The following is a 72,089-nucleotide window of genomic DNA, read 5'->3' on the forward strand; positions in this document are numbered from 1 at the left end:
GCTGTGACATCAGTACGGTTCATACTTACCATTCTGGTTTTCAGCTTCTTCTTTGAGAATGTGCTGTTATATTTTACTTTAACTTTCTATGTGACTTGTAGCAGAAGTGTTTTCAGGTTGAGGTGTGTGTGTGTGGGTGAGAGAGATAACTATATACATAGTGTGTATGCACATATATTGTTTAGCAATATATATCCTATTGTATTATCTGTTTTAAAATACTTTTGTTTTGAATCAATTTTAGACCTATAGAAAAGATGCAAATTAATACAGAGAGTTCTTGTACACCCCTTATGCAGCTTCCTCTAATGTTGACACTTTATATTACAATACTACCACGATCAAAATCAGGAAATTAATGTTTGTATAACACTGTTAACTAAACTGCATTCTCTCATCAGATTTTACCACTTTTCCCACTATTGTCCTTTCTCACTTCTAGGATCCAGTCCAGGATCCCACATTGTCTCCTTGGTCACCTCAAATCTAAGAGAGTTCGTTCCTCTGTCTTTCCTTGTCTTTCATGACCTTGGCACTTTTGAAAAGTACTGATCATTTATTTTGTAGAATGCCCCTCAAATTGGGTTTGTCTGACATTTTCCATAATTAGAGTGAGATTATACATTTTTTGGCAAGAATAACACAGAAGTGATGTTGTGCCTTTCTCAATGCATTATGCATTTTAAGACATTCCAAAGTTGTACTTGGTTGACTTGTTTCACTATATTAACATCCATTTACTTTGTCTCTGAAGTATTTTTTTTGTTATACAAACTCTCTCTAGATTAATATTTATCACCTTCTTTCCAACATCTATTTTAATATTGACAACATAAAGTAGTTTCTAGCAGATCTAAAGAAAAGATGACACAAAGCCTAGGTGCTCTGACAGGTGAGTACAATTAAGAGTAATATAGTTCCAGTAAGTTAAGAGTGGTCCCTCAGGAATCTCTCTGTCCTCCTCCTTGCAAGTGGTGAGAGAGGTCAGTGCTAATTCTGCTGGAAAGTTGTCCCACTCTATTTTAAGTGTTAAGACAGATTATTGATTTCTCTTACTGGCTTGCAGTATCTTACCATGGCCTTTGCTGAATAGGCATTTTCCATCATCAGAGTCCAAGGCAGGAACATGTTCTGGGGAAATGGAAAAGGAAGTCCATGGGTGCTTTGAATTGGAGATCACGGAAATCCACCTGAGGCCTAGGCAAAAGCATTTCTCCACATTATTCAGTCTAGCTTACCAGTTGACAATACTAGTTTTGTAAGGAAACAGCTTAAAGTTCTTAAGAGTTTTAACTTGCTTGGCCTCTCCTTTGTGCAATTACTCCTAAGGGGAGTTGAGGTGGGTGGGGCTAGATAGTTCTGAAGACTTTGACTCTTGGGTTCCATGTCAGATATTACCCACTCCTTCACAGAACAGAATTTCAGGAGAGTCAAACCACATCCCTGTTACTGGGAACTCCTAACTTGCCTTAAAGTCAACCGATCTATCAACACTTCCCTCCAGTGCTACCAGGGTGGAGCCACGGTGTTCTGCTTCACTAGGCATCAACATTGACCCTACTCCATTTTAAAGGGGAATTGTAGAATAAATATGCATATGTTATTAAATCTGCTCAGTCAGAGATGTTCATGAGACAGAGGAGGTTTTGTATATATGAAGCTAAGCATAAAGCTTGAGAATGAACATAAGAGACTTTAACAGAAAAACGCTTTGTTGAACAACAAGAATTTGGTAGGATATAAACTTGATTTTTATTTTATTCCAATTATCACCTGTAATCATGCTTTTTAAAATCTGAAATAATGTCTAGTAGATCCATTGTGTGTTAGTAACTTATGGGTATTAAAAAGCTCAAGTGTGGTTAAAAAATTTCATATATCCACTCTATAAAATATTATACAAATATAAAAATGAATGAGATATGTTTTATGCTCTGATCTGGAAAGATCTGCATAATAAATTGCTAAGAAAAAAGTAAGATTCAGAGTAGTGGATGTCATATCAAACGTAACTTCTGTGTAAGAAGATAGACACATGAATCTTTCGTAAAAGATACAATAATCTTTTCCTTTTGTGTAAGAAAGAAACTCATAAAAATTTAATAAAATTTGTTACCTACAGGAGATAGACGGGATAAGATGGGATAGTATGATTTCATTGTTTGGATCTTTGCAACATGTCAATGAATTATTGATTTGAAGTAAAATATGAATAAAATTTTGAAAATGGCTTAGTATTATAAAATCAGGGTCCAGTGCAGTGTGACTTAAATTCCAATCTCTTCTTTCCCCCTGTAGTGGAATTCCAGGATGCTTTGTAGACCGAGAGATTTCAGTGGGAATGGGGCATGATCTGCTGCTCACTCGCTATTCTTCCCTCTTTGCCCTTTGTAATGGAGGAAGTCATGGTCTGCTTTCATTTCCCCTTCATTTTCACTTTTGATTCTCTTTTCTCTGGAGTTGGAGATCTTGAAAAGAAATGGAAGAAATGGCAGTGCTTAAGTTAGATAATTGGCTATCTGTCAGTTCTTTTCTCTTAGAGGTTACTGTGTTGCTGGCTAAACCTGACTGGCTAGAGATGCCCTCCTTGCGTCAGGTATATAAACCTAGCTCTCCTGTGGGGAATACACAAGAGTTCTCCAGGGGACCCTGTGAGGGGCCTTCTGCCCCCCACCATTCTCTGACCTGGGAGATTCGGGCTTGATTGTTCTACCCCATTTTTTTTTTTTTTTTTTTTTAAGATTTTATTCTTTTCCTTTTTCTCCCCAAAGCCCCCCAGTACATAGTTGTGTATTCTTCGGTGTGGGTTCTTCTAGTTGTGGCATGTGGGACGCTGCCTCAGCATGGTCTGATGAGCAGTGCCATGTCCGCGCCCAGGACTCGAACCAACGAAACACTGGGCCGCCTGCAGCGGAGCGCGCGAACTTAACCACTCGGCCACGGGGCCAGCCCCCTGTTCTACCCCATTTTTACTCTTGCAGAACACCTCACAGTCTCTTGATGATGAGTTCGCCTTGCCTTGCCTTTTGGGTAGGATACTTGCTGGATGACTCAGGCTGTACTATCCCACACCGTGCCTCCTTGACATACTGGAAACACATTTCTTGTGAGACCAAAGTGTCACAGCTCATCTCTGTCCTGTTAACTTTGTTTCCATGTTTCCCCTTTTGCTGCCCAAGTAGGCTTAGAAGGCAGGTCAGCAAGTCTGCTGCATAAACAAACCTCAAATCAGAATGAGATATCAGTCACCTTCCTTGAAGACAGCCTTATTCTCTACAAATGAAATTTCTTGGAGCTTCCTTTCTCTACCTTACAGTCAAAGAAGCACCCTTTCCTCTCTGTCCTGGCGAGGAAAGGAAAGCTCCAGCAGTTATAGATAGCCAATAACTTATAACTATAATGCTCCTATCCTCTCTCTAGCTCTCCTAGTCTTCAAATATAGAATGGGATGTAAGATGGACAGTGGCTGGGATGGAGAACCAAAACTTGTTTTCTGGCCTTTCAAAATATCCTAAAGATGGCATCTCCCACTGATTGTTTGGGTGTCTCTTTGGAATAATGAGCATTTGTCATACCTCTGTCCTCACCATTGGTTTCTAGTCACCAATTGTGGAGCAAGAGGAAATATTTCATTTAACATCTCAGATGAGATTGACCCAAAAAGAGTATAGATGTCTACTTTGCCTTTCACATGACGAAGCATGGAGCTGTGCACAAAGTAAACGTCGTAAGTGCTCATTGAATAAAAAGATGAGAGATAGGAAAAAAAGAGAAAAGAGTAAATAAATAATGAACTACGAGGTCTATGTTTTGAGTAGACCTTTTTATAGAATAATGCAAAAAGAATTTTCTTCAAAAGTGTCACGTAAAGTTAAACGGGTAAAAGTACAAAGTACGTTTTACAGTCAATTGTAAGTAAAATAACAGAGTATTATGGAGAGAAGGAAAGGAGGCATAAATTCATATTGGCTTGTTCTAGTGCTCTATTGCTTGCCTATCAAGCACTCCAAAATCTACTAGTGCAATCACATTGCACAATATGGTTTTCAAATTCTGAGTGTTTTTCATATTATGTTAGAAATATAATATAGAGTAAAATATAACATGATATTCAAGAGAAAAAGAATGGAAGCACTGGGTTTTGAAGCCATTTTAAGTCAGTGCTCAATATCAAAATTTAACGTCTGCAAAATCTGCTAAATTTGCATAGATATTTCACCTGGTTTTAAAATGTTTTATTATAAAATAAAGTAACCTACCATTTCATCATTCCTAATTCATCTCCTACCGAGTCACTGTGAAGTCTTGCCTGATCAGATCTGTCTCTCTGTGACATCTGCAGCTGCAGAGCTGCCAGCCTGTCAGCCAGGGTGAATTCATCCATCCCAGGACAGCGTATCCAAAAGAGTAAAGAAAAAGCATTAGTCGCTCAAGCAAATAGCTCTTACATAGGCATTTCTTTAGAAAATGGTAACTTTTCAAGAGCCAACTCTTAGAAGTTGCAAATGTAGTATAATTTCACTAGCTGGATATGGAATTAACTGTCTCAGAGTTGCCTCTTCCTTTGACATTGCAGGACGGCAGGCAAACTGAAGCTAATTAGAGTAGTAAGAATGGTTGCTGGTGAGACAAGCCAATGCCCTTATTTGGATAAAGATTCTCATTGCTTTTTTCTTGAAGCCTTCCATGGCTTCTTTAATCTACATTTTTCTTTCTTTCTTTGAATAACTTTTAGTGTATATTCCCATTGCTTACATTTTTGTTAAATTAAGTAAAACGCAAATTGGAAATTTTGTTGTGATTCTTTTCTTTATACATCCAAGCAACATTGAGTGCTAGGTACACACAGTATTGTGAGGTGACTAGGATGATGCTTCTATTCAAAGAGGTTACAAACTAAGAAGAGGACAGGCAAAGGGACACCCATTGTGGTTCTGTGGGGAAAGTACCATGAGAGTATTATGGGTAGACTGCCATCTGAGTGCAGAAGGAGGATGCCAACTTCAGACTGGGGTGTCAGGAAGCACTAACATCTCCTTTATAGGAGATGATGCAGATCTGAGAGGCTCACCTCTACCTCTCATTTGATCCCAATAGCATTCAATATCCTTGAGCATTTACAACAACATCTGGCACTCGGTGAAAACTTTTTAATTGAATAGATAAATCAATGAAGCATTTTATTCTTGGGACATAGTTTCTTAAGCATTAGGAACTTAAATGAAATTATTAATTAGAAATCTGAAACTAAAAAGTAATTCAGGGGCCTGGCCCAGTGGCACAGCGGTTAAGTTGGCACATTCCTCTTCGGTGGCCCAGAGTTTGCTAGTTTGAATCCCAGGTGTGGCCATGACACCACGTGGCAAGCCATGCTGTGGTAAGCATCCCACATATAAGGTAAATGAAGATGGGCATGGATGTTAGCTCAGGGCCAGTCTTCCTCAGCAAAAAGAGGAGGATTGACAGCAGATGTTAGCTTAGGGCTAATCTCCCTCAAAAAATAAAATAAAAAGTAATTCAGCTTCAAGTTTTAGTAGTGTAAAACAAAGTAAACTGTTCTTGCAATTTCCTAAATGTAACCTTCCAGTGCACGATCAGACTTGTAAACAAAAAGCCTACATGGGTTGTGATTGACCAGCAAACTTCTTTAATAACCATCTGTCATGCAACATATTTCCTACCCCATCTGCTATGAAATGAGCATAAGATAAAAAAAATAATATATTGTATTCCTACAGCTTTGCTGGGTAGCCAGCTTAGAAGTAAAGGCTGTAAGCACAGCAGACGTGATGAATTAGTGTCAGAAAGCAGCAGGATACAACTCCAGAATAAAAATAATAATAATAATAATACTCAAATTTCATATGGAAGTGCTGTCAGAAATAGGATAAGGAAATGAAACTCGTAGTTCTCTGTTTGAATAAAAATACCAAGAAAGTTGAATTTAATTTTAATGAATTTAGCTTAGTTGCATTAGGTTTTGCTACTAGTTTTAAATAATTGACCTCTTCCTGTTATAGACAGAACCACTAGTGATAGCACTTAAATAATCAATTCCAAAGGAGGATTGGAAGAGGAAAGAACTTATCCTCATTGGGGATCTACTAAGTGCCAAGCTGTTTATATTTATCTTCTTCCTTTTTCCTTCCCCTTTGTGCCTTTCTTCACTCCGTTCTCTCATTTCCTATTCTTCCCATTCTTCCTGTAGTTGAGACTGTCCCATTGTCCCCCAATATCTTCTCCCTCTTTATTCCTAAGTAATAAGTCAATTAATGTGAGCAGGACAGATAGCTGCCCCCAAATAAAGACCACTGTCCCTAGCCTTCCTTGCAGTGAGGTTCTGACCCACGGGAAGAAGTGGAAATGGTGTGGGAGATGTGATACTTCCTGCCTCCTTTCCTTCTTCCTACTCACCCAAATGAGACTATGACGCCCAGAGCTATCGCAAGTATCTTGGACTTTGAAGCTGAAGCTGTATTTTTAGGTTAGTAAAACAAGGAAACAGACGAAGCCAGGATCCTGATATAGATCCACCCCACCAGGCCTGGATTTATGTGAGAAAGAAACATCTTGTTTGAAACACTCTTATTTTAAGTTTTGGTCACTAATAGCAAATCTAATAGTAATATGTTTCCATTATTTCATTCACATAGTGTTGCTTGATTCATTAATTGATCAAACACAGTGGCCCACAGATGAGAAGAGGAGTGGCCGCATAACAAACATCTGTTGAAAATTATTACACAGGGATTTTTATTCCCTCTATTATTTTATAGTTATGTGATCTTAAAGAAGTCACTTCATTCTCTGAATCTAAGTTTCGTTATCTATAAAATGATAAGTTTAAACCAGTGGTTCTCAACTGGGGACAATTGTCCCCCTAGAGGGCTTTTGGCAATTTCTGGAGACGTTTTTGATTGTGACAGTTGAGTGGTGGGGTGCTACTGGCATCTAGTTGGTAGAGGCCAAGGATGCCGGTAAACATCCTACAATGCATCCTACCATCCCCATGACTAGGGATTATCTGGCTAAAAACGTCAATAGTGCTGCAGTTGAGAAACTCTGGTTTAGATTAAATGTTTTAATTCCTTTCTAAATTCCAACAGTTGTTACAGGATTGGAATTATTCATTTATTAAGATAATATTATTGTATTTCTTGTGGTGACTTTGACAGTAAGTAAGATAAAATTCCTAGACAATGAAACAAAATAGGAAAATTTATCTTATATAGTACATCCTATGGTGAGGCACTTGCAAAGTTGGATAAATCAGCAAGGATTATTCTATTTTTCTGCTCTACTGTCTTCAACATGTTGGCTTTGTCTTCAAGCTGGATCTACTTAGAGGTGTAAAATGGCAGCCATAGTTCCAGATGTCACATGTGAAGAAGAAAATACATAGCAGAGGAGAGTGATTTTTCCCTTCTATGTCTATTTTTATCGACAAGAAAAATCTTTTAAGATAACACCAAAAGACTTTTCCGAACAACTCACCCTCTAATATTTTTTTCTGCAATTTTCGGTGACATCTGAGAACTGGGAACTGCCATCTCACAAACAGAAGCAAACCCAGGCTAAGGATGAAGCCAATCTGCTGAGGATAGTGGAGAAAAAGAGGGAAAGAACCTGGGTCCTTAATGGCATCATTTCATTGCTCCACTAAGTAACCTTAGAAATACCATACCACAGAAATTTATATTGTGTGAAATAAATTTTCCTTTCCAAGGACCGCTTGACCTCAATCACTCACAAAAGGAATGAGACCATTGTTTCCTTTAGAATGTGAATCACTCACTGGGACTGGGATGAGGGCTCATTTATCCGAAAGAATAGGCTATGTGGAAAAGGATGAATGTGGCAGAATCCTTGGGCTCAGTTTACTGGAAGGTACATGAATAAACGATAAACTGTGCAGAGTGATTCGGTGTGCCATGGAATATAATAATGCTAAACAAAGCTTACTTTAGTAGCAAGCCCCAGAAACAGTTTAATAAAAGCAAGCCAAACCTACAAGTGGATTTGAGAATTGACAATAGAATTGAATCTAAGAATTTAAGAATGGAATTGCTTTACGAATTGAAAAATAATAGTTTTATCATTGTGATTAGATTAAAAAATAACAAAAAAATGGATGGGGAAATTTTTGAAGAGAAGTAAATCCACAAGGCAGAGAGAGCATCCTCAGCTTCTTTCTGGAAAAAATTGGAATGTACATTATGACAGTATAAAAAACACATAAGAAGAAAACATGTAAGAATTGCCTCTGTGCAAAGAGATACAGTTGACATATTTGGAATCTGCATTGTTCATTCTCTACTTTTTGTACCTTTCACACTATATAACCGTCCAGTTTTATGTAAGTACAACATTTATAATTTATTTTAGGATATGAAAATATTGTATGAAATTTCAAAGCAGTCTATGGTGTAAGCCACAGTGACTTTTCATTTCCTAGACTAGCTAGATTTTGTGAGGTTGGTGTTTGGTTCCACATATTTTGCCCGCTATATTCCATTTTGTCTCACTAATTGTGTCATGTGTTTAGATTCTGCTTCATTAGATAGAGTGAAAATTTTCTGAGGGCAAGCATTTGAAGATAATGATGAGCTATATTCCACCCGTAATAGCAGGAAATAAAGTAGGAATAGAAAGAAATAAAAAGGAATGGCATAAAGAGAAAATCTCTCTGCTGGTGGCAGTGACAATGCTGCGATTGAATCAAACTTTTGTCACTGACGTCTGTTCACCTTTGGTATAGAGAATTTTAGTAGAACTAAAGAATGATAAATCTAGGTAACACTTTAGCACTTTAGTTTGAACTTTTAATTTTAGGAATAGTGAAAGTGGTGACGAAAGACGTAAAGTCAGGTACTCTAAACCCCACAGCTAATTGGACTGTGAGAGATTAGATGCCAGAATGAAAATACCTAGCTCTTGCTCAATTAAAATGCCAAACATGAGGGCAAGCAAAACCAATGGGGGATTCAGAGCTATTAATTGAGCTATTTCTATATTTTTTCTCATTTCCTATGAATGTTGAGAGATTATATTTTTGGTCAGCCCTTGTGCCTTGAAATTCTGCCATTTGGTTTTATTTTCAATATTTATGTGGAAAAACACTGAAACAGAAACTAAACACCTCCAACTAGATTGGACTCTTCTGGTAAATATCTCTCTAGTGTTTCAGCCAGAAGTGAAATTTCAGAACATTTAATTTGGCAAAGTTAAAAGTTCTTAGCTGTCACCATTTTCTTTCTTTTTTGTTTTTCTCTCAAATTTGCAGAGGGAGGCTTGAGATCTATTTTAACCTAATTATTTTTGACAGGCCAACTATACCAAACAGGATGAAATTATAATCTTTTCAGCTAATTGTGGTGATTATCTACTTAGCATAATGTGCTTGCCTGTCACATTAAGGAGATGCCTGCTGTGGGGATGCAGCTGGTAGTTAGGTATCAAGGGTGTGTCTTAAGAGTTCATTAAAAAAATCAAAATATGTGCGCCTTAGGGAATAGAACGGAAGAAGATCAACACCCAGGTAACTGGTCAATAAATTAAGGTTTTCTGCAGATGAATGAAAGGCTAGACAGTCTCTCAATCTGACTTTTTTGTCTCTTAAGGACCAGAAAGAGAATAGTGAATTAGGGATTTGGTGGCATATTATAAGTCATTTTCCAAGGGAATGCCATAAGGAGGCAGCTGTCCAGGTTAGGGTTGGGCGTGAGGGGTGATGGAGCAGTTCATGAAGGAATTTGATGGAGCACAGTAGAGCAGGGGACTAAAGCCATAGTTAAGGAAGTGTCTCTTCTTTCTGGCCACTTCTTTCTAACGGCAGGAGTAAAGTGGGCTTGCAGTGCATGAGGGTAAGAGCATAAAGGGGGAATGAGACCTGCAGAAGGTGACAAGTGGGAACAACATAACTTGGAGAAGGGACCGTTTGGGATATTGTTTTCATCTTAACAATTTCATCGGAGGACTCCTTTGTCTTTTATTTTGGTCCAGGAACATCACTGGGATGAAGGACAATCAGGACATTTATTATTAATTATTTTTTTCATGAAGGGATGATAATGTCCACATTACAATTTCAATTTCTATTAGCTAAGGACAAGGAGAATCAGGACTCATGATTATATATAGGTCCAGGACCAGGAAATCTCATGACTAAAGGCTCTCTTGGTGCTTGCTGTGAGAACCAGAGGCCTCTTTTTATGGGTCCACCCTTGAAACTATAACCTTATTCTAATTGGCTTCAATATTATTCATAACTCACAGATAATTAAAGTGTATTCAAGACTTTAGAGAGGGCACCAAAAGTTAAACCCTTACTTTGGGCTCCCTGATATATTGCTCCTATGGTGTTTGACCTCAGAAAATGTCAGTCTAATATCTTTTGGGCTTTGTAGCCCAATAACCTTTCTAGTTTCCTTAGAAGAGTTGGTAAGTTTCGCCTTTCTCTCTTCTAAAATATAGATGTTGGACTCAGGTAGCTCTCCTTCATTTGGTACAGAGCAAAAGAGAAAGTTAAAATAATTTACCTGTGCTTAATGCCTCACATTTGAAGACAAGAAAAGTGTGGCTTATTCTATATCAAACACAGTGGGTACATTTTACACCTCTGAAGAGAGAATTGATTAATCCATTCCTAAATATGTATTTATTGTTTGCTTGTTATATGCCAGACATTGTGCCATTCCTATTGTACCCGCTTTTTAGGCCCATGCTCACATAACAAGAAATCAGGCTGAGGTTGTGTCTAGTATATGTTCATTTAATTCTTTAATTTATTTGAGTATCTTGATAATAAAGCTCAATGGGACAATTAAGCTAACTTTAGTCCTGGAAAACTGCTTCAGAAAAATATCAATTTGGTTAGAAGAGGCACTGGATGTGAATGCGAGATGAGGTCAGAGAGGCAGGGTGGTCGTAGTGATGGAGAACATGGACTAAGAAGCCAGGTGAGCTCAGTTTGTACCCATGCTGTACCATTTGCTGCCCAGGGGACCTTGGACAAATCATTTAACCTCTTCATACCTCAGTTCCTTCATCATCGAGATTAGAACCATTGTAGGGCTTATCCATAGGATTGTTTGAGAGTCCAATGAGATAATACAAGTAAAATGCTTAGAAAAGTGTCTGGCCCATAGGAAGGGCTCAGTAATTTTTAGATTATTGATTTTAGTGGCCTCATTTTGTATTCTATAAAAATCTATTTTGCCCTTGAAAAAAGAAATTGGACATTTCCTTCTCCTTGGTGAGGGCTAGGGCTTTAGATCAGGAAAGAATTGGATTAAATGGTTAATAGTAATTTTGAGGTTTGGAGGAGTGAGCTATTATGACTCTGATTTTGCCATCCTAATATTCTCTGAGGATTGTGCCTATGTCAGAAGGTGTTTGTTTTTTCTCAGCTCCACACTTGTCTTTCTATAGACTCCTCTCTATCAGTGTGCTAGAAGCTTGCACATGACATTTCAGACAGACTAGATTCTACCAATGGGAAGTACTGGCAGGAGAGTGGAAGGTAGGACAAGGAGAAAAAAAGGTCTCTCTAGTCAGTGACGGCAATAAAATGGTGTTTTAGCATCCAACAGAAGTACTATATAAGAGATTGAGCTCAATCAGATCTTCATCAGAGAAATAATTGCATGAGAAGGTGGATCAGAGTCCTCAGCAATCCTCCTGTGGGGATGCCACTGGTTATAGCATTTCCCACATCATTCTCAAGCAGCTGGCCTCGTAGAATGATGGGCCACTTTTGACACCAGTTGAAAGACAACACCTTGTATGCTTAGACTGTTTTCCTCCAGGATGTGATTTATGCTTTGACCTTGTGATGAATATATCATGCTGTTTCCTTCACAGCAAGAATACAGAAGTCTAGAAGCCAAGAGCAAAAGCAAGAATGGCTCATGTCGCGAATGCACCAAATGACACACTCACAAATGTTTGCTTCCCATTCCCACAATTTAGGACTTTTCTGGTTTAGGAGTTTTAGTTTCCAGGAGGAAAATTTCTAAGGATCACAATATTATTTTAAATAAAGTCAAAGTCGAGACTTCTACCTGGTTCTTTTGGGCTCCTAACGCCATTGAACCAAAAGACAAATAGTGGTGTTACTATACAGGCTGGGGTTTATTTATTCTGATTAGCAAGTGGAAACAGAATGTTGCTAACAGAGGCAGGGGGAACTAAGAAACCCAGGGGATTCTCAGGGGTGCCTCGTAGTATTTCCATGTAGAGTAGTAAACATTAATGGAAGATTATGGAAATCCAGTAAAAGCAGGGTCAATAAGTAATAAGAACCTTCAAGAATAAATATTTAGGCCAAATCAGATAAAGAACACCAACCAGCTGAGGTATTGCCTGGGGCAAAAGGAATATGACATATGTCATAGATTAAGGAAGTTATAAATATCAACTATGTTCTCATGGATAGTTACAGAAGTGAGGAGTGAAGTGACTACTCATATTTTCCTATTTGCTTGCTATATGCATACTTTATACATTATTCGTTTTTTCCTCTTCCCTTTTCCTACTATATTATGTAAGAAGTGTTACAATTGCATCTTTAGGTAATAGTATATCTAAGTGGGCTCATAAATAAATTAGAAATGAAATTAATATTATCCAGTCCCTTCTTTATTCCCTTTTGGGAAAATGAAGGGGTGTATATTCATATTTATGAAGGTTAGCTGCTTTTTGTTGTGTGAAAACCTGATGTTGTTAAGGTTGTTGTTTGGAAGTTTAAATATGGGAAGAATGGTGGATATAAACAAGCTGCCGGGAGTGGACTGTGCCAAATGGTATCTATGTTCTCTCAGCTTCATATTAACCCTTTTATATTCTTTTCTTGCCTACCAGGGCTGGAAAAATAGAAACTATGCCTCCCCAGATTCCCATGCCAGCTGACTTCCTGTCATGTTCAGCCAATGGGAGACATTAGAGTGAGGTTAGTAGACAAGAGAAAGGGAGACCCATTTTTGTTTGTCCTAGTTTCTGGCAGTGCTTTCTAAAGTGGCAGTGGTACCACCAGCAGGAACAGTGGAGATGCTGGCAATGGTGACAGCAGGCTGTGTGCCTTGGTTCCAGATGTGGCAGCTCAGCTCCATCCACAGAATTTTCAATGGAACAGTGATCATGGGCTCAGAGTGGTAACACACCTTTGTTTCTTCAACCCTAAGGGAGTCATGAATTTTGGAATAAATTTACCTTCCTCTTTTACTTCTCCAGATCGTTCCTCTCCTTTTAGCCAAATCCTTGAATTAAATTTAATTTTAAAAGTATCTAGAATTTTCCTTATTGGATATGGTCTAATATAGCCTCACATACAGAATGCTTTCAGTTTTCCATCACTCCTTTATCCTACTGCTTGGGTTGCTTGGGACTATTACAGAACAAGGTCAAGGTGATAGAGTGGGGGAAGTGCGGCACCAACTTAGCCCCACTCACTTCATTTCTTGATTTCTCTCTGCTCACTTCTAGGCCTCTGTCCCTTACTGTCTTATTACTTCTGCAGCCTTCTAAACAGAACTGAGCACCATCTACGTGGGAGAGGGATCACTAATTCAAAGTACTCACAATCAGTCTGTGGTGTTTCTGAAATCATCTTTTAAATTCTCTCCAGAGCTCTGGTTTAGGAGATGGAATTATTGTCCCACTTTTGCAGAAGCTTTCCCACACTGCTTTTTCAGAGATGGAATTGCGAGATAAAATACAGAACACTCAGCTAAATTTGAATTTCAGATAAATGTTGCACAGAACATACTTATAATTTAAAAATATTGTTTATGTGAAATTCAAATTTAATTGGATGGCTTAGATATATGTATGCATATGTATACATAAATGTGTATATGTACATATGTATTTGTATCTCTATATAGGTTTCTTTCTCTTGCTAAATCTGGCAACCCTAGTCTGACAAGTTCATTGAAGGGTTTCTCTCTAAGAGCTGCTTTGCTATAACAGAATGAAATTTTATGAGGCTTTATACTGTACAGGTCTAAAATAGTTTGAAGATTTTTAACCTTCAGTAGAGAGTTAAAGATAGCAGACTTCTCAAACCTGTGCTCCTTGCCTAGATTACTGCAGTCCTCAGCAGTAAGGTGATGGCATCCTAATGCACCAGACCAGTGGTTCTCAAAGTGGGGTCCCTGACTAGCAGCAGCAATAGCACTTAGGAATTTGTTAGAAATGCCCCACTCAGGCCCCACTCAGACCTAATGAGTCAGAAACCCTGTGTTGGGGACCAGCAATCCTTGTTTTAACAAACCCTACGGGAATTTCTAATGCAAGGTGGAGTTTGAGGACCTCTGCCTAGTGTAGGCAAATATAGAGCATCTGTAATGTTCCTTCTTATTCTTCTATGTGTGCTAGAAGTCTTCGTTTCTTGACTATATTATTTCTCACTATACCTGTGTCTAGCCCCAGAACATTTTTTAATGTATCTCTTTAGGCAGGCACTACCAATTGATTTCCCAATGCGTTATTAGTCTCAGAGTATACTTCCAACTTACCATCCCCAAATTTGGAATCTCACTAATACTTACTTTTTCTAGAGTAATGCTTTATATTTTAAAATATTCTCTTTACAACCTGCAATTACTGCAGCTGTAAGTTTCCATCAGGGATGGATCAAAATGGCCTAAGCTGATAGCGAGTTAAAAGAGCTTCATATGTTAGTGCTGCTTCCTCGTATCGTAAATGTGCACCTGAAAGCATTGAAATTCATTAGCCAAAGGAACTCTCTAATGCGAAAATTTAAGACACTGTGGATGGTAAGTTAAATAAATTATTTTGGTCAGTAAAGATTTAACAGCGGCCTGCAAATCACATTGGAACAAGTAACAGTTTATTATGTCTTTGCATAAATTGTGCTTTCAGTCTGTTGCCTTGGGGAAATCTGAGACATAAAATTCTTGTGGTAAATCCATTTGGGTTGATTTGGAGATTCTAATAGAGACACGGCTTGAATTCACAGAAAAGGAATCTTATTTTCCCATAGGTAAACAATTCTTGAAATAAAGCCATTATAAATTATGGTGTGGCTTATTTACCATCAATACACACCCTCTTAATTAGATGTTGACTGGATCAATTGCAAGGCAACGTTGGGTCAGGTCAATGTTAGAAAAAGAATGATGAAGGGCTCCTTGGCAAGAGGCCAGTTCTAATGAATGAAATTGAAGTGATTTCTTTCTTACTACGGATGTAGGATTCATGCTTCCAGGACAGATGCCTTGCCTGAGAGTCAGGAATGTTGGGCTTAAGCATTGATCTTAAAATATGCAGACAACTGATCAACTTCATTACTAAAAAAAATATTCTCATTAAAACAGTAATGAGATAGTAATTTTCATCTGTACTATTGGCAATTTAAAAAAAACAAATGAAGGATTTTGGACTTTCAATTGTGTAATGAGGTCTAAGTTCTCAGACTCTTCTTATAGGAATGTTAATTGCCACAAATTTTATGAAAGGTAATTTGATTATATACTTCAAAATTATTTCAAATATTCCCTTTGACTCAGTAAGTCAACCTATTATAACTTATCTTAGTAACCAGAGATGAGTAAATATTTATGTACAAGGAGGTTTCTTAGAAGTTTCATTTTTTATTTTATTTTTTTTTAAAGATTGGCACCTGAGCTAACAACTGTTGCCAATCTTCTTCTTTGTTTTTGCTTTTTCTCCCCAAATCCCCCCGGTACATAGCGGTATATTTTAGTTGTGGGTCCTTCTAGTTGTGGTATGTGGGACATTGTCTCAACGTGGCCTGATGAGCAATGCTATGTCCGTGCCCAGGACCAAACCGGCGAAACCCTGGGCCGCCGAAGCCGAGTGCGCGAACTTAGCCACTCCGCCACGGGGCCTAGCCCTCTTAGAAGTTTTTAAAATACGAACAATTTCGAAAGAGCTCGCTTGAATGTCTAACAGTAAGGGAATAGCTAAATAAATTATGGTGCTTACGAGGCAGAATCATTATATGGCTGTTAAGTCATTTTTATATAAAATTTTTATGATGTAATGTGAGATGGAAAGGCAGGACAGGATATTGTACATATAAAAATCTCAATCTTGTGTATATACACACGAACATATTTACAATAAAATGAACAAGAATCAAATGTATCAAAATGCTTTTAATCGCTTTCTCTAAGTGACAGGCTTAGTATCATCTTTCTAAACATATGTTCTCCCTGTATTTCCTAATATTTGTAAAATAATAATTTGTCGCATTTAAAATGAGAAATAAAGCTGTATACTATTTTATTAAAAAGTTTTATTGAAATATCCCCAAGAATCCCATGACTAGGTTCAAGAAGTTATTTATTCATTATTTTATAAAATTTGTATTTATTGAGTGCCTATTAAGTGCTAAGTGCTATAATACATACACATATACACACGCACATACAAATGATCTCAAATAGTGATAAGTATTATGAGAAGCAAGTGTAGGGAATAATAAAAGAATAAGAGAGTGATGGAGTGGGGATATCATTTTAGTGTGTGTGTAGTGAAGAAAGGCTTTTATTAGAAGACTTGAAGGAAATGAAGAAGCTGACCATAGAGCTATCTGCGGGAAGAAAATTCCAAGCAGAGAGAAGAGCAAGTTACAAAGGTCCTTGGATCAAGAGTGTGTTTGGCCTGTTCAAGTTATACAAAGATGCCACCATGACTAGAGAGAAGCAAGCAAGGGAAAAAATAGAAAAAAGGCAGAAAATGAAGCTGAAACCAGATTACATAGGACCTTGTAGACCATGAAAAATTGGATTCTCCTCTGAGTGAGAATGGGACACCACTGGAAAATTCTGAGCAGAGGAGCAGCATTGTCTGACTGATTTCAAAAGGATTACTCTAACTGCAATGTGAAGAAATGGGTCATAGAAGGGGCCAAGGTGGAAAAAAGAAAACCAGTTAGGAGGCTTTCAATATAATTCATGTGAAGGATAATGTTGGTCTTAACTAGGATGATAGCAATGAAGGAAGTGATACAGGGTCAGATTAAGGATGTAGCTGAAAAACAGCCAATTGTACTTTTTGGTGGACTAGAAAGCCACAAAATGGAGGAGTCAGGATCATGCCAAGAGTTTGGTCTGATCAACTTGAAGAATGGAGTTGCCTTTACTGAGAGAGAGAATACTGTGGGAAGAATAGATTGATGGTTGGGAAGGGATGGATAGGGATTCAAGAACTTTGTTTTGGATGTGTTTAATTTAAGGTACCTAGTAGACATCTGAGTGGAGATATACAGTAGGAGACAACAGGATGCAAACATCTGGAGCATATGAAGAGGATATGACTGGAGATATATGGTTGCCATTGCAGTTCCACAATACATTTAAAAGGATGGGACTGGATGATTTAAACTAAGGTGTTGACTTAGATGGAGAATGTGTCTGAAGACTGAGCCCCAAGACTTCCTAATGTTTGAAGTTAGGCAGGTAAATGGAAATTGTCAAAGGAGACCAAGCATCTGCAGCTCATATAAAACAGTTATCTAGGGTAGAGATTCTTGGATTTTAACGTATATATAACTCACCTGAGTATCTTGTTAAAATGCAAATTCTGACACTGAGTCTGGGTGCAGTTTGTGATTCTACATATATAACAACAGATAATGCCTATTCTACTGGACCTTGGACCACACATGGAGTAGCAAGGATCTAGGAGAGTAAATTGACTAGGGAAATCTGGGAAGTTCTAATGATCTGCTTGAAATTTATGATCATGAATTTAAAATGAAATTAGTCAGCAAGGTTACGTGTTTTTCTAAGGCCACTTAGCTATTTGGGTCCAGGTGGGAATAGGTGGAGATTAGGATTTAACCTGGGTTGCATTTTCCTAAATGAGTTGGAAAGAGGGAGAGAGGAAAAAAATAACTCACAAAGTATGCAAGGGAGGGATTATAATGATGGACTATGAAATATAAGAACAATAGAGAAAGAAATGAATACATAAGGGGACGAGTGATCAACAGTAAAAATTGAGTAGGGTCAATGAATTGGAGGTCCCAGTGGGTTGGAAGAATGTTGGGCTTGGGAGACGAGAGGGGCTGAGATGGAAAGATTGGAGGTGTTAATGGAAGAATGACATGCTTGAAATTATGGAGGAATTACAGCTATAGTAAATTCAAGGTCTAGGTTATGGTCATAGGGGTAGATAACTGAAGTAGAATGATGACAGAGTCAACTAAATGAGGAACAGATGCTGGAAAGATAATCTATGTGGGGACCAACATCACTGAGTACTGGGACAAAACTTGTGGAAGAGATAGAGCCATATGCTGAAATTTCAAGGAATTAGGGATAATGGTCTAAGATCCACAGATGCCTAGAGTAAGGAGAGATAGTGGATGGTGGAGTATGAGAGTTGTTATCGAAGTTCGGAAATATTTTCCATTCCTCTACTTCAAGGTTTTGGGTAGAAATGACCCCCAAAAGTTATGCCTGTTCATATGAATCACTTTGGTCAATTAATGTGAGTGTGAGATGTCACCTCTGAAATGCCATCTTCAAGAGCCAGTACCTTCGTCTCTACGTCTCCTCGTCTTTGCCACAATGAGTGATCAGATGTAGGTTCTATCCACCAGACCTCTAAATAACAGTGACAGAGATGGACACCTTAGATGAATGACAAATAAACATTTGTTGTTTTAAGTGAGTAAGATACCGGGTTGATTGTTGGTGAATCATAATTAAGACCATCTTAATTAATATACTTAGGTTGATAATATGAGCTTTGAAAGAGGTTTTTATTTGAGTCAGATTATGGGATATGTGGAACATTTGGACAAGGGATAAGAGATGTCCTGGCCATCTTGCAGTTATCAACAATTTAGGGTGGATGTTGGCAAACTTTTCTTCTACAGCTATTACCAACTAGTAAATATTGTAGGCTTTGTGGGTCAAGAGGCAAAGCTAAGGATATTATGTAGGTGCTTATATAACCATTCAAAGTGTAATCATTAAAATATGTAAAAATCCTTCTTAGCTCTCAGGACCTACAAAACCAGGAGGTAGCCTGTAGTTTGCTGATCCCTGATAGAGAGCTTTATGGGATTAGATCTTTCCTCGGTTTTCAGGAATGCCAACACAATTAGCAGAGAATTACTGCTAAACATTCTCCCACTCTGGCTGTTTCTGTTGTTGTGCCTATAACCTCCACTCTTACCTCCATTACCTATCACTTCCAGGACCACACAAACAATACTAAGATTACTCTCATTCTTTTAACATCATCATTCCAATACGGCCAGCATTAACTACCATTTATGAAGTGCTTGCTCTTTTCTATGCTTTGCTAAGTACTATAGAATCATTAGCTCATTTATGGTTTACCACAATCCTGCGAAGCTGGTATATTATTTCCACTGAAGACTTGAGGAAACTATGACTTCGAAAAATTAAAATCTGCTGGTATTTAGTGTCAGCGACACCAATGCAAACAGCATTCCTCTTTCCACATAATGTCACATCTAAAGTTTGTATGATGTTACTCTTTAATGCTTTTCCTCCTGTTCTAGACATTACTTATGTTTTAATTTTCCATGTCACTAGTAGAAAAACTAGCGGTGAGATAGGCAAGCTATATGATCCGCACTAAATGTTACAAATTCTTGAGACTGTTGATACATTCAAGTGTTCTTCTGTCCTGCTCTTTCTGAATTGTGTTATGATCTCTCCAACATTGGTTGACTCTGGGCCTGAAATAGCTGCCATTATGTTAATTTGATATTATAAAGTGAGCATTTGAGGTTTTAAATATTTAAAATCAATGGGCAATTTGTGAAAAAGAGGACTGATCAAGTGAGAGGTATGTGACATCAATTTCTTCAGTCTGTTTGAAGCTGACTTTGTTTTCCTGTACAAAGGTAAGAAAATACTGAAACTAAAACAGAAAAGTGTACTTTCATTGCAGCCAGGTAATGTGCTTGAGCTCTTGACCTGTCTTGAAAAAAAGAAAGGCCAACTGAATAATATGATGAGATCTAATACGATGAAAGTGGAATAGTCAAGCAGATGTCGCAATAGAATAACCACAATAGAAGAACCTCTGCTAACATTTTCCTGTGTATTTATTTTACATGCAGTTAAAACAAACAAACAGTAGAATAATACTGTTTTTATCCTTGCAATTCACTTATCTCCTTAAACATTATTTTCTGGGCATCTTTTGATTTGTGAGGCTCTTTATTAAAAGTTTGAGACAAAAATTTTTACATAGTGTTACATGATATGAATGTAACTTTTATATATATCTATGTATATTCCTTTTGATATGTAGACTCAGGAATTTTAAATTTTTCATAATAATAGTAAATTATGCATAATAATACATAAAATAAACATAATAATATGTATGATAAATCATACATAATAACACTAATAATGTATATTCCATTATGTGTTAGTATTTGCAGCCATCTATGATCATTTCCTTAGAACAATTTCCTATAGATTGAATTTCTGATTAGATCTTAAAAGTCGATAATTCTTCAAGACGCATGTAATCACCAAATCCCAATTATTAAAAGTAGGGAATTTTCCTTAAAGCTTAAAGGAAGTAACGCAAAAATATCTTCTTTTTATCTGGCTTACTTGAGTGAGTGTCCGGGGTAGTGGTGGGGTAGGAATGGGAAGTGACAATAGATGAATTTCCCAGATAACAGAAACTTTATCCTCTAAGTTCTGGTGTTTTCCAAAACAGTCACTGGTTTAGAGTCATCAGTAAAAACATTCAGCTTCTTTCAACTATTCGAATTGTTCTGTATATTCTGTATACAGCACATTGTATGTACACACATATGATACCTCAATAAATTGTAGGGTGATGGCTAGTGTGTATGGCAAGAGGGAAATTTACCTGTGTGGATGCTTGGTTTTGCTGTAATATTTTGCATTGAAATAATTCTATCAAATGATAGCATAAGCTAATTTAAGGCAAATCTATTTCTAGATCCTCTTCACTTTACCACTCCATTTTCTTATATCCATTAGAGTTTTAGTCCCATAAACAAATCATTATCTTTTAAAGTTAAATGGCTTCAAGCGACAGGTATAAGTAATTTTAGTAAAATAGGTGGGTGGAAATTGTAGATTTTTTAAAAGCAACCAATGAAAGAGAAAAGTTATATGTAAACTGAGGTTTTCTTTTAAACTGAGATTTTAAAATCTCAGTTTTATGCTGTAAAATGCAGCATATTTTAATGTACTAAAGAAAGTGGCTCTTTAAAAAAGATTATTTGATAATTCCTTTGTGAAGTAATCATTAGATGTTTTCTCAGATCTGTTCCAGTACCAACATTCTTTGAAATAAAGAAGTTCCAGATAGAGAGGACTCTGCCATTTCACAGATAACACTCTAGTAAGTGATGATTTTGTTCATATTGTGATGCTATCCTAGACAGCCACAAGGGAGAATCATTACATTTTCATCATGGGTATTTCCAGGCTAGTGCAATTTAATAAATCATGAGACTTGAAAGATGGACTAGTTAATATGGTAGTGAACATTTGTTTGGAAAGCTTTTAAAGAATATTCTTCAGGAATAAAAGTGGAAAGAAATCAAAAAGTTAGATCAAGAGGTCTGAAGTTGATTAATTTATCATTTACCATTTTGGGGTCAAATACCAGACGCTTAATGGCAGACATTATATATTAAACACTAGTGATGGAAGGGGTCTTGGAAACCATTTAGTCCGATTCTCCCATTTTATAGATGATGAAGCTGAGGCCCAGGGACTTCCTCAATGACTTTGATGAGTTGTGACAGATCTGAAATTAGATCCTAGAGCTCCTGTTTCTCAACCCAGAGCTCTTTCCACATGTTGGCTTTATTGTGAGACACATAGACAACTGTGCAAATACTGGTTTGTACTTTCACTTGAAGGGCCATCTTGGGTTGATTCATCTTAATGATGTTTGGGTGGATAAGCTATTGTAACGACCTCTTCCCTCTACACTCATGTTTTCCTCTGTGAAGGAATAGACTGCATTACTTATCTGCTCCTGTCTACATTCCCGTTTTCTTTTTATCTGTCTGCCAGCCGATTTTTGTTAGGGGCATTTAATTTTCAAGCCCTGTCTGTGATTGGATCTATATGTCCTTCCTTCCACTACCTTTCCTGTTTGTCTACTCCTACATATTCTCTTTATCTTCATTGTCGTTAGATATTTCATTTGCTGGACTCTTTTCTCATTTATAATGTGTCACTTGATTTTATTACATACTTTCAGTCTCAGTCTCATTTTGAGTAACATGTTTTTCTCATCTTCTTTTTTTCCCAGGGAAATAAAGAGGAAATACAGGGCAGAGGGGGAAAACATCCTTTCTGTAAAGTGTGAAAAGCCAGTTCTCAGTTTACCTGGCACTGTGTGTTTTTCTTGACCGTCTTTATTTTTGTAAATCTCTTTAGGATAAATGAAGAGTAAGCTCCTGAATTCCAGATTATACCTGAATTCTTAGATGTTTCTCAATTACTAAAGGGTTCTTTAATACTTCTACTATCTACTTAAAAATATCACACAAGAACTAGTCAAAATAAATCAAAAACTAAAATTAAGAGAACCTGTACTAATTTACCATCTTTATTGCCAATAGCTCATTAAACATGTGACTATAATGTAAATCTAATTAAGTAACATGTTAATTGATATTCTAAATAGAGCTGTCTTTTAAAGAAATCTAATCAGGAGATTGGCTGATTGTCTTGATAATTTGTTGCTCAAGACATTGTGGAAGTAACTTTTGAATCACACAAGGAAAGCAGTTCCATTGTTTTATGATAGTGTCCCATTTTCTGACTCTCAGCCCCCATCATGATTTAAATGACCTTGACATAAGGATGGCCTCCAAATTACCTTGGAATATTTATAAAAATCGAATATGTATGCACAAAGGCAAATAGGTTTGCCATCATTGATGGTCTGTAATGAAATATGACTGTAGATAATTGTCTATAAGCTCTAAAGACACATATTAACCTGTGTACATGCCTTCACTGTGGCCGGCATTTGTGGGACTGTGTCTTCAGGGAGCAAACGCACGCAGTGCCCACCATCAACTCAAACGCACTTCAGGGAATGGCATAAAATACATGACAATCTTCACTTATACTTTATTCATCTTTTGGATGGGGTAAAGTCTTCTTGTTTATTTCTATCTCTAAAGTTGTTTTTGTAATGATTCACTGAGTTGCAAATAAATAGGATTTATTCAGAATTTTTGAGTTGCCTCTCCAAATATTACCACCTTATCTTCAAACTCAACATCAACATAAATCGGTGGTTTCTATCTCGTTATCCCCCCTCCATCTCCTTACCTCTCCATCCGTTCCTTCCGTATCCTGGACTGTCTAGGTGCTTCTGCATTAAGTCCATCTCTTAACACTACAGACATGCTATTCCAGATTCAGTTTACTCAATCCAGTTGCCAAACCACACAACTTAGTACAATCCTTGTATCCTTCTGTTTTCTCACATCCTGTATCCAATCCATCAGTAAATTCTGTGGGTTCTATCTTCAGGTTCCTCCACTGCAAACATATTGATACAAGCTGTCGTTATTTCTCACCTGGATTACTGCACTAGCATCTTAATTAGTTTCCCGACTTCTGCACTTACCCCCTATTATTAGCACAGAGGCCAGAGTGAATGTTCTGGGATGTAAGTCAGAACAAGCCATGGCTTTTCTTCACACTTGCTGGTGACCTCCCACATCACTCAAAGGCAAAGTGGTTGCCCCGGCTTGTGGGTCCCTATGTGATATGCCTCCCCACCATTTGTCTAATCTTATCTCCCACCATTCTTGCCCTTTCTGGATTCCCTGCTGTTTCTTGGACATGTCAAACTTGGTCCTGCCTTAGATCCTTTCCATGTGTTATTTTCTCTGCCTGAGATGATCTTTTTCCAAATGTCTACATGGCTGGAGGGAACATTTTCCTTAGGAGCTGCTCGATTGTCACCTTATCAATGAAGCCTCCACTGGGTGACCACCTCCTTAAAATAGTATCACCTGTCTGCTACATTCCCTGTTCATTGTCACTTTGCTTAATCTCCCCCCATAGAGTTTATTATCTGAATTTATCTGTTTATTCATTTAATGTCTGTCTCCTTCATGCCTCCTAGAATGTAAATTCCGTGAGAGTAAGGGTTTTTTTTTAGCACAGAGAGGGAGTTTAATAAATATATTTTAAAAGAATGCATACATGAAGAAAAGGAAAACAGTAAAGTGTTTAAAAACATAGTCCTTGATGTAAAACATATACAAGATCAAATAGCTGATCATGGGAAAAGCACTTCTTGCAAAAGGGTAGAAGGATACAGTTTTTATGTGCTGGTCATGTGAATTAAATGATTTACCGCATAAAGAGTTTATCAAAGTGCCTCTCAGCAGCAGATGCTCACACAGGGCTATGCTACTGCTGCTTCTCTCGCTGCCCTTTGAATTTGCATCTTTACTTCAAGAATAACAGAGCAAGCACCGGGCTCTCCTCTCAGGGGAAGATAAGCGCACTGCCACTGACCCTCCTTTGCCTCTCCCAGGATACCTTAATGGGCTAACTACCTGCCTATCTGGGCCCATATTTTGTTATCACAGGCTGTTGTCAGATACTTTACATCTGTGATGCACATCTCATTTTACTAAGCCATTGATTAAAATCAAACATGATGCAGCCTCTGACCTTGTTGGCTTTTCACTGTTGAAGTAAAATCAGGGAATCAATAAAACACAAAAAAGCGTAAATCTTTAAGATCCTTTTGAAGTCGACATCTTCAAGGAGAAACTTTCTAGAATGAGGATGTTTACTGTCATTGCCAGATGAGTAACTGCTTCTTCTATTTCGCGTTTTTCTTTCCAAAGGAAACACACATGCACAATCTTCAGTTCATATATCTCCACAGTTGAAGTTCTGTTGGCTGAAATGAAAAACCTTCATCTCGTCTTAACCCTTGTGACCATGTTATGTTTGTGGAGATCAATTGGAATGGGGCTTGGTAGTTAGGAGTGGTGAAAACATCTAAAGAAAGGAGTGGCAGAAGAAAAGGCAGAGGGCCCGGCCTGGTGGTGCAGTGGTTAAGTGCGCCCATTCTGCTTTTCAGCGGCCCGGGGTTCGCCGGTTCGGATCCCGGGTTCAGACATGGCATCACTTGGCACACCATCCTGTGGTAAGTGTCCCATATATAAAGTAGAGGAAGATGGGCATGGATGTTAGTTCAGGGCCAGGGCCAGGCTTCCTCAGCAAAAAGAGGAGGACTGGCAGTAGTGAGCTCAGGGCTAATCTTCCTCGGAAAAAAAAAAAAAAAGGAAAGACAGAAACATAGTTTTTACCCAGTAGGCAAAGCTGTGAATTGATTTAGAACTGCCAAATCTATTTTTTAGCTCAAATATACTTTATTGCACTGGAGGATATCCTTGTCAACATAGGGCACTAGGATTGTTTGGGAGTGATTTTAACAAGTGATATTGATAGACACAACTACCCCAGGCATAACCGTGGCTTGCTAAGTAAATGCTAGCTCCAGGCTAGGCATTGTTCTAGATTTTGATAAAACTTACATCAATAGACCCTCATAGTAACCTAGTGAGTTAGATGATATTTGTCATATTCTATGGATGCAAAAACATAAAAAAAGCATGGCAAGATTAGCTCAACTAGCAAGTGGCAGAGTTTGGATTTCACACTGAACCTGCCTGGACAATAAGGCCTGGGCTTCTGTTGTAATGCCTTCCAACAGGAACCTGAATCACTTGTAATACATGCCTGGTAGTAAAGAATTTACAACTTATTGGCAGCAGGGACAGGATCCATGAATCAAGACCAAGGCTCCTGGGGCTGGCCATGTTATGTTTGTGGAGAGCAGTTGGAATAGAGCAGTGGAACCACCTGTGGCCGAGTGGTTAAGTTCGCACACTCTGCTTTGGTGGCCGAGGGTTCGCATCCTTGGCATGGACATGGCACCACTCATTAAGCCATGTTGAGGTGGCGTCCCACATGCCACAACTAGAAGGACCCACAACTAAAAATATATATATATACAACTATGTACTGGGAGGATTTGGGGAGAAAAAAGCAGGAAAATAAAATGAAGATTGGCAACAGTTGTTAGCTCAGGTGCCAATCTTTAAAAAAAAAAAAAAAGACCAGGGCTCCTCTCAACCAGATGCAAAGACTGTCTTTATCTCACCTCTCAGTCAAATCCAGCTTTGCTTTTGGATCAGCAGTTACCACGTCAAGACACTTTCTGGTGTGAACAGGTATGTGTTTCAGAATCAGTGTCCTTTTTTTCTATCCTGTCATAAAAATAATCTCAAACTCTTAGTGGCTTACAAATAAACATTTATTTTTATTCTCACAATATGCATGTGGTTTGGTTGATGTAGGCAGGACTTGGTTGGGCCAGGTTGGACTCTAGGCTTCCGACCGACTTCAAGTCTCTGTCCTTACTGCCTGGGACATGTTCTCCCCATGGTGGATCTCAGGACTGCAAAAGAGAGAGAGATGTGATGGCTTGTATATCCTCACTCCAGAATTGGCCCACATTCACTTCTACCCACATTCCACCGCCAAAACAAATTGCCGTCAATGGCACAGGAATGTATTCTCCACCACAGTAGAGGCACCGCAAAGCCCCATGTCTAAGGCATGGATGGAGGGAATGAAGACGTGGGAATAATGTGAAAATAATTTCTGCAAACCAACCGTTGACTCCAAAGCCCACACTCTCATGGCATGGCTTTATCTATCTGAAAGGTAGGTAAGAGCATTTATCTCACAGAGATCTAGTGAAGATAAAGTGAGATAATGTGTTTAAACCATAGTGAACAATCAACGGCAGCCTTTATTATTGTTTTTTATGCTGCACTTCTACTATTTTTACATTATTAGCTCTTTCACACCCCTTTGGTTCATTCAAATCAATAAATTATTGATCCCTTGTTTTACTCTTAACAAAAATTATTAAATAAATACTTATTTAATTGCTATTCTGGCTTAGCCTTACTCATTAGTAACTAAATCTGGTGCTTATCTGCTTGCTTGTTTGGCTTCTGGGCATCTGCATATTCAGATTCCTGATATACTATTTTTTCTTTAACTTGTCATGATTAGTTTAATTTCTGACTGTGACTTTGCCTGAGTATATGTGAGTGACTTTTGATCGCATTCGACTAATTTTTGATCTCTACTAAATCTGTGAATTTTGATTATTCATAACTTCCTGGTTTTCATGATCTAATTTTCCATCTCCCTATCATTTAAACCTCTTTCCACTGCAAGCCAAAGAAAACTCAATGAAAACAGGCTTAAGCAAAAGGGGAGCTTACCCTAAAATTCCAGCTGTAAGGGCGGGTCTCAGGACAGACCATAGCAGAATTCACTTTCTCTCTTTTCCCCTTCCTGGCATCCATCTTGCTGACTCAGCTGTCTTCTCATTTGCGTGCAATTTCTCCCTTTGAAAGCAAGAATGTTTCAGCAACCCTAGACTAAATACCAGCAGGTTAAGTTACTCTTCCCTGGAAGGTTCAGCTCAAGTTTCATTGCATATTATTGGTTCTATTGGGAAACAAGTGCATCTCTGAACTGATGACCATGGATTGGAAAAATACTCCAATTGGCTTAAGCATAAATCATATGCTCCCCACCAGGAGTTGAGGGCTGACTCAGTCTCATCTGTGTTCATGGGCTAAAAGTGGGGGAAGGGTATTTTTCAGAAGTCAACAATGGGAGGCAAGAACAAATACAAACAAAAAATGTTTACCACATTTCCTGTCTTTAGTTTCTCTATCATTTTTAAGGCATTTGGTCTAAACAGTGCTCATGGAAGCAAAAATTCAGCAAATAACAAATTAAGTATATCTGTATAGACAGAGATTCTGGGTTTTATAGCTTCTTCTCTCCTCTCTATCTACCCCAATCCCCAACCATAAATCACATTGGACCACTGAAATTAGCTACATACATTTATTCCATTACATACAAACTTTAGATTTTTGTCTTTGGGGCTCTCTGGACCCCAGAGCTAAATGAACAGTCTTTGATTTCTGCAAAGATTTAAAATCTGGCAAATAAGTTATTTTTGACTGGCTGTGCTACCGACAAGGACAAGGTTGCAGAACATTGTTATTATTCTATGTCTGTTTCTCAGATAGTTCATTGACCTGCAGTTTTCAGTAGTTTATGGAAAGTATCATCTTCTTCTGCCCTATCCCTTCTCACTCCAATGAACTATATGTGTATTATGGTAGACTTTTCAGTATCTGTTGTTGATCCTGATGGTACTAATGTGAAGGCACATGTGTGAAATATTGCACATTACTGAGCTCTTTCTCACCTATTCTTGTTTTTATGCCTTATAACAATTCTGCGAGACAAGTACTACCAATCAGGAGTTGAGGCCATTTTAAACTTTTAAAAAGCCATACAAAGACTTAGAGGTTTAGATTATCTGACCTCATATTCAGTATTCCTTCCACTAGCACTACTTTATGGTTTAAAAAAACTCATCTCAGCCTGGGCCTTAAGGAGAAGAAGTAGAAGCTTTCGGACATTTGGCAAAACCATGGCAAGTGGAATGGAAAACATCCTCTAAAACAATCCTCAATAAAACAAGTTTTGTCTTTGAAGTGGATTTTATTTGATCCAGTTCTATCTTCAGAGGATAAACAATTAATAAGCCTCTGTATTTCAGAAAAGGTAGCACGCAGATAGACTTATATTTTAGAAGTTTGAAAGGGATATGTGGGGGTTCTAAATCAATTATTTCACATTCTCTGAATTTTTGTATTCACCATTAATGTAGTGTTAGAACAGATTGTGCCTTGGGAATTTTACGATATATTAGAAATAATAAGCTTTGTAATAATTATATAATTCATCTTGAAAAATTACAGTGCTAGATAATATATTATTGCAACCATATATTATCTAGTCTTGCTTGACTAGACCAGAACCAATAAATTATTTTCAATCCCATATCTTTGCCTGTGAATGGAAATGTTTCATTTGCTTAGTTCTTACTAATCTATAGATTTGAGACACTTAAGTGCCATTGTACATATAAGACCATAGAATCTTTTTTATTCCAATGATTATTTATTCCTTCTGGTAAATTGCTGTAAATGACTACTAATTTCTGACTTAGTTATAGCACCATTCATTGGGAAACAACTTTGCATATCACTAAGTTATTCTAAACTTCTAATAAAATTGTTTTTAGTCTTTCTGTAAAAATACACCTAGAGAATAATTTCCACAAAACTTTGCTTTCTTTTTTTCTAAGCAGTGCTGGTAATTGGTCATTCAGGACCCTGAGTATGGATATATGGTGATAAATGTGAAGATTGGAAACATCGTGTTTTCTTAGTCTACTGAAAAGAAGAGGACTAAGATGAAATAAAGATTTTTGTAAATTTATTTCTTGTGAAAAACAAATTCAAAGAGATAAATGTAATTCCAAATATACTTAAGCCTAATCTGGGCTAGAGAGCCAGCAGCTGCTTCAGGGCTGCTGCACAGGTTCCAAGAAGCTCTGACCACCCCTTTTGCAGTCCTAAATAATATTTGCATGATTCAGACACCAATTTACAGGAAAAGAAGCCAGCGCTCTTGGCAGTATTAAGATGTGCAGTAAGAATATTACAGTAATGTTTATAGCTTTTTCTTTGATGACCTAGATAGCCCCTAGCCCAAGTGACATCCTGGGCCTATTGGATTCCTATGTTACCTGATAATTAAGGTCCAATTATAAGAATTCCTTTATCCTTAGAGAAATGTAGGACCTACGGGAAAGGACCTTCCTTCTGAACATGTTTATGTATGGCAATAAAGTTAAAAGAACTTAAAATGCAGACATAAATTTAAAAAATATATTGGCAAGGAATGACAACAGAGCAGCATGGGGCTTGGTGAAGTGACCTTCAAGAGAAAGGGCCCAGTTTCTCTGGGTAGTCAGTCCCATCGTGCTGGCTTCTGTTTGGGGAACTGGGTTTAGTTTATGAAAATTCAAAGGTTCAGGGCTGGAGCTCTCTCATTTCTTTACTTTTCCTGTTTGTTCATTTGTTTGTTCACTTTTAATTATTCATTAGTTTTCGTACTACTTTATAATCTTTTGAAAGCCCTTTGTTCCTTCCCTAATTTTACACTCAATAATTTAAGGATATCATATCACCTTCTCCTTAAAACTTGAAATTTAGATTTGGAACTCAGGAAACTTAATTCATTATTTCAAATATTCATCATATTGTATTCATTACAAAAATAAGAGATGAGTCAGCAAATGTTCATTTCTCTGTCTCCAAAGAGAGAATGTCTTTTTTCTCCTCTCTTTATTACTCCTGTCTCTTTTTTCTCTCTTTCCCTTCTTGTCAGAGATGTATCTTTTTCTTATAAAAGGAGATATCAGAAAAATTTCCCTAGATGAGAACCTGCAGGAGAAGTGCAATTTTTTGTTGAGTACAGGAACCTTGTGCAAATACTTTTTTTATTATTATATCTTTTGGGAGGTATAAGGGTGTTTTGAAAGTTTGATAGTGTGTGAGCTTTGTCAGAACTTTGCACTTTCCTGCTATGAATTGGAAGATGGATTGGGTAGCCACAAGCATTGAAAACAGGGGAGCTGCTGGGACCTGTGCTTGTCAGTCAGGTGGGATCATAGACACAAGCTACATAAGCTGTGTCGCCAACATGTATCAAATGTGGGTAAGTAGATATATATAGTGGAATACCATTCAGCCATAAAAAAGAAGGAAGTCCTGCTATTTGCAACAACCTGGCTGGATTTTGAGGGCATTATGCTACAAGAAATAAGTCAGACAGAGAAAGATAAATACCATATGACCTCACTTACATGTGGAATCTAAAAACAAAACAAAAACAAATTCTTAGAAAAAGGGGTTAACTTCACGGTTACCAGAGGTAGAGGGTTGGGGGTAGGGGAATGGGATGAAGGTGGTTAAAAGGTACAAACTTCCAGTTATCAGATAAATAAGTACTGGGGATGTAAGGTACAACATGATGACTACAGTTAACACCGTTGTATGGCATGTTTGAAAGTTGCTAAGAGAGTAAATCCTCAAAGTTCTCAAGACAAGGAAAAAAATTTCTTTCTTTTTTTCTTTCTGTAACTATATGAGAAGGATATTAACTAAACTTATTGTGGCAATCATTTTACAATATATGTATGTGAAGTTGTTTACAGTACATCTTAAACATATACAGAGCTCTATGTCAATTATATCTTAATAAAAGTGAAAAAAATCGTGGGTAAGTGATAGACAGGAAGATGAAGAGATCCTGTATCAGACGAGGAAAGACATAAGTGATGCGCAGAGAGACACAACTTTCCTTTCCACTCTACGAAGCAACGCTTTACCTAACCGGTCTGCTCTGTTTATCACTCTGCTGGTCTGTGGTCCAGCCTCAGTCCATCAGGCTGTTGTCGGGGAGTCAATCAGCGCTTGCTGTGTGCTGAATGACTATTCTTACCTGAGGCCAGGGAAAGGTATGGTTAGCATTGTCCTGGCACTAGGAAGTGCAGGAAAGCTCCAATAACCTCCTCCTTTTTCCTAAATCACCTTCCAGTCTCTGGCTAATGCCTGCCTTCATACAAGAGCTCCAATGCTTAAGTGATGAGTCCAGAATCCAAACTCAACGAGTCACTTCTCTGTTAGACGTCTCAATGGCTCCTGCTTGCTCATGGGATAAATGTCAAACTCCTGACATGGACTACGAGGGCGTTTTCATTTGCCTGTGCTTTTGGTCTCACGTACAGTCACTGTCTAGCAAGCCAGGTATCTTCTGGCCATAACCACTCACCTTGTCCGGAGATGCTGTTCTCTCTGAGGAGCTGCTTTTTTCTCAGCTCAAGAGTAATTTCCCAGGTACCCCTGCCCCCAGTGTCTGCAGTTACCAGTAACTCCTTCTTTGTGAATCAACTCATCCATTACCTCTTTGCTGAAGTTTGTCTGACTCGCTCCTTATTTTCATATGTACAGCCTTTAATCCTCTTTCCTCTGTACTTCCAGTTTTTTCATGACCTGCCATATGTCTACAATGGATGGAGCTCCGTGAGACTCAGAGCAAGCACGGTGTCTGTCTTGTTGTCATCATGTCACCAGTATTTTGCACAGGGCCTGGTACATAATAAGATCTTAACAAATTTTGGTTGAATGAATAAATGATGAAAAAATACTAAATGCTAATATGAGGTGCTATTGGAATTAGGGTAAAATTATACCTTTATTTAATTTGAGTAAAAAATAACAATATGTTGTGTTTTGTCTAAAGCACCATTATTTCCAGAAAAATTGCAATCTGATAACATTTGAAAAACACTGGTCTAGGCAGGAGAGTAGGAGGCCTAGTCTGTGAGGTCACTCCTTTGAGATGAGAAACAGATGCATGTGAAGATGAGGAATGTAAGGCTGGTATCCATCTCCCTGTCTATTCCTCCTTGATGTCTTCAAGGGCTATGGCTACATCTGACCTGGTTCTTTGGACCTCGGTGCCTACCACAGTACCTAGTACACAGTGGGTGTTCATTAAATATTTGTTGAATAAAAAAATGAAGATAACACACATTCTAATTAGACATGAAAAAAAATCCTTGTCTTTAACGAGCTTATGTTTCAATAGATACCAGTCACTACCTGATGTCAGGGTTTGTCAATCTCAGCACGTTTGCTGAAGAGATAATATTTCAATATTGCAACACACACCAGATATGCCTTCTGGTATAGGGTTAATGTTCAGAGGTATTGCTATAAATCAGTCTTTAGCTATCTTTTTCTTCAACAATTCTCTCCTCCCTCTCACCCCAGATTCTTTGTGCATCCCACCCCAACTTTCATCAGGTGCATTTTCTCATCCGTGCTCCCTTCCTGCCTGTGAAACTCTTAAACGTGGCCAGATTTCTCGCTCCCAAAAAAAATTTATGAAAAACTTATGGATGGGCCAGAAACTAGGATCTTCATACCTAGTGCTGAACTTTGAGGCTCCCTTGGGTTCTAGAATGTTTCTGATTTATACTGGTCTGTCCAAATTTTGACTCATTGTCTTGTCATAATTTATACATCTCCATCCTTCTAATTTCAGGCTATCCAGCTAGTTTCAACATTAGCTACCATGATTCTAATACAACCTCCAGATCTATGTAATTATATAATGCCTCACTGTTCCCTCTTCCAGCTCTCAGTGCAGAGGTTTCCTTGCTGTAGATTTGTGATCTAGATGCTCATAGCCTCAGAACTGACAGAAGAAAAAGATGGGATAAGGCTCACTGCCACAATCTCAACACCATCAGGGGCCTTGACTGGGATGGATTCCCTTAGAGTCCAGAATTATCCCTCTCTTGCTGCATTTACGGCTGAACAAATAGGCATACCTGGCTTTGGAACCAACATTCACAAACACGTGGACTTAGTATTTCTTTCCAAATAAGAAAGTTTCCTTAAGATGACTCATCACTTCTCGGAGAGAGCTCTGGGAAAGAGTTCTGGTGGAAAGATGGGTGTGAGTCCCAGGGCCCTGAAAGATTGATGTATCTTCTTTGTGCCTCTGACTACCATCTTTTAACCTTTTTGGTTCTTACAGTTTAATAAACTTTTCTTGAGTGTCTACCATGAACCAGATGCTGTGGATATCAACATGAATAAGACATAAGTCTGTACCTCTGAATCTCCTATGGAGAGACAAGCGGACTTGGAGTTTCAACATAATGTGGTGAGTGTGCCGTGACACCAGTGAGTGGAAGCTGGTATAGAAACACAAGGAAGAGCCGTTTTGTCTAACTCAATGGTTCTCAAATGTTGGTGTGCACCAGAATCACTCAGAGGGCTGACTAAAACACTACTGGGCCTGGGGCCACAGGTCTGATTCAGTAGGTCTGGGGTTGAACCCATGAGTTTGCATTTCTAACAAAATACTCAGGTAATACTCCTGCTGCTGGTGCAGGAACCCCACTTTGAGGACTTAGGGGTACTGAGGAAGGCTTTCTGGAGAGGGTGATGCTAAGCAAATTTAAAAGGATAAATTAAGCGCCAAGGGAGAGAATTTCAAGAAAGGAAAGAGTAAGCACAAAGATACAGTGGAATCGTGCACAGGATGTAACAGTGTTTCTGGAGAACACAAAGAGCAGGGGCTGAGGCAGAGGGTTTGCACGCAAGAGAAATTTAGTAAATCAGTAAGCTGTGGGACTTTTTTTCCCTCTGGCAACCAGTGCTGGAGTGGTTACCCTAACGTTTTAGATTTGTCCCAACCTGAAAAGAATCACACAAATGCCAAAAATTGTGGGTAATTCTTCCCCCCCGGGCCACAGTCAGAGATGGCCTTATGTAATGGATGTCTAAAAGGTGAGAGTTCGTGAGAATATTTTAAGCAGGCTGGAAAAACTTGGGTGTACAATGATTACAGCCTACATGAACAAGAAGTGGAAATTCAGTCATGTTCTATATAGTACCCGTCAAAAGCAGAGGTTTAAAGATGCTTGTTTGGTAGAATTCAAGAAGTCTACTTTATTGAATGTCAGTAGGAGCCTAAAGCATACTTTTGTAACTATTGTTTGCCATTTCCAGTTATACATCAAACAGAAGTTAAAGTAAAATCCAATAAAATCCAGTCCAGAAAATCCTTTTAATTCTTTTTAGATTAAATACGTGTAATTAACTACTGCTTATAAATAAAATTGGAGCTTCCATTTATATAAAGAGAAAAACTCTGGTGCTATCAATGGAGTAATGGTTTTTGTTTGAGCTTTTATTTGCGTTAATATTTATAATAATAAAATACATCATGCAAAAAGCATATATTGAAAATAGGCATAATTTAAAGAATATTAATAATATGAATCCTATTATCCACTTTAGAACATGGCTAGTATCTTTGAGACATCCAATATACTTCTCCCCAATCAAATCCCCCCATTCTGCCCAGAGGTAACTACTAGCTTTACTTTTCGTTTAATAATTTCCTTCATTTTCATGACAGCTTTGTCACATGTGTATTCAAAACTATATATTTTTTTAGTTCTGCCTTTTTGAAACGTAAATAAATGGAACATTACTATGTGTGTTCTTAGGTCCCTCGCACTTTTTGCTTAACATAAGGTTGTTGAGAATTGGCTACATAGACATGCATAGCTATAGGTCCTTCATTCTCATGGCTGTAGGATATTCCATCGTATGAACAATCACAATGCATTTGTCCAGCTGCCTTTAATGAACATTAGGTGGTTTCCAGTTATGTGTGTGTTTCATCACAAGCAATGCTATTATGAGCATCGAGCATGCCTGGTTGAGTTGTGAGGTATCTGTATGTTCAGCTTTATTAGGTAATATTAATTTGTTTTTGAAATCACTCGTTACAAATTGTTCATTTTCTCTGGAAGCAGAGGAGAGTTCCTTTTCTTTGTCTTTTGGCAAGCTTTTTATTTTTTTGTCAAATCAGAAAGGTGTTAAATTGTTGTCTTTAAATCAGCATTTCCCTGATTAATAATGAAGATCATTTCATTTGCATTTAAATCTTTATTCATGTTTTCTTTTCTGTAAAAATCTTTGTTCACGTCTAGATTTAGGTTGAGTACTTATTGATTCATAGGATTTTAAAAAAGCCTAGACACTCATCCTTTATCAGTTATATCTGTTCTAAATATTTTCTCTCAGCTGTGACTTTTTTATCTATGTATTTTGGGGCATCTTTTGATTTACAGGATTTTTCATGTTTCATATAGTTCAAGGTGTTGAACTCTTCCTTTACGATTTGTGCTTTTTAAGCATAAGCTACAGAACTATTTTAGATTTCCTTCTAAAAGTTTTTAGGTTTCATGTTTTTCCTTTCACTTTTAAGTCTTTACTACCTTTGAAATTTATGTTTGTGTGTGTGGAGATGTGTGATATAAAGGATCCATTAACATATGTCTAATATGAGCAATCAGTTGTTTCTACACCACACCTCGTGATCTGCAATTTTGGCTCTATCTTCATATACATGTTTCTCTGTTTCTGGAGTCTTCTAAGTCTCATTGATCTATCAGTCTATCCGAACGTCAGTCACTGCCACACTTTATCAGTTACTATAGTTTCAAAGTGAAGTGATATTGCTCAAGGCAATTCCCCACGCCTGTTATTCTTTTCCAGGAACGTATCAGATATTTAAATCCTTTTATCTTCCATATATATTTTAGAGCTTGGCTTTTCAAATTCTGTTAAAACCAGGTTGAAATTCTATTGAGGAGTTCTTTGAATCTGCAGATAATTTGGGAAAAATTGGCATTTTTGCCATGTTGAGTTTCCACAGCTATGAACATAGTATTTTTTTCTATTTATTTAGATTTTTAAATATCTTTAATTTATGTTTTATAATTTTTTTTGAAACATACATATCATTCAAAAAAATTTTTCTTAGGTTCCTTATATTTTGTTGCAACAATATATGGTATCTTTTTTTAAACTCAATTTTGAGGAATTTATCCTTTGTGTATACAAATGCAATAGACATTTCTACATATGTCAGATTCTATATATCTGACAAATTTCTTAAGCTATTTTTATTTATTCTTGCTATTTGTTGATGAAGTTGATTGGATTTACTATGTAGAGAATCATATATTCTGTGATGAAAAACAATACTGTTCCTTCCTTCCTAATCTCTTTGTTTCTTTTACTAGTTTTACTGTGCTGACCAAGACCGCTAATATTTACGTGTAGTAGGATGCTCAGTATGAACTGTTGCTAGATATCCTTGATCAAGTCTATCAGTGAGGATGACTTTAGGTATTAAAACAAACAACTTCAAAATTTAATAGGTTTAAAAATAGGAGTTTCTTTCTTGCTCTGTGACAGCCAGTTGCGTTTGCTAGTTGTGGTGGCGGGTGCTTAGCTGCACAGAGTCATTTAGTCACTTAATCCTTAGAGTCCAGTCAATTTAGTTAAACAGATGGAGAAAGAGGGTCTTATGGTCCAACCCCAGAAATAGTGCACATCTCTTCCTCTTGCAGTCTGATGACCAGAATTCTGTCACATGATTACATCCAGCTGCGAGGGAGGCTACAGAGGTAATCTTGTTCTGTGCTTGGATAAGAGGACCAAGGATGCCACAAAGCCCTAGCAATATCTGTTGTGGCAATTTAAGGAAGTTACCTTCTGTTCTTGGTTTGCTTTTTGCATCTATTTAGATAATCATGTAGTTTTTGTCTTTTCATATGCTAGTTTGAAAAATTACTCTAATGCACTTTCTAATATTAGAAGCAATTTTATGTTTATGGAATAAACCCACTTAGATATATTATGAGGCAATTGTGATAACCACTACGCTATGGAAACCACCGCTAAACCCACTTAAACATATTGTGTTTAAAATTGTTTAAATAGAAATGCATTTCTGCATTTTATTTGCTAACGTTTTGTTTGGAATTTTTGTGTCTATATTCAGGAGTTTGTTTGGCCAATAATGTTCTTTTCTCATTAACATCTGTGTTCGATTTTCTTACCAAGAATAAGTTAGACTCACAGAATTATCTGAGGATTACTTCATCTCTTAGTACTTTTACAATGAAGCTTATCCAATTTTTGAATTATCTGTTCCTTGATTATGAGACAGAATTCATAAGATTCTTGAATGTTTAGTAGAATTTATCAAGAAAATTCTCTAGGCCTATTTCTTCTTGTGTCATAGTTGGTGATTCATATTTTTCTGGGAATTCGCTCATTTGCCCTAAGCCTTTGTATTTGTTGCAAAATGTTGCATGTAATAAATTCTCATTTGTCTTTGTAATCTCTGCTGTGTCTGTAGTTATAGCTTTCTTGCATCTCTGATATTCTTTTGGGGATAACTCTCTTTCTCTCTAGTTATTTTTTTTCATAATTCTTACTAGAAGTTTATTTTATTTTGTTTTTAAAAGAATTACCTTTTATACTCATTTATCTCTATTGTGTGTTTTTTAAAAAATTTCGTTAATTTTGACTCAGGTATTTTCTTCTGTTTGCTATCTTTGGATTTATTCTTCAATTTGTCCATGCTTCTTAATTTGGATGTTTTTGCTGATTATTTTCATATTGTCTTATTTTCTAATATATTACATTATAATATTGATTACCTAATATATTAATATCTAGTTAATTTATTATATTCCGATATACTGTATATTTATATACTATATATAATTTTCAATATAGTAATTATCTAATATAATATCCAATATCTAATATAATATTATTTTATATTATCTTTGGAAAGTTTTATCATTTTACCTTTCTTAATTCTGCTATCCAGCAGGAATGTATTTTAGATTATAACGTGAAGTGAGATTTACGATTCATTCTTTTCAACATGGATATTCAGTTAAAACTAGTTTATCTTTAAGCTTGCCTTTTCTCTATTCTCCTGGAGTGCCACTTTTTCATACATTAAATACCCATGTTATATGTGGACCTCCCTCTGAACTCTCTGTTCCGTTCCATTTCCATTTGTATTTCTTTGCACCAAGCCATGCCATTTTAATTCCTATACCTTTATGAGACTTTCTATCCAGTAGAGTAAGTTCTCCAAATCAGTTCTTCCTCAGCATTGTTTGAGCACTATTTGATCCCTTGTCTTTTCACAAAAAATGTTAAAAGCAGCCTATCAAATTTTTACAAAGAACTCTCAAAATGATTTTTAGAAGTCCTGTCTAATTACATATAGTAAAATTCACAGATCTAAGTGTACATGTCAAAGGGTTTTGACAAATTTATTCACCCTGGTCATTACCGTAACCAGCACCCCAAATCTTCTCTCACCCTAGAGACTTCCCTTGTGGTCCTTTCTGGTCCTGCTGTCTGGAAACTCCTGCTGCTTCGGCTATAGACTCATTATTGAACATCTCCAGAAATGTCAATTTTTTATTTTTTAACTTAGAGAGGAGACAGATTGCTTGTGTTCCTCGGTAGATTCAGAATTTGATTTTCAACAGATCTTATCCTCTCGGTTTGCTCGAGGCGTTCATAGGATTTATGACTTACTGGTAGGATGGCTGGGAAAGCACTTTGTGCTTAGACTATCCCTTTCTTCACCAAAGCTCAAAGGGCTGCCGCTCTATAGTACTTTCCATCTTCAAAGCTTCCCACAACTCATTATCTTCCCTCTCCCACCCCTGGGGCTGGACACGATGCTTCTCCTCCAAGGAAAGTCTTTTTGTAGAACGCTGGTTGGTCCTGAATAGCTCACGTCTAAAATCCCTGCGGTCTGTACCCTCATTGTTCCACTCTTTGTAAATTGAAACAGTCTCTCAGTAAAATCCTTGGGTATCTTTTGTCTTTTTTTATATTTTTTATCTTTCCTGGCAGCTAATTAAATTTTTCCTAAAGACCCCCAGACGTGGTGAGATGAGCATGTCTTGACTTCCAGAGTAATTATATGGATTTTCAGTGTAGCAAAAATAGATATAAATATGTGTATTGGATCCATTTATATTTCTGTATGGTCCTATAAAAATGTTTTCCATTGAGCAATACGACATAAGTATTTAAAATCTTACTTCTTTTATTTTATATAATTTTTTTTAGTTTTCCTTTCAACTTAAATATTTAAGATTTGAGGACCTGATATTTTTAAAGAGATGCTCAAAGATGTATAAAGTGAACAGGAGATAAATGATGTGAACTCTAACCTTCACTTCCAAAGTGCCTATCTGCCTGACACGAGTGAGAATTTCGACACGTGAGCTCGTATCACACAAGACTTTTCCCAAGATGCACTTCTTCCTCACAACAGATAACTCAGAACTTATGTAGAATCTTCTAGTACAGAAAAGGATATTTATTATGCTGAAGGTAGAGACCAACTGTTCTTATTGTTGCTGTTGGAGATAGAAATAGGGAATAAAACACTTTTGGAGCAAGAGCAAATGAAAGGAAGAAAATGTGGCATTCAAAGTCTGGAACTGGCTATAGATTGTGGAAGTGGGGTCCTTTTAATATTTTGGGGGAAATGTTTATATATATGTATATATACACATATCTTCTTTGGTAAATTCCAGGGATCAGAAAAGATTGGTATTAATTTTAAGTCAGAGAATCTCAATTTCAGAGTACAAGAGATTCTAATACAGTGTGTTTAGCACAGGATTCTAGAATCTGCATGTTCAAGAAAATTACAGGCTAAGACTGAAGAAGGTAGTCATGATCCACATATTGGTAAATAGACCTTCTGGTGATGTCTGTGTAGGGGCGGGGGGCAGTGGCTGTGTTCAGATGTTAAAGAGACAAGATAGATTTCCTTCTTTTGGTGATTGCACGTAAAACACATTCAAACACTCACACGGGGGGAGAGAGAGAGAGAGAGTTTGCCTGCCGTCCCTGCAGCATATCATTTTCTGGGCTAATCTTCCTAAAGCCTACATTTAGGTAACTATGATGGCTGCCGATTGTGAAAGTAGCATCCTCATCCTCTAAGCCATTCAGATACTCTGTCTTGTTCTGTTAAAGTACTCTTTTGATATTGGGGCAAAGGAAAATCACATCCATAATGTATATTGAGCCCTGTGAAAGATATTACCAATGAATGTAAGCAGTGACAGCTGTATGCTTCTTTTACCTCCATATCAAACATACTTATATTTCAAATGCAAAAGTTGGAAGAAAGAATATATCGCATGTAAACCAATTTTTAGTAGCTTGCAGATGTTCTTCCTCTTTTCTTATCCTGCCTCCATCACTCACAAAACACATTGCCTATCTTAAAGCTGTCTTTGGCTTTAAAGCATTAAGCAACTTGCAGAAGAAAGTATAAACTTTATTTATGCCATTTTTTAATATGCTACTCTAGAGTGTTGATTTCCCTTAATATATCAGAATGGGAATCACACCTGTGAATACAGATGGCTGAAGATAGAGCAGAACCCAAATACTCACACACTCTCCTGCATCACCCAAGTACTCTCCTCAGAGTAAAAGCAAGATAACTTATTAGAGTAAATGTGGTAATGCAAAGAAATGCATATGTTTTGAATGATCATATTCATATAAGATTAATATAATTTAATCTCCCATTTTAATATGGGAAAGGTGGGGAGAAAGAAAAGTTAGGAACAACCCCAATGAATGCAGTCTCTCCTTTGGCAAGTGATGGGTGTTCCTGCCACTTGATAGCACAACATGTAAAAATGTGGGGGCCCAGGACATTCAGAAAGTGACAATGATTACGTGATCCAAACTATGTACAAACTCCAGCTTAAAGGGAAACACTCTAACAGACAGGTAAAATGGAAAATAACTGTAACATGTTTAATCCACCCAAGCCACTCCTGCCTAGACAAGATCGTCAAGATTCACGGTGAGGAAAATTTAAAAAGCTCAAGTCAAAGCTTCTGAAATCCACTCATCGTCCGCTCAACTCGTACTGAATGTAAAATCAGAAAGCCACAGGAGTCAGAGAGAATTGAGAAAAATATATCCAGTTGGTTATAAGTTTTGGCTGTAAAATGAGGATTTAGAGGAAATTGAAAATTTAAATGTGATTCAATGAGCAGCGAACATATGATACACACAGTATGCTTGTCTCTGGGGCACCACAAGCAAATTGGGTAAAATGCACACGCTCTTCTTAAGTAAAAGTACAGTTGTCCATCACAGAAAAATAAGGCAAAGTGCTCATCTGTCCCTGGGGTGTTTCTATTTATGTTTTTTGTGTAATGAGTTGTAATTGTGCCAGCAGCTATCTTCACATTTTGGGATTATAGGCCAAGCCACAAAAAAGCCTTTCAGGTTGGTTTTTCCAACCACTGAGAAGCTTATACGGTATTTCAACTGAAGCCACTTTGCAAAGCCTTTGTGCCACAGCTGCTCCCTACCCCTCATTGACTCTGGTCCCCTCAGATGTGTAGAAAGAGATGAAAACAATAGTCACATCAAATTCGCCTTTGAAGTTGATTTCATGGAGAACAATTCTGCTCCTGAAGATAAGTAAATGAGCTGAAACTATTCCTATAGCAGCTATTAGTATTGAGGTAAATTATTTCCTGTATGTTTTAATAAAAAATATTGAAAATGACTGAACTTAGTATGGGTTAAGGACTATGGGGATAAAAAAGCAATAAAATACCTTTCCTGACTTCATGGATCTTACAATATAGTGAGAAAAATGCAAATTGTGAATTCTAAAGCATGGTGGGCTTTAAGATAGCTGTGAAGAGTATTATAATGGAATTAGTTACAAGGTGCTGATAATAAAAAATAAGTGGGAACCGAGGCTTAGGGTAGGTTTTATCAAGGAGTGATATAGAATTTTCAAAAGACTATAAATAATATTGGTGCTTAGATGAATTGAAAAAAGGAAAACATTTTTGGAAGGAAAAAAGGATGAGCAAAAACAGTAATATATTGGTTTTAAGAAGAATGACCATGGATTTGAGATGGCTGACATTTTGAGTGCAGCATGAAGAGCAACATACAGTAGAAATGTGGGCTGAGTGGAAATAGAGGCTGGTGTCAATCTGTGAGGAGGCTTAAATATCATGCTACTGAGTCTTGATTTTCAGATGGTGTGAGCAAACCTGTGTTTTAGAAGCAGAGTGGCATGTACATTATAGAGGTTCCAATTTGGGGACAAAGTTATGAGGTGTGGAAGTAATCAGAATGAGAATCTCTGAAGGCCAATAGTAGGAAAACAATAGTGATAATGGAAAAGGTGAAAATATTATGGAGATGGAATAAGAAGGACTTGTCAACCAAGTGGTTGTAACAAAATGGAAAAAAAGTCGTTCATTGAGATTCTAGGAATCCAGGAAAAGGCACACTGGTCTAGCAGGGCTACTCATCAAGAAGAAGCAATAAGAGTGTCTCTAGGGTGTGGAAGCCGAATGTGGGGAAGTTGGCACTCCCAGCATATGGGCTGTACAAGGGGCCAAGTTAGAAGAGAGAATGTCAACAGGGTATGGAAGCTGGTTGGTGCTGGATATGGTCTCCCCAACATGGCACTCCCAAACCCTCAGGAAAATTACTGTATTCACAAGATTGCTGATTTGAACAGATTTTTTGGGTGAGTGGGATTAGATAAATAATATGTTGAATGCCTCACTCATTTTAAATACTCCATCCATATTAGTCTTTTTTTAAATGACTTCTTCCCACTCTCATTACTGAAGAGCTCAAGATAATATAAAGCAGTGTAGAATAAAATCAAAATGTTGTCTGGAGAATAACAGAGTTGAGAATGCCTGAAGAAGTATGTTTTGTAATCAAAATGAAGAATTCGGAGATATTTGACTATGTGAATTGATAGAAAAGAATTCAGGTTATGTTCACCTCGATATGCTAGATGTGGGGAAGTCCCATTTGACTTCTGAGTTATTTAGATGTGAGGAGTAAGGAACAAGATGACTATGAAGATAACTCAGGTGTTTAGAGTCAGTTCCTGGGAAAAAGATGATTCAGCTTAATGAAAGCAGAAAGATTAGATAAAGGTGTTGAAGCAAGAAGAGGAATATGTTGAGCTCAAAGTGCTGGCGAGACATTAAAAGATGTCCAGGAGTACCAATCTGGAACTCCAGTTAGAAGCTGTGGCTGACAATGTGTACTTGTAAATCATTAGCAGAGAAGTGTCAAATAACACTGAGGGAAGGGGGGAGAAAGACAGATGGTGGAGGACAGACTGTTGTAATTCATCCAACAAATATTTATTGAACAAACGACTTGTATCAGGAACTTATCTCTGTGCCAGAGATACAGCAATGAACAAAGTAGACCAACTCCCCTTTTTTTTCCATGAGGAATGTGGCTGGTGTGAAAGTGGGATGAAGAAGATGATTTGGTAAGAGGAGAGAGTGATAGGAGATGGAGAGTAGAAATTGTTAGTAAGAAAGGATAGGTACAAGAAAAAGTAGCAATAGGAAAAAGCACTAGGCTTAGAGTCAAACAGAACAGTTAAATTACATCTTACTCACTGTATAGAAAGTATGATCTTCATCAAGTTACTGAGTCTCAGTTTTCTAATATGCATAAAGGGAATTATAATTATTTTATTGTGAGGACTAGATAAATCAAACATGTTGAGTGCTGCACTCATTGTAAACACTCCATCCATATTATTCTTTCTTTTTAATGGCTTCCTCCCACCTTCATTACTGAGGAACACAAGAGAAAATAGACACTTGTACATCTCTATATCTCTTGGACTAGTACAATAGCTTCCTACTGCTCACAGCCTAAATTCTAAACTTCCCCTTGTGGCCAATAAGGATGTGGATATGGCTCTTTTCAGCCCCCCTTCCTTTGCCCCTCTCTGTGTGTGTTCTAGTGACACTGGTCTTCATGCGGCAACTTCAATATTGTCATTCCCATTTGGAATGCTCTTTTGTCCTCTCAAATTCACTGTTCACTGGCTAGTTAATTCAGATTTCAGCTTCACTTCCTCAGGAAGTCCTGACTTCCTGGACCCTATCAGGCCAGACAGCTGTTTTCTCTCTCACAGCCCAATTCTCCTTTGTAGCACATTTTACACATTTGCTGTAAGTAAATAATTAACAGTGTAATTAGTAGATAGATGTCTACATCCCCCAGTAGGATGTAAGCTCCAGAACTGTCTGTGCCCAAGTTAGCTTGATGCATGGTCATAAAACAGATGCTCAGTGTGCACCTGTTGCATTTGTGAATGCATGGCACAAGGTAGATGCCCAGTAAATGACTGTTGAATAAACGAATGAAAACATGAGTAGCACATCAGGATGATGCCATTTTAAATAAACGCTAGGTTCTATCTCTAATGGGAAGCAGAGGGTACATTAGAAAAATGAATATCCGTTCTTTACAATATTGACCTCAGGGTCTAGGATAGATAATCCCTTTTAATACTTTTGTATGTGTCTATCACTCATCAACTTTTCTAAACATTTAAAATTTTTTTAATGTGTTTAGGTTCTACTAAGTCTTACACAGATATTATTATAGAAATGTACTTCATTTCTGACATAATATTTACTTTATTTGCAACAACTTACTGTCTTAAACTTCAAGGTTTTCTTCTTCCTCTACTGCAATTCAGAATTTCTGGTCTTAGCTAATAGCCCTATCAGTCTTTATTTTTCTGGGTGGAAGATTCTGACACTGAGAACCTGAGTCTGGCTTAGTGTTTTGTACGTGGTAGAGGCTTTTATATTTTCATTTGACTGACTGGCTCACCTCTTCCTTGGGCTTTGCTCTTCCTTTTGCATATTTATGATATGTTCTTGGAGGTGCAAAATGATACACAATGTGCCTTTTAGTATTCACAGTACCTGAGGGTAGAAGGATAATTTCTTATTAATCTAAAGTCTTCTCTGATGAGATCCTGGGTTGGACCCTTCCTATACCAGGTAATTGCAAATGACTATCATACGTGGTCACACTAAATACTGTCAAAACACGAAATAAATCAGTGATTTTAAAATAGTTCACCATAATAAAATATACTACAAAGTCAAATAAGTGAATTTTTATGATTAGTCTATAATGTGAATAGAATGTGGCTTAAAATCCAATAGGCCTGGGCCAAAATTCTGATTTTGCCATTTATTACTTATGTGACTTTGGTTAAGACACATTTCATGGGCTTCCGCTTCATTTTCTCTGGAAGTAGACTATATCTAGTCTATCCCATTGCTGTGGGGATTAAATGACAAGTGAAGAGTTAGCAGCGGTGGGGACAATTTCTCAGGAAATGGTACTTTGCTTCTTTTCTTTTTTTTCCTTTCAAACAAGAGTATCTATTTCAGAGTACTCTTTTCTTTCATCTGTTTTCTGTTCCTTCACCTCTTTTCTTGCCGTTTTAATTCCAAGTTAAAGTCTTTATAAACCTATCATAATTTTGCTAATTATCTTTGTAATATTTAAGTAACCATGTGACTTTACCTTCTAGGACAGTAATATCTCTATAGAACTTCTACTGATGACCTCATGCAGCAATTAGTTATTCAAAATTCAATTTCTTTATTAATGAATTTCTATTGAACTATTAAATTAGGAATGGCTAAAACAGAAGGGTTGGGCCATGAAAAACAGGGAGTAATCAGAGTTCTAGAAGCATTTCTGAAGGAAGAATGCTTTTATACCTGTGGGCTTGGGGGAAGGGTGGTGGTGGTGGGTGTGATCTGATTAACGATTTTACTTTTTTCCTTTTTCTCCTCAAAGCCCCCCGTTACATAGTTGTATATAGGGAAACCAATCACCCATCGAAAATAGTGTTAGTGGAATATGTTGAGCTAACAGTTCGTCAGAGTTACTCGGGGTCAGCTTCCTTCTTTATATTTGTACTATTGGTGTTCACAACAGTGGCTGGCTCTTGCCAGGTACTCAATATAAGTTTGTTGAACTTGACTCAAATTTCTTACAGTTCTCTACTACTAACTCTTCTTTATGTATCTTTGTTTTTTAAGTTGATTGATGTTCTCTTTTAAAAAATAGAATTATTTTTAAATAATAAGCAGCTGAGATTAGATATGTTTTGCATAATCTTTCCAAGTAATTACCAATTCTACGTATGCTTAAGAATCAAGACATTGAATTCACATCCCCAGAGTAAACACACTGCTATTTCTACTTCCCTTGGCCACAGATGAAATGCTTTCACCAATTAAACGTCAAAACATACCCCTTCAGGGCTGGCCCCGTGGCCGAGTGGTTAAGTTCACGTGCTCCGCTGCAGGCGGCCCAGTGTTTCGTTGGTTCGAATCCTGGGCGCGGACATGGCACTGCTCATCAGACCACGCTGAGGCAGCGTCTCACATGCCACAACGAAGAATATACAACTATGTAACGGGGGGCTTTGAGGAGAAAAAGGAAAAAAGTAAAATCGTTAAAAACAAAAAAATCCAAAAAAAAAAACAAAAAAAACATACCCCTTAGTCTAAGCAATGATGGGTTTGGTGCAACAAGAAGAGTTGATTTGTCAGACTAAAATTAAGTGGTTTGATGAACTGATCCAAATGCCAGTGAGGAAAGAGAGTAGGTCCTTGATGTGTGAGCAGTGCCTCCATGATCCCAGATTGGTGAAAATGTCTGTAGGCCACACAACAAGCATAACCTCAGCAACAGCAATAACAACACTAACAATGATCCCCTACTCTAGACAACAACAGCATCTACAAGAACGACAACACAGCCCTGTGAACAATTATAATGGTAAACATTGTGCTAATTGCTTTGCAGGCATTTTCTCATTCAATCCTCCCAACAATTCTTTAAGCTAAGTAATATTATTAACTTGAATTAAAGATTAGGAAACTGAGGCTTAGCTAACACATCACTAAACTTGTTCAAAAACATCTTCGTATGTACTCCATTTTCATTACCTGAGGAGCAGTAATATTTCCAATAAACTGGGATCAATGAGCTAATGATTTAACTTACTGTGTTAATTGAAGTCAATTTTTTTTATTGAGTTATTGATAGGTTACAATCTTGTGAAATTTCAGTTGTACATTAATGTTTGTCAGTCATGTTGTAGGTGCACCACTTCACCCTTTGAGCCCACCCCCCACCCCACCTTTCCCCTGGTATCCACTAAACTGTTCTTAGTCCATAATTTTAAATTCCTCATATGAGTGGAGTCATACACAGATTGTCCTTCTCTCGCTGGCTTATTTCACTTAACATAATTCTCTCAAGGTCCATCCATGTTATTGCAAATGGAATGATTTTGTTCTGTTTTGCAGCTGAGTAGTATTCCATTGTATATATGTACCACATCTTCTTTATCCATTTGTCTGTTGCTGGACACTTAGGTTGCTTCCACGTCTTGGCTATTGTAAAACAGTGCTGCAATAAAGATTGGGGTGCATAGGATTTTTGGGATTGCTGACTTCAAGCTCTTTGGATAAATACCCAGTAGTGGGATGGCTGGATCATATGGTAGTTCTATTTTTAATTTTTTGAGGAATCTCCATACTGTTTTCCATAGTGGCTGCACCAGTTTGCATTCCCACCAGCAGTGTATGAGGGTTCCTTTTTCTCCACAACCTCTCCAACATTTGTTGCTATTAGTTTTAGATATTTAATTGAAGTCTTAATTTAATTAATGAGTGTCTCTACCTAATCAGCAGTGGTTACAATGAAAAAGAGTGGCATGAGACTAAATGGTGGTGGGTGCTGAGACCTCTGAAAATATACGGGAAAGCAGCCAAATGCATGAATCTAGAATTAGAGTTTGGTGTTAAGATGACATTAGGAAGGAGAGGCTATGTCTAGAATATTAAAAACCTTAATTATGGAGTTTTGCAATGACTGGATCTATTTTGCCATCTTTATATGCTCAGTGACTAGCCCAGTATCTGGAACTTAAGAGTAACTCAATATCTCCTCATTGCACTGAATCAAATTTAATTAATTCCTCTGTTATAATCACTCCACTATATATAGTTACAGATTTTGCAGTCACATACTCATTTGTAAAACATGGAATTTATTTTATTTTCCTATAGTATCTTAATTTTTATCTAAAGTCCCCATTCTGCCTAATAGCAAAATATTTAATTTAGTTACTTTCAAGAAAAATCAGTCAAATTCAGTGATTCCTCCTCAGTAATTTCAGACTTAAAAATTACACAAAGATATTATTTTCTCTTTTATACTTTCTTGGGTTTATTTTTTCACATGTGTATGGGGATAAGGCAACAGTTACAGGTTCCCAAATACAAGGCAGATTTTTTTTCCTCCAGATTTAGACTTCAGAAAAGGGAAAGTTGTCTTACTTTGCATCACTTACAAATTCTCTTATAGTATAGCCTCTCTCTCTCTCTCTCTCCCTCCCTCTCCTGTTTCTCTCTTTCTCTTTTTCTCTCTCTTTTCTAATTTTAGTAGCATAGTACTAAGTAGGGGGTGTGGAGACAACTAAGTATGACATTAACAATTTTCGATGCTTATGGAGATCACCTGACAGGGTTCATAAAGAAATAGGCAAATTAATTTAATACTGATCTATCTTAGTTTCTTGGGAGTATTACCTTATAATAGTTAGTGGTCAGTATAAGTAAGCTTTTAAAAAATATCCTTGAAAAACAAAAACGTAAATGATTATATTGAAGAGACCAAATTTATGCAATTGTAGGATAGTAAAGAAGCAACTATTCTAAAGTTTTACAGAAGGATACTCACGACTTGGGATAAGATTTTTATCTCCAGGGACAACAGGGCTGCACAAGATTTAAAATGTGGTATTTCAAATGACTTAGTTGGAAGTGAGGGTGATGTGGCCTGGAACACAATATTAGATTCCTAACAAAATGGTGATGTGCCACCAGAGGTCATCACTCAAGTCGAGATGCATGTTGAGAAGGTGAATAAACTGTTTCATGAAGTACGAGAATGGAAAATCACTATGCATGATTTTAGCTGCATGTGTAATTGATGAATTAAATATTTGTCTAAGTGGATATTTGGTGATTTCTTCTATCTAAGCTTAAATTTACGTGTTCAAGTTGACCAAAATGCATTTTAAAATATGACCTCATTGGGAAAACAGGAAAATTGCCTCATTGTTGGGATCATCTTGTGTTTGGGCATTTACGACGCTTCTCAGCAGGTGCTGGTGTGCACTGACTCTCTGCTGAGAAGTAGAATTACAGAGCTGTGGTTTAGAGCTGCTACCATTCTTCATGTGAGCATTTGCTGATATCTCTGTCTCTCTGTCTTCCAAATACTTTGTCCAGACCAGCATCTTCAGCAGACCCCTCCACATACTCCTTTCTGTGTTCTGATCCTCTTTGCAAACTTCACTCAAACTGGGTGAACTTCAGGCTGATTTCCCAAGTTGCTGCTGGGTCATGGAAGGCTACTTGTCTTGTGATGGAAGTTGTCTCTGAGCTGATATGCCTTCTCAGAATTCAATGTCGAAAGCTCAGTGTAAGCCTCCTTTACCATCAGAATCTCAAATTGATGGAGGCTTTCATGCTGTTTCCCTCATAACTTCAATCTGAGGAGGGGGCAAGATCCAACCAGCCCTGTCTCAGTCCATCGAGCTCTACCTTCCTATGTTAACTCCCCTTCCTTCGCCCCAGTTCCAGAAAATACATCCTTTTTGATGCATCTTTTCTTCAGTCCCTCTTGTCTTATTACTTTTTGATATCTAAGACTCAATCTTAGCATGCTAAAAAAGGATTCACTACATATACATGTTTCCTGGTGTGATGTAAATAGAAGTACACCTGTGCTTGCAAAGAAAATTAAAACTCAATTGATTCAAGCCTCTAAATCTAGCTAACTATCAGTTTGGAGAAGTTACTGGAGAAAGAGGAACAAGTTAAAGATACCGCAAAGAAGCAATCAGCCACGTCCGGAATGCGCTGAACACTCTCAGATAAATGACCCAGTTTTTTCGTACACATATATGACTTAAAAGGGAAAGAAAGTTTGCCAGAGATTAAAAGAGACTTAAGAGTCATCTAAATGCAATATGTGAGCCTTGTTTGGATCCTGAATTAAACAAAGCAACTTGAAAAAACATTTTTGAGGCAATCAGGAAAATTTGGACATGGATTGAGTATTAAAAAATAGTTAGAAATTGTTACTAATTTCATAGGTATGATAATGGCATTGTATTTATATCAACAACAATAAACAAAACAGCAACAATAAAATCACTATGTGAAAATATTTCCAGAAGAAATACATATCTGGGATTTGCTTTAAAATAACAAGACAAAAAAGTGTCAGATAAAACATGACATAGATTGGCAGATGTATCTAATTGTTGAAGCTGAGTGATGTCTACAGGAGGATCATTTTTATATGCTTTGTTTTTGTAAAGATTTGACTATTTCCGTAGTAAACATGAAAACAATAAAACCCCAAATCCAAAAATTTGACAGCTGTGTCTCAATTCTAGATTAACTCCTTCCAACACAACCTCTCAACATGACTACCAGTATTCTGTGGAATCAGGGGCTGTGGGGATTAACGATGCAGGAAAACAAAGATAACGATGAAAAGCTCAAAATTAATCCCACCACAAGTGATTTTTAAAATTCCTTTCAATTAAAATAAAACAAATTTGAAGATTTTATGAAGTATGATTAAATATGTCACATTAGCAATTTACAGTTTGTCAGGTGTCTGTAAATGTTCTTGTGATTAATTTCATAAACGCATACTTAAAATATTACTGGATTCATGTAGTTATTTGGTCACTATATATGCTCTCAATTAATCAATAGTCAAATAAAACTAGTATCACAGGGAGATTCACAACTTTTTTATTTTAAAAAGGAATTCTCATGCTTGAAAAGGTTGGGATCCACTTATGTAGACAAAGGCAACGGTTTGACAGAAGTTTTTTTACTTCCACCCCAGGAGTTTTGACCCCAAGATCAAGAGAACTTTAGAAACCAATGTCAGCTTTCGGGCTGGTGTCTGCAGTGATCTTCTGTGCTCTGCGCCTGGACCTGTTAGCCTTTCTGTTTGCATTTCTGCACCGAAGGCAGCCAGCTTGAAGGGCCTCCTCAGTGTTCTTCGACCTGCCCACGGCGGGGCCTGAATCCCTGAGGATGGAGAGGGTGTTCTTTGAACTAAGATAATCCTGCTGCTCTTGTTGCACCACAAGCAGAGAGGGCCGGTGAGGAGCTTTGTGCGACCTGCTATCCTGGGAACACTTTGAGCCTCTTTCCCTGGCTTTGCCCTTTGGCTGTTCTTAGAAGCAGCTTCCTTCCTATTCTCTCTGTGGGCTGCAAGATGAATACGTTCAAGAGAAACTCTGCTCTGGGATGGATTCCCTTCATTGCCCGAACTCCAGTTGACTAGTGGGCCTCCACGGGGATGTTTCTTTTCTGCATTGTGTGCATGTGCCTGTGTGGCTTCTTTGCCATTGGGTGCCTATTTAAACATTGGACACAACAAATTTGATCGCCCCAAGAGCAATCAGTTAGGAACTTCAGGTGGAGGAAGGGAGAGGATTCAGAATTCACTGCAAACTGGTTAGAAAAGCATCAAATTCTGACTCAAGAAATCCTGCTTCTATTTTCATTTCCCCATTATTCTTTTGTGTGACTTAGGAAAAATAGCTGGCCTCGCAAAAGTTAAAACTAAAATAAAGTAAAATAAAACAAGGTAAATTAAAGTAAAATAAAATAAAATCATGCATACATGCACACTGGCTACTCTTTCTATTAGAAATATTGGATGAAGAGCTTAAAACCAAATCAAAACAAAAACAAGAAAGGAGAGATGTGAATGCAATATTATTTTAAGGGCAAGAGTTGTTTGAGAAAAGAAAATCTTCCTTACAAGAATTGTGTCTAATTACACAGGGCTATGGATACAGATGACATTTGACATTGGCTGAAAAGTTGCTTAATTATTCATTTCCTGACAGTAACATTTGTTTGTTGACATTTAGATCTTCATCCAAAAGACAAGAGCAAAGACATTTTAAAAAATTACAGTTAAGCGTGCCAGATATTTAGCTGGGTTTATTTCTCCATATTTTCTTTTAAAGATTTTATTTTTTTCCTTTTTCTCCCCAAAGCCCCCTGGTACATAGTTGTATATTCTTCGTCGTGGGTTGTTCTAGTTGTGGCATGTGGGACGCTGCCTCAGCGTGGTTGGATGAGCGGTGCCATGTCTGAGCCCAGGATTCAAACCAACGAAACACTGGGCCGCCTGCAGCGGAGTGCACGAGCTTAACCACTCGGCCACAGGGCGAGCCCCCTATTTCTCCATATTTTCTAATGTCTGCAACGATTTTATTTCCTGACTAACAACAGGAACCGTTCCCGGATAATACTTGGAAAAAGTAAACTGAAAAACTTGATTTTATGTGGCAGAACTTTGCTTCTTTCATGGGGCCCGCTTGATCCCATATCTACACAAATTATAAAATGATGTTCAATGGCTAGTGAATTGGCTTGATTAAAGGAACAGAGAATCTGAAATTCTACACCTTTCCATTTCAGATTTGGACTGACGTGCCATCAGTCCTCATAGATTCATTTTGCTTCTTTCATTTTCTTATTCTGACTGTACAGTGTAGCAGCTTCCACAATGGATTGCATGGGCCTCCATGTGATTTTTGACTCTGGCTCCATGAACACTTCATTATGGATGCCTTCTGCCCTTGATTTAGTGCTTTGATATTTAATTACCGCGGTTTTAAAATAATTTCTGTGACAACTCCTCTTCTTCATGTCTTCCTACCTAATGCCCTCTCTGATTGCCCAAATTGATGTAATCACAATTTAGGCCATGACTTCAATAATCAGGGAATATCTTGGTGCTCTAATATTTGCCCTTCACCCAAAGGGCATGCCAAGCTCTGTTGGCACCAAGCTCAGTGAGCCCTGTGGTTCCCATAGGTCGGTCCTCTGATGCCAGGTCGCTGATGCAGAAAGCCTCAGCCTCCAGAGATGATGATAATCAACTCCGAAGCACCAGGCAGCTGCTCTATGCAGTGCATTTAATTCACATTGCATAGTAATGCTCATACAACGAGGTCCCTGGGGACATGTTACGATGCAGGACTATTCACAGAAGCTTATTGCTTTTCTCATCAGCTTCTAAGGCTGCTTATGAATTCTGCATGGGCTTCTCTTTCCCCACAGGACAGCATTTGCATAAAAAACAAACCGTTGAATAAACAAGACTTCCTCAGTTATCATTCCTTTTAACCCTTGCACATGGAAGGTTGACCAGTGTACCTTTAGATGCAGTTTACATCTTGCATATACCTGAGCTCATGGCTCAACCTGCTGAGCTGCCTCACAAACTTGTGGTTTCTCTTGCCCAAAAGGAAGCCCTGGCCCTGAAAAATGAATTGAAGTGAAAACAAGCAGTGCCGCCTCTTCCTCTTATCTCCTCAGTGCTGGAGAATGATTTTCTATACCTGCACCAAATGATGCCATCGCATTATTCCAATACTTTTGGACACTACTGGACGTGGTTAATTGTGGTTAAATGTTGCAGAAAGAGACCAGAACCAAGCTGTGTGTTCTGCCTATTTTCTTACCAATGCGCACAGTGAATCCCACATGAAACAAGCAGCTTCCCGTGGGATGTGATTTCCAAGGGAACCAGGAATGCTATCTCCAACCAAAAATCACCGACTCTACTACACAAGGCAAGAGGAAGTGTGCGTAAAATGACCAGGATGGCTTTGGAATCATACAGACCTGGATTCAAATACCACATTAATTATTTTCTGATTAGATATGGGAATTTAGGCAGTTCTTAGATTATTTCTCTTATCTGTTATGAAAAATTATTCATTTTTTAAGTTTTATTGGATTTAAAAACTACAAACGAAAGCTGTGACTGTTATCACAAGTCTGGACACTACAAATTTCACAAAGAAAATACATGATAGTCATTGCAATAACCCTTTTCATCTGGGCCCCCACCCTAAAACACACACAGACGTAGCCAATATTATGTACTATACTTTATACATTATATATTATATATATTATAGCCTTCTTTGTGCTTCTAAGCTGATATATAAATAAGCGAAAGCATATATATCTTTTCTTTTTTTTCTGACAAAACTGGATCGTCTATCATGATATCAAGAGGTGACACACACTCTTTCTAACCCACTTTCTAAACTTAATGTTCATATCTCTCCCAGGAACACTTCTGTTTTAATAGCTCTGAAATGTTACAAAATCTAGATGTTCTGTAATTTATTCAAATAACTACTTATTTATGAAAAATAAAATTTTCTTCTTTTTTACCACTAAAAAAAGTGCTGAAACAAATGTTCTCATAGTTACATTCTCAAGTCCTAGTGCTTCTTTTCTGTATGGTAAATTTTTAACAATTCAAATGCTGAGTTCAAAGATGCATTCATTTTAATATTTTTGTTCATTGCCAGATTACCTTCCAAAATTTAGTAGTAATCTACACACCCATCAGGAAGATATGAGAGAATCTGTTTTCCCACATGCTTGCCAACTCCAGCTGTTATCAATCTTTCTAAGTTTTGCCAGTTTGATGGTTAAAAATGGGATCTTGCTTTGTTTGAATTTGCATTTCCAAAAATCTAAAGTGTGTGGTGAGATTGTTCACAGAGAGGTGCTCAATGAATCAGTGATTAGCAAGAACTCATGTTTAGAATACAATGTTCCCAAGAAAGAAAACATACCTGCTCAGATTATTTCTTGAGTTTTGGGAGATGCTAAGTGGTCATGAGAAAGGTAGATTTCATAGAGTGGAGAAGCCACATATATAGATGTCATTGGGGCAAGTTGGGGGATATTTCCTTTCACAATATTCCAGCCCAGCCAGCAACATGAGAGAAATTCACACCCTGGACGATACCTTTGGCCTGCTCTCTGATCACAGATTGGTCAGCCCATTCACACTCAGTTTTCAACAACTAATTTGACATCAGTGGACCAGAGTCATGTTGTGAGCTTTGTGTTGCAAATCCAAAGGTGGTATTTAAAAAAATCAAATCACTTCATGTACTTCCTATGCTTTCCATGCTGATTTACGAATGTTTCATATATGAAAGAAATGAAAACAGTGAGTTGACATCCCCAGAATAATAGCACAGCCTTTCTCATGGACCACAAATGTGCTGCTGACACACAGTTCAGGCTCACAGCACACGTTTTATCCTAAGCACATGTGGATTTGGTTCAATGAGGAAAGATGATTTGCCAGATTGCAGCTCAGAGGTCAGATGAACTCTTTCAAACTGTAATGAGAAATGCACATGCCCTCATTTGATATATGTTAGCAATAAAATATTGTGAATTCCAAGATTTACAGGGCAAATGACAAGAGGAACAGGAAAATGTACTGAGCACTTATTTGGGCCAGGTAAATATCTAAATTTTTTTAAATAAAGTACATCATCTTATCCTCACTACAACATCATGAATTGCAGATGATCATTGCCCCCATTTTACAGACAAGGCAAGACAGGTTAAGTCACTTACCCACGGTTAACAGAATTAATAAGTAGAAGAGTATTGTTTGAACCCAGGTAGTCTGAGTTTGAGACCAAGTGCTTCTCTGCCTGTTAACTGGTCCACATCCACCAACTAGTGAGTAATAAAGATATGATCACCCCTCTTGCAGTAAAACCACTAAAGGTTAAGTGAATTGCCTAATAACCAAGAGCAGCAAAGCTGCTTAAGGTGGTAATGCTTAATTAGTGTCATTCACGAAATCTATGAATTAATTTTGTAGCCCAGTGTCAATGGTCAGGATTAAAATTTAAAGTCACTTCTTGTCATGAGACCTCCTTACTGTTTCCACTGAGTATCAAATTAGGAAAGAAACTGCATCAGTTGTTTTAACAGAGATAATGTAATACAAGGGTTTGTTAACAAGTTAATAGTGACCTGAAAATGCTCAAAGGGGCATAGAAGTATCATAGAGAAAGTAACTGCAGGAAGAAACTATGGAGGTTAGGATCTTGGAGGAGGAGACCCGCAGAACTGGAGGGGGACCAGACCCCGAGGAGGGGTGCCTGCTGGCAAGTGCTGGTGTCTCTCCAGCATTGTGAGGCTGGTTTTGGGATATGGAGAAAACTGCAAACAAGAACCCACAGCTGCTACCCACTGCCAGGGTAAAGAACAATTGCTGCAGTGAGATGCATAGGAAAAGGGAGCAAGCAGCAATATACAACCATTTTCTCCCTCCTCCAGCCTTCCTGTCACTCTCAAGAGCCCCTATTGACATAGACTAACAGGGACCCAGGTGACAAAGCAGAAATGAGGTTTGCAGAGTTCCGGCTCCAACACTGCAATGCTGAGTTTGAAGCTGAGAGACAAATGCTTAATATCCAGCCCATTCCACCCTTTCAACCACTTGACATCTTTCCAGATCCTTCTACACATATTTGAACTTCCAAACAATGACAAAAATAACTTTATGCCTCCAGCTAACAGGATGCAACTTCTTTCTTACAAAGATTTTCTAACCTTTCCCTAAAAGGAGGAGAAAAAAGAAATTTGTCAGTAGAAAAATATTTGAAACATTATTTTATATACATATGTGTATGTAGTCTTAGTCCATTTGGGCTGCTATAACACATTACCATAGACTGGATACTGTGACAGTCCACTTCCTGGCTTGTAGATTTGTAGATGGCTATCTTCTCATTGTATCCTCACATGATGGAGAGCAGAGAGACGTGGCAAGCTCTCCTGTCTCTTCTTACAAGGACACTAATCCCATTCATGAGAGCTCCACCCTCATAACTTACTCAGTTCCCCAAGTTCTTGCTTCCTAATACCACCACACTGGGTGTTAGGATTTCAGCATATGAATGTGGGGGGGACACAATCAATCCATAACAATACTGACGTGGAAATATTCGGGTGTGAATGGGTAGACTAAACTTGTTGATCCAGACAGTTTGTGAAAAAGATTAGTGGTAAGAAGATTGACTGGCTCTCTTGAAGGGCATTTTAAGGACTTTGATTTTGACTCTATAAGTAGTAGGGGAATAAAGAAGCTATTTGGATCAAGGATAGTCATATGAAAATAAACTTTTACACAATGATAATTTCAGGGGCAGTGTGCAGGATTTCGTGCGACCAGCACAATAATCCAGGTGTGAAATGACATGGCACTGGCCTTGGGAGATGGCAGTAGGAAACAAAGCCAGTGTGGTTATGAGCCTCATTGCAACCTCTGCAATTGGCTCATGTGGAAGGAAAGAAGCTGAGGCCAGATGACCTCACCTTATGAACTGGCCCATAGGTTTGCTGAGCACTAAAGATGATGGACAGCATTCTAAATTGTCTGCTTCAAAGAGGTGTGGAAATACTAGGGAAATATCAATGAGAATAAAACTGTAAGGCACCTGATCGGTCCATGGATACCAGCATAGTCCAGGCTACGATCTTTTTTCGTCTAGATTACTACAATAGCTTCATCACCAGTTCCCCTCCTTTGCCTCTGCACCCCTGCAGCCTGAGTAATGTTCCATCTTTCCAAACATCACTTAGACCACAGCTCCCTTTCTCAGCTTTGTTCAATGTCTTCTCACTGCCCTCAGAGTTAAATAAAGATTTATTACCATATCCTGCATGTTCTTGCCTGATCTGGCCCCTGTTGACATATCTTGCCTCTCTTCTTTCTAACAACTCCTGCTACATTGACCAATTGACCATTTCAATTTTCTTGATCACTCCATGCTCTTCTCTGCTCTAGGGATTTGACCATGCTGTTCCTGTTGTTGGAATGCTTTTTCAATTGGCCTTTCTTCAACTGCCCAACCCTTAGAGGCCTTTCCTAACTTTTGCTAAACTCTACTAGTCCCTTTCTTAAAACCTCATTCTTTCTTTTATAGATTTTTACACAATTTTGAACGTGGCAGGTCTCATTACAGAACTTTCCTTCCCTTTTACCTGAATCTGCCGATAAGGCCAGACACAGCCCAACTTCCTGTTCTTTGTCTCATGATTGATTAGCTAAGATCAAAACTGTTTGTTACAAGTGATTAGCTAAGATTAGAACTACTCATTTTAAACTAATTTTCCTGGGGCCAGCCCAGTGGCACAGCAGTTAAGTTTGCATGTTCTGCTTCAGCGGCCCGTGGTTAGCTGGTTCCAATCCCAGGTGCGGATATGACACTGCTTATCAAGCCATGCTGTAGTAGGCATCCTACATATAAAGTAGAGGAAGATGGGCACAGATGTTAGCTCAGGGTCAGTCTTCCTCAGCAAAAAGAGGAGGATTGGCAGTAGATTTTGCTCAGGGCTAATCTTCCTCAAAAACATAAATAAATAAATAATTTTCCTGAAAGTAGCTATCCACAGAGAAAAACGTTTCCTGTTAGATAACTGACTGCAACTTCCTCTGTGTACAGAACAACCCCAACTGTAGGCTGCCCCGTGAGCAACTTGTTTACCCCTCCTGATAGAAGTCTAGGGCAAAACCACCTTGCTGATGTACTCCAGTCTTTGGATGCTATATGTTCTCTCTACTAAAATAACCTGACCAAAAATCAATCTCCTTACTTGTCTGGTTTTGTCTTTGATGGTTATATATTTACTGATGTGTTTTCTTGTTTGAGATGTGTTCTTTCTGACATCTCTTTGCTCCTCGTATAGTAGACTCTAAGCTTTACGAGGGAAGGCACCCTGCTTTTTGCTTACCACAGTAATATCAATGCTTCTCATGTGCCTGACCATAGAAGACACTTTATAAACATGATTAAATAGATAAATGAATGTAAAAGCATCAGATGTCTCCATGAAGTGATAAGTGGTATCACACAAGTAAGTGACCAGGAGTGTAGACAACTGTATCTGACTCCCAAGAAGGGAGGTCGCAGGGCAGGGTAGATTGTTAGGGCATCATCCTGGAGGCCTGGAGTTCAGGTGAGGACTTCAGTCCTAGCAGACGATCTAGAGTACAGATCAGGAACTTTGGCCCAAGTCCAGACCAATAGGTACCTCCCAGAAATAGGAAGAATAGGCTACAGCAAAAAGATACAGAGGCTTAAGCTGGAAGCTAAATCTTCTACAGCAGCAAGAAAAGCTCTAACAAACAAGTTTATGAATCTGCTTATATTGTTCGATTGGCAGCCTTGGTCTAGTTTGGCTCAGGGCATTCAGGGTAAAGCTGTTGGTCTTATATCTGAGCATAAATGGGGAAACATACATAGTTAAAATAGAAAATGAAGAACAGAAGGAAAAATATAACCTCAGGCATAATCCAAGGAATAAAAACATGCTTCTTCACCTGTGAGTTTGGAAAAGACTGGGAAAGATTGAGCGGAGGGAAACGGGCATTCTTATGCACAGCTTGGTGAAGGGTACGTTGCGGCAACTCTTCGTGAGGTCAGTTGGCAAGTACAAGCCGCCTAAAACACTCATTCATTTGAAACGATACGGTTTCTAGGAATGTGCCATGAAGATATATGCATACTCAAAGACTATTTCTAAATATCATAATTACAACTCCAAGTATACTAAAAATTTTAAAACCACTTAATATTCAACAATTATAAAATAGTTAAGTTAGGCGCATCTGTAGATGATGGTATATTGTTTAAGGTTATGCTTGCTGCTCTGACAATAAACCCCAAATCTCAGGGGCCGGCCCAGTGGCACAGCAGTTAAGTTCACATGTTCTGTTTCTCGGAGGCCCAGGGGTCGCTGGTTCGGATCCCAGGTGCAGACATTGCACCACTTGGCACGCCATGCTGTGCTAGGCATCCCACATATAAAGTAGAGGAAGATAGGCATGGATGTTAGCTCAGGGCCCGGCTTCCTCAGCATAAAAGAGGAGCACCAGCAGTAGTTAGCTCAGGGCTAATCTTCCTCAAAAAAATAAAAAATAAACCCCAAATCTCAGTGGCTTAATAGAGGAGAGGGCATTTCTTCCTCACATAATGTGTAACAGTCGGTGAAGGAGGAGCTAAGGAATCTACTCCATGTAGTTATTCAAGGACCCAAGCTGATGGAAGCCCTGCCACTCACAACATGTGGTTTCCTGGTAAACCTGGGAATTCACTTCAAACTGGCAGAAAGGAGAAGAAGAAAGAGTAGAAGTTTGTGGAAGAGGTTCTTATGTGCTAGAACAGAAATGGTGTATAGCACTTATGTACATATTTCACCAGCCAAAATGCAGTCACATGACACAATTTAGATGTGAGAAAGACTGTCCTTGTTGGGGATTCTACGCTATGAAAGAGAAGTGTGCTTCTTTAATGAGGAGCTAGGCAGCTGTTTCTGCCACAAGTGGATAATTACACAGCCATAAAATCACGTTACCAAAGAATATTTAATGATGTGTGAAAAATTAGTATGATTCCAATTGTACAAAAACAACAAACAAATGAGCAAGTTTTTCCAAAAGTGGTAGAGAGCATGGAACTTCAAAGAAATTAATCAAGATAATAATGGAGACTTTCTCTGGATAGTGGGATGACAAATAATGTTTATTTATTTTCTCATGTTTCTCTATGCTTTCTTTACTTTCTATAATTAAAAATGCTAATATTATAATCAGATTGTGAAAAATTATAAAACGAAGGAGGAAAGAAAGAGAGGATTTACTAGACTCTTTGCGTCTTGTCAAATGTCATTGGAAAGCTCACAAATTTAGGTCATGTTTCCCGCTTTCCAAGAGTGTTTAGTCCTAGATAGACATGATTCACAGATGGAAAATAATTGGAGAATTATATGAGAAAATTTAATCATGTTAATTTATTTAACTTAATTTTTTCTAAGCAGTTTTTGAAAATGTAATAATCTGCCAAAACTACGCTGAAGCGAAGGGTGTTTGTCTGGGCAGCGCACAGCGAGCACTTCCTTAGGGTGTTAAGTGATGGTGAGACAGCATCTTTGTTTTCTTGATCAGGAGTACAAGGATTCCTTAAGCTTCCCTGAAGAGCTATGGGCGCTGTCCAGAGTTCTTGGAGTACAGACAGTGGCCATTTCCAGCACAATTTGAAGGACTTTCCATAATTTAAAGTCATATCTCCAGTTTCAAGTCAGCAAAGTACAAGCTAGAGTCTATTTCTTTGCTTTTTCCCAAATATCCCTTTGAAACTTACCTCTCCTAAACAATTTTGGATCTTTCATTTTGTAGTAACCTGGAGAGCACGTCTCAGGAAGTGACTGATGTTGGTGCCATAGGATAACTATGTGAGTTTTATTGTCTGTGGTTGTTACATATTTGGCCAAATGATTTGCCTTGTAGTATCCTGAAAATCAAATGTAATACTGAGTGATATTTGTGATGGTTCTGCTGCTATGCTTTCTTTTTGGGAAATGAATTTTACTTCTTTTCAATTTTTTAAGCAGCACCTCATGATTTTCATTCTACATTATATGATAATATTCTCTTTGTTCTTGGAGAAATTAAAGGAAAAAATACATTTCGAGATAAAGACTTAAAGATGCGAAACCTAATCACTGTGAATGATTAACCAAATGTTTTTGCTATTAATATCTAGTCTCAAATTAGATTCTTAGTAATGATCAGTTTATGCAGCTGTAAAGGTACAAGGAAATGCAGATTAGGGTAAAAAAAAACCTTCCTTCTTATAGACTGTTTTCCTTATTTCCCAATGTTTCTCTTTTCATGAAAAAACACATTTTGAATGCTAAAATATTTTCAGTGGAAAATTAAAATTAAGCATACAGGGTCCCCTGTAGCACCTCTATCTGTCTAAATAGTAGTGTTTGATCAATACAGTACTTACGTTTCTCAACCGAATCTAGGTGGGTGGTGTTTATAATTCCAATGGTATCAGATTCCAAGATGTTGTGACAAACGATAGAAAGAAATCAGTTCGTTTATATAAATTATCCAGGCATAAATTATATAAATTAGCCACATATAAAGCAAGCATTGGGATGATTTTTAAAATTTATCATCTAAACGTTGGTAGTATGCACAGGAAATTCACTATGATTTATGTTTAAGGAAAATTTGGATTTTTTGCATCATTACCATACTAATAAGAAAAGCATAAGTTCTTAAGATAAACTTCTTGGAGAAAGCATTTATTTTAATTGTTTCAAGCTGCTAGACCCTTGTCCTGGATTTCTCGATGTTTAAAGCATGCATAACTACTTACCTAGTGGCTCCAGCCTCGTGTGTATGTAAGTTTATGTGTGTGTTGGGGAAAATGTTATCTATAGTGTGTGTGTATGTATTATAATATCCTATATTTATATATCTAGTGTGTATATATATAATATATATGTGTATACAAAATATGTAATAAATACATAATATGTTTAAATATAGTATCATATAATATAATACAAATATAGATATAATAAATACAGTATTATGTATTTCTGGCTTAGCTCTGAAGAAACTTCTTTCCCTTTAAATTCCCCCAGCAAATTCTGAGAATTCCCCAGGGCATGTCTTCTGTGTGCTCCATGGGCCAGCCATCTTGGGGATTCCATGGCATATACTATTGTTCCTCGTCTCTTGCTCTGGCTTACTGTGGTGATGTCTACCATAGCTGTAATACCTAGTGTAACAGTCATGGAGTTAATACCTTGAAAGGTGCCACTATTGCTGTTGCCTGCCAAGTACCAGCACAGCTGCATCTGGCGCTTACCCATTTCTGGAGCAAAGTTCTGCATTCCCAGTATCAAATGAGCAGGTGTGCGCCACAAATACTTGTACGCCCTACACTGCTATTTCTGTCAGTCATCCCTGCAGAAGATTTTGGCACAAATTCTTTGTGAACAGTTATTTTTATATTTAATTATTCTTCATGGAATATTCTTGCTCTCAGGCATGTGTTCTGGGGGCTGGGGCAGAAGAAGTGACTGACAGCACCGTGTTCACAATTACTGCTCTGCACTGATGCAGGTCCATGGTCCTTGAACCACAGTTGCAGACTTGATTTCTTCTTCCCTCGCAGTGGGTCTTTTCTAAGGTGTTCCATGATCTTTCGTGAAACTAGAGCCCTAAGAGACTTACCCTATGTCTCCCAAACATATACAGACATGGCTGAATCCTAAAATGGGGAAAGTTTTACCTCAAGCTGGGATCCTGTTACAAATATTTATGTCACAATATGTCAAAAAAGAGACTTTGCAAGTCTAACTAAGTGGAAAACTTCAGATGAAGAGAGATTGTGTTCACTGCTGTTGTAACGAGTATTTGAGGAATGGTTGTTGTAAGCTAGGTAGAGCATTTGATATCTCTATTTTAAAAGGGGAGGGTGACTCTAGCAGCTTGCGAAAATGAAAAACATTAGTAGGGTCAACTCAAGGAAGATGGTAACTCTCCATCCTGCAATCCTGAAAATGTCTTATAAGAAGAGCAAAGGCTGGGAAATCACCTGGAACAAACTTATCAGGAAACTGAAGACACTACCTGATCAACTCGAGTTCACTTCATCCTGCATGCTGGATGTAATTAGAAAGAAGGTGGAGTGATATATGAGTGAGGATTCTTAATAAGAAAGCATATGAAATTAGAGGATAAATGCTACTTAAAGTCTGAAGATCAAAGCAAGAAAAGGCCTGACCTGGGCAGAAGAGCCTATGTGGACCCTATTATGCATGTTCCTGCCTTACTCTTCCATGCACACCTCCTTCCATGCATATAACCCTGTAGGTTGGTTGGAGAAGTTCAGGATAAATAAGCTCTGACAGCGTATCATGGCGGGGCAAAGGGTCTCGTGTGACTGGGGAAAACTAGAGTTACTGAGGAATTCTCAGAAGGACAGAGGCTCTGGGATAGTTTACCTTGCATGCCGTCTGTGAGTTAAGCAGCTCATGTAGCATTACTAGAGATAAAGAGCGATATTCTTAAATGATATGTGTCAATCCAAAAGAAAGACATAGTGAAAATGAACTGGCACGTATCCAAGAATATAGCTCGAATTACATAAAATGGAAGAAAACAGAAATAAAAGGGAAAATAGACAAAACCTCAATCATAGAGGCACACTTTTACATACTCTCCCAGAAACTTACAGAACTAGCTGACAAATAGAAATTACTAAGGGCATAGAAGATATAAAAAACACAATAAACAAAAGTTGACCTAATCAATATATTTTGAATGATACAACCAACAACGGAAAAAATATCCCAAGTGTTTAATGTACATATGGAATATTTACAAAATTGATCATTGGCTAATTCACTAAGTAAACCATAAGAAAATTCAAAAGAATTGAAAGAATTTAGGTTATGTTCTCTTATCTCATTGGAATTAAACTAGAAATCTATAACAAACGATGATTAGAAAATGTCCATATATTTTGAAATTAAGCAATACGTTTAAAAAGAACCCATGGATCATAGCGAAATCCTAAGAAAATAGAAAAAAATTATTTTGAAATGAATGAGTATAAAGTTGTAACATATAAAAATTTGTGGAATATTGCTGAATCAGGCCTTACAGGGAAGTTTCTAAACTAAGATGCATGTTAGAAAAGCAGAATGGCTGAACAATCAGAGTCTAACTCTCTAAAAACATTGAAAAAAAGAGGGGGAAATTAAAATGAAGTCAAAGGAAGTAAATAATATTTGTGAGGAGAAATCCACAAAGCCTGAAGATCACTTCTTAAAAAAGAGGTTGATAAACCACTGGTGACATCAATCAAGAAAAAGAGAGAAAAGAGCATGAGAAGAGGTACAAAGAGCAAATATCATGAGGGAAAAGTGGTGCATTGAAACAGATCCCCAAAACGTTAAATATTTACTGTTGTAATATGAACACCTCTTATGTCAATAAATTGGAAAATATAGATATAATGTACAATTTCCTAGGGGAAAACAATACAAGTTATCAAATTTGACACAGAATAAATTGAAATCTTAATTATTTGATATGTAGTGAATAAAAGGAATTCATAATTTAAAAACTTTCCCATTTAAAACAAAAACAAAATAAACATCCCAGGCATAGATAATTTCTAAGGCAAATTATTTCTAACATCAAGGGAGAAAAGGACAGGAATATCATACAAAGTCTTCCTTTACACAAAGGGAAGACTAATTTTATTTTATGAAGCCAAGATAACACTGAATATATATATATACACAATATATACATATAATATTATACAGAAATATTGCACAAATAATACATAATTATACATAAATAATGAAATACATATTAATATAATATTATAATATAATATTATATATATTATAGATGTATGTGAAAGATATTACAGGAAGGGGAAAACAATGTCTCTTTCATTTATTACCATGAATGTCATTTTTTTTTTACCTTAAATCTTAGCCAACAGAATCCAGTGATATGCAAAAAGGTAAAATACATCACAGTCAAGGTGGGTTATTTCGGATCTGTAAGATTAACATTTGAAAATGTAATCAATGTAGTCCATCGAAATAATTGAATAAAGAAGAAAAATCATATAGCCATCTCAAAAGATGAAGAGAGAACTCAACATCCATTCAGGAGTAAAAGAGAAAAATTCTTAGATAACTATTTATGAAGGGCTGTGCTTAAACTCTAAAACACCTATAGCACCCATCATACCTCATGCTGAGTGCTGAGATAGAGAATGAGAAACATATGCTCATTATGAGCACTTGTACTCAATATTTTACTTAATCTCCCAACCAGCTCAATAAAGTTAGAAAAAATTTAGAAAAATAAAAGAAAAAGAAATAAAAACATAAAAGAATTGGAAAAGAAGAAAGAAACTGCTATTATTTGCAGACAATGATATTGTATGTGAAAAATTCCAGAAGAATCTACTGACTATTAACACTAATGAGTAAATTTGTCAAATTTGCTGGATGTAATATTAATGTAAATCATATTTCAAAACAAAATTGCACAAGGATGTATCTTGTTCCACTAGATGATTCAATGTTATTAAGGCTACAATTTTATGTCACCTGGAAGCATCTTGTCTCCAATACTATGGTATATTGCACTATATCTGAAAGTTTATCCTTGTCGATTTCTGAGGGTGTAGAACGTGGGTCCCATCATCTTAAACTTCCAGGACTGGGGTCTTTCCCTAGGTCAGGCCCAAGATACTAATGCCTTCTTCTCTTCCTGACTTCTGATACAAATTGAGAGTTCCCAGAATTTTTCATTCTTAACCCGTTTCTCTTCCCAAAAACTTCATGATGGAAATTATATACTTTCTGGTATGTTTTAAATTCTTGTAGTATTTAATTATTCTTTTATATCTAATTCATTTTCTGACATTGGGATTTGTACAGCTAAGTGAGCAAGTACTCATGCAGCCCTGGTTACAAATCCCACCTGAGTATTTTTTAACAGCACGATTTTGAGAAACTTACTTAAACTCACTGAGCTTCAATTTTCTCATTTCAAAATAAAAATAGTAATGCTTACTTAGTAATTTACAGTAAGGAATAGAGTAAAATAACCTATGAGCAATAATTTATATTGAATTTGTCTCAGACTCATAGCATACTAATTCCTTTCCCCTCATAAATTTTTTGAATCAAAGTGGTCAATGGAAAAATATCCTTTTTGTAACAGAGTGATTAATGTCTTTTTTCTTTGCAAGAGTATGGAATATCTAGAGGACATTGGTATTTTTAGGATGAAAAATGTAGAATGAATTAAACTCATTAATTTTTCATATATTCTCTAAAATTGTTTTTCACAATATCTTGCTTGTCAAATAATAAGGTTCATGTATAAAGCCTCACAAGAAATTTCAATAGGAAACAAAACTTATTAAAAGTATCATTAGCTCTTTAATTGGACTCCAGTTTCAATATTTATGTAAGGATTTAAAAAAAATGAGGCTGGAGTTCTATTAAAATCTAAATTAAAAGAAGGAAAGAGATGCTTTTCTTAAACTGAAATCTCTATATATTAGTCAGGGTTTTTTTGTTTTGTTTCCTACAGGTATCAGAGATGCAAAAAAGGGAGTGGAGACACACAAGCCTTTTCAGATCTAGGGTCAACACTGGTATATTATCATTTCTGCTTTCATGCCATTGGCCAAAGCAAACCCAAACACTGAGTGCAAAGCCAAAGGATCGGAAAAACGGTCACCCTCAGTGAGGCCATGAGAGGGTGTGGCTGCGGGGAGAGGTGAAGAAATGAAGCAACGGCTTAAATTATCACAGGCACCATGAATTTATGTGAGGTTGGTTAGTATGTGATTAACTGTGGACTTAAACAGCAACAAAAAAACAATTCATTAATGCAGTCAACAACCAAACAAGTCCTTAAGGGATATCATGTAATTCTGTGGAGTTAGTGTATGACAGACCCTGGTTTTAAAATCGTTAGAGTCATTACTTCATTTATACATGCATTCAGTAAAAATCATGCTTGAGCCTCTATTATAAGCCAATTTATTTGGCAAATGCCTTCCAAAATTTAATTGTTTTGAACCCAACAATTCTCTAGGGTGGACAAAATAATTCAGTGACCCAGATATATGATTTACAATAGATTATTCTTAGAGTTTACCAGGATTCTTCATTAAATAAAAGTAAGCATTTTTTATAAATGATTTCTGAGGTTGTCTATAAACGAAGTAGATGAGACTGGTAAGATGTCTTTTAAGCGAATTTTGAGCTAATATTTTTATGGTAATATTCTCTGCCAGATGTTGCCAAGTGTTGCCCCACTGAACAAATTCAGCCACAGATGAGTTTTGTTTGGCTAGCACAGTGGTTGAAAATCCTTGTATTTGAATATCTTTAGGTGTGGTGTTTACCTACTGGTTCACCACAGCACTCATGACTCCTATTCCAAAGACTCAGTCCCTCTGTACATTTTGTTACCTTTCATGCCCCCAAAGTATTTGATTTTGTGAACTTTCTTTATGATGTTTAACACTGAAGCACTGGTTACCATTCAGCCGTGTATATGAACTATTCCAAAACTGCTCCAAAACAAGGATATGGTCTCTGATTCTCTTTAAAGAATGTTAAATGAGAGAACCTTTTGCTTCTAAACTAAATACTGGTGTCTGTAAGAAAGATTTGAGTTCTTTTTGTGGGTTCTCGAGCCCTAATAAATTGTGTGAGATGGGCATTCATTCAGGCACCTTAACCAGAAACATATAATATCTGCATGGAATATAAACCAAGTAAGCCATCAAGACATTGATCTAAGAGTTGAAAATACAAAGTCAAATGAGACAGTTATTGTCCTCAATGTGCTCTCTTTCTAGTAGGCAATCAACAAACTATTTCTGATATGTGGATATGACGATACCTGAACTAAGTCCTGATGGTGTATAGTTTTTTAGGTGAATAAGGGAGAAATGGGCATCCCAGGTACAGGGAAACATATGTGACAGCAATCACAGATGTGACTTCAGTGAAAGGTGAGTTCATTTGAGCTCCTGACACCAGATGATGAAGGGCCTTCTCTGCCATGCCAAGGCATGCTCCTCCAGTCTCCTGTCCATCCACCTATCACTCATGTGTATCTGGACAGTTCTGTCTCTCTGTAATAGCTACTGCTAATTGCCTATCCTATATCCAATTTGCCTTTCTTTCTTATTCAGTTTCATTTGGGAGGAAGCAATATGTACAAATAAAATCTTGATTTCCCTACATGCCACCTTCCTGCTAGATTTGGTCATGAGACCCCATTCTGGCAGGTGAAATGTAACTGGAAGCATTGGTTACGCTCTCTAGGAAAACTATTACACTGCAGATAAAGAGGGACAGGCTCAGCTGATACATGTCTCTTTCCTCTTTCCTCTCTGCTTTTACCCTTCCTCTTGTCTGGAACATACATATAATACCTAGCTTCGTTGCTGCCATCTTGACATCATGAAGCTGAAAGCCAAATACTAAGGGTGGTGGGTCAGGAAAACAAAATAAAAGATGTCTAGGTCTCATTGTGGCACCATGGAACCACCACATTAGCCCAAACTACCTCCTTCTGGACCTTTTTCTTTGTGAGGAAGAATAAACCCACTTTTATTTAGGCCACATTTTGCTAGATTTTCTGTTTCTTGCAACCAGATGCAGTCTTGACTGATAAACGTCCAGCCATGTAACAAATATTGGGAATCTATAATGTACTTAGAATTGCAATAATTTCTATTTGTAAGGTGGCAAAAATTACAAGGATGTGATCTTTGATTCTCTTTAAAGTATGTTAAATGAATGAACCTTTTGCTTCTAAACTAAATACTCTCTGAAGTTTGTGAGCCAGTTGTTGAAGTACCTACGACGTCCACTAACCTTCTATGGCAGGTTCAGTTGTAAATAGTCATTTATACACTTACTATCTCATTTGATCTAATATTCCTCATAACGATGCTTTGCTTTAGGAGAATATCTGAGATGCCCTGGTCCATCATGAACCAGCAGTGACCTTGCTTACAAATGTAACAGTACTATAAATCCAATCCTTACCTAAGTAACGACTTCTATCTTAAGAATCTTACATGAGATATGTTTACTTAGGAGTTCAATTTTCCACTGTGTACTAAAGAAGGATGCAGACCACATGTATGATACTTGTTGGCTATGGGGGGAGAAGATGAGCCTCACACGAAGAGTGATTTATTGACAAGACTCAAAAGGCATTCCAAAGGAGGAAGGCCTCAGAACATATTCATTTTCAGTGAGACTATTCTTTTTCTCTGATGTATAAAAGAAGATGTTTTGGGCAGGTTCTTGTATATACATTAACCTTTGACATGGAGTGGGAAAAATGACTGGCATTTCTCTCCAGGTAGATTTGCTTCTTTTCCCCCAAGAATCAGTACTTTTACTCAATGACTTTCTGGGTGGAAGTGATAGTTGGAAATTTTCTTCCTCAGTTGAAAGGAAAACTTTTTGCTCTCCGTAACCAATTTTAGAAGAACCCAGACTCTAGGGCCTGTGTTTCTTCTCCATGATCACAGCTGGGCCTTGGCTGGCTTGATTGAATCATGCACCTTGGATCTACATGGCGGGGAATAGTAACGCTGGCATGAGGAACTGTTCGTCTTTACACAGTTGAACCATTCTCATTTTCTCTACTGGGGATGAACATTTTCAGGCAAAATTAGAGACAACTGTGATCTAATAGACAATATCAATTTTCCAAATGGGAATGAAGTTATAAGATAAGCTCTTTTTCTTTCTTTGATAAGCTACTTTCTCTTTTATAAACAATTTTTGTTGACTCTATGGTAACCTAAGTTTGAAAACCTTACTGCAAAATCCCATTGTTATGATTTCCTTAAAGATCAGGCTGTGTTCAAATCTCACGCCACTGATCTGCGAAAGTTTAAAAATAAAATGTTTTGGCTTCAAAATGTACTGATTTATCAAGGAACATTGCCTTTATATCTCATGGGAAACTTTTTATTGGAATAATGGGAAATAGGAAAAACAAGGTTTCAGAAGTAGAAGTGGTTTTAGAGGTCATCTAGTTTGACTTCTAAAATAAGTTTTGAATAATGCCTATGGACTCCTGAATGGTGAGGGTTTTTCCTTGTCATTTTAAGCTGAGAATGTTTTTAACCCTGTGAGTGCTTTGAACAAAACATTTTTATCCAAATAATATGAACCCGAGTAAATGTTATCTAGAAGGGTTTTTCCAGAAAAGATTCTTTTAGTCCATTTTACTTCATTGGATACATTTTCATTGGTTAAATATACATCACAATTAAAAGATTTTTATTTATTTTTATTTTTCTGACATTATTTTCATTAGTATGAATAATTTCTCAAATTACTAACGAAAATTGTTTCATTAATCAGTTTTTGATCAAAATAAATTACTTTGATTCATCAGTTCTGATATTTTCCTTTGTTGCCATTATTTCCACTAATTCCAATTTTCATGAATTAAATAATAGTGTGCATTTATCTCTTAGAAAATGTGAGAAATATTGTGAGAGAGATAAAAGAGAGCTAGAGACAGGAAGAAGACTAAGAGAAAGGATGGTGAAAAGGAGAGAAAGGGAAAATGATTAGAATATGAGAACAAAAAGGAGTCATTTAGAGACACATCAACATAGAGCGGGAGAGTATGGTGTCGACATAAACCAGAGAGCCAGAAAATCATGTTGGCAATGTCACAGCTGGAAGCTTGATTCAGGTTCTTCCCCTGACTGAACCAACCTCTAGCCACTAAAAAGGTGAGATTTGACCTTTCCCTCCCCTCCAGGGGAATATCTTTATTCCCATTATCCAGTATGGTCTAATACCCAACTATCTCTTCTAGTTTCTGGATCCGGAGCCAATCAGGTCTGTCAAGTCTTCTCTGCATTTCTGTATTACTGAAGTTCATCCTGTGTTTGAGTGTGGCCATAGCTTTATTACTGTTTGTCTCCATTTTAGTTGTCAGTGTTTTATATTTGGTGGCAAAGAGATGGAGCCTTGAGAATGAACTTTTAAGCTATGCCAACTAAAGGCAAGTCAGGATCACGTTTGAATGAATGAATGAACACAGACACACTGTGTGTTACGTTAGGCACTTCACCACCATCATTTTAGTCACCTAGATATACTTCATTTTATCCTGGGAGACTCGAAGTGTTCAGTGCTCTTTAACTATGTTTTTACATATCTTGTACTTTGTTTCTTTTATTATCACATTTATTCTTCTCACTTAATATTTTGAATTAAATTAATACTCTTTCTATAAGACTTTAGTATCCATAAGGGATATACAATAGAGAAATAACTCTCCTAAGTATAACTATTTCAGTCTATCTACAATTCAGTAACGTTGATTGAGCACCTACAAAATATCAGGCCCCCTCATTGTT

The 72,089-nt window shown here is 37.4% G+C and overlaps 2 long non-coding RNA genes across 2 annotated transcripts; one reads left to right on the plus strand and one right to left on the minus strand.

The window, feature by feature from the left end:
- Positions 1-24,890: 24,890 nt before the first annotated feature.
- On the plus strand, positions 24,891-52,086 carry LOC139076770 (uncharacterized). The gene is made up of 4 exons (XR_011528699.1): positions 24,891-25,173; positions 26,201-26,263; positions 33,597-33,725; positions 51,293-52,086. It is a non-coding gene; the product is annotated as an uncharacterized lncRNA (long non-coding RNA).
- LOC139076769 (uncharacterized) lies at positions 26,329-27,631 on the minus strand. Its single transcript, XR_011528698.1, has 2 exons — positions 27,332-27,631; positions 26,329-26,490 (listed from the first exon to the last, which is right to left on the minus strand). It is a non-coding gene; the product is annotated as an uncharacterized lncRNA (long non-coding RNA).
- Positions 52,087-72,089: the final 20,003 nt, after the last annotated feature.

This window comes from Equus przewalskii, chromosome 17, assembly GCF_037783145.1.
Source record: "Equus przewalskii isolate Varuska chromosome 17, EquPr2, whole genome shotgun sequence".
Classification (NCBI taxonomy): domain Eukaryota; kingdom Metazoa; phylum Chordata; class Mammalia; order Perissodactyla; family Equidae; genus Equus; species Equus przewalskii.